This window comes from Canis aureus, chromosome 8, assembly GCF_053574225.1.
Source record: "Canis aureus isolate CA01 chromosome 8, VMU_Caureus_v.1.0, whole genome shotgun sequence".
Classification (NCBI taxonomy): domain Eukaryota; kingdom Metazoa; phylum Chordata; class Mammalia; order Carnivora; family Canidae; genus Canis; species Canis aureus.
The window spans coordinates 35,299,417-35,370,844 of record NC_135618.1 but is presented as its reverse complement, the minus strand read 5'-3'; the positions used below and the strand labels follow the sequence as shown (position 1 = coordinate 35,370,844).

General features: G+C 42.3%; 4 protein-coding genes across 11 annotated transcripts in view; 1 reads left to right on the top strand and 3 right to left on the bottom strand.

Annotated features, from left to right (window-relative positions):
- AMPD2 (adenosine monophosphate deaminase 2) overlaps window positions 1-3,776 on the bottom strand; it is an 11,921-nt gene extending 8,145 nt beyond the window's left edge. Inside the window, exon 1 of one of the 4 annotated variants that reach the window (XR_013384693.1) lies at window positions 2,404-2,704. Coding sequence is in view for 3 of the 4 variants with exons in the window: in XM_077905766.1 (XP_077761892.1) it covers window positions 2,404-2,559 (156 nt within the window). In the remaining variant the exon portion in view is untranslated. Of the gene's footprint in view, window positions 1-2,403; window positions 2,705-3,357 lie in introns of those variants that run through there. The other 3 variants (XM_077905767.1, XM_077905766.1, XM_077905765.1) reach the window with 3 other exon arrangements.
- A 7,908-nt stretch (window positions 3,777-11,684) lies between these two features.
- GNAT2 (G protein subunit alpha transducin 2) lies at window positions 11,685-23,742 on the top strand. Its single transcript, XM_077905774.1, has 8 exons — window positions 11,685-11,863; window positions 13,514-13,556; window positions 13,848-13,989; window positions 14,685-14,842; window positions 16,755-16,883; window positions 17,090-17,219; window positions 19,043-19,196; window positions 19,742-23,742. The coding sequence occupies exons 1-8, from the start codon at window positions 11,746-11,748 to the stop codon at window positions 19,930-19,932; spliced, it is 1,065 nt and encodes a 354-aa protein (XP_077761900.1). The 5' UTR covers window positions 11,685-11,745; the 3' UTR covers window positions 19,933-23,742.
- A 3,901-nt stretch (window positions 23,743-27,643) lies between these two features.
- GNAI3 (G protein subunit alpha i3) lies at window positions 27,644-68,911 on the bottom strand. 3 transcript variants are annotated; one of them, XM_077905772.1, is made up of 9 exons: window positions 68,866-68,911; window positions 45,499-45,541; window positions 45,244-45,385; window positions 40,970-41,127; window positions 37,887-38,015; window positions 34,673-34,802; window positions 34,120-34,273; window positions 29,386-29,599; window positions 27,644-29,296 (listed from the first exon to the last, which is right to left on the bottom strand). In XM_077905772.1, the coding sequence occupies exons 1-8, from the start codon at window positions 68,894-68,896 to the stop codon at window positions 29,409-29,411; spliced, it is 978 nt and encodes a 325-aa protein (XP_077761898.1). In that variant the 5' UTR covers window positions 68,897-68,911; the 3' UTR covers window positions 27,644-29,296; window positions 29,386-29,408. The 3 variants fall into 3 exon arrangements, with proteins under 3 accessions (XP_077761898.1, XP_077761897.1, XP_077761899.1); XM_077905771.1 differs by lacking the exon at window positions 68,866-68,911 and adding an exon at window positions 67,226-67,484; XM_077905773.1 differs by lacking the exon at window positions 68,866-68,911 and adding an exon at window positions 66,938-67,008.
- Window positions 68,912-70,016: 1,105 nt separating this feature from the next.
- Window positions 70,017-71,428, bottom strand: part of GPR61 (G protein-coupled receptor 61) — a 6,719-nt gene continuing 5,307 nt past the window's right edge. For 2 of the 3 annotated variants that reach the window (XR_013384694.1, XR_013384695.1), the window contains exons 3-4: window positions 71,202-71,428; window positions 70,017-70,539 (exon numbers count right to left, since the gene is read on the bottom strand). The exon at window positions 71,202-71,428 is cut by the window's right edge and continues 2,014 nt beyond it. The gene's annotated coding sequence lies outside the window, so the exon portion shown is untranslated. Of the gene's footprint in view, window positions 70,540-71,182 lie in introns of those variants that run through there. The other variant, XM_077905770.1, reaches the window with a different exon arrangement.

Below are 71,428 nucleotides of genomic sequence, written 5' to 3'. Positions count from 1 at the left end.
GTGGCCAAAGGATGGCGGGGAAGGAGGGGGGTGAGCAGCCCTCCTGTGTGTGCACAACACTCCCAGGCCAGCTTCCCCTGCCCGGGGGCCTTGTTTTGCTCACCACTGTCCCCTGGGGCTCGGACTACGGGGTCCCCTGGGACAAAGCATCTTCCAGGGTGAGAAGTTGGCTGGCAGTGAGGAAAGTGAGTCGGTCCAGATAGAGACCAGTTGCTGAGCTCCTCTGCTGCCCATGGGGGCTGACTCACGGCTCCCCAGGCCTCCAACCTCCTTTCTAAGCCTATCGCCAGGAACAAACTGTCCAGGAGGAGAAGTGTGGGAGATAAGGGACTAGAATTTGGAGGACTTGAGTCTGAGTCGGACTCTATACCCACCTACTAACGGGTCCCTGCCTCGCGGAGGCTTCAAGTCCCGTCTAGAGTAGGGTGATAAGCAGGTCCTGCCCTGCCTAGCCACAAACTGCCGTAAGGCTAATGGAGATACGGTCTCCAAGTGGTCCGTGAAACACCATATTCTGGGATTGTGAACTCCTGAGACCCTCCAAACACCACCTATAGTGCCACCTACCAGGGAGGATGGGAGGTTCTGCACCCCGTGCCGGCCAGCACAAGCCAGCAGTGAAGAGCAGGAAAGAGAACTTGACACAGGCAGAGATGGGGGGAGGAAGGTGACACTATCTCATACTCAGAAGAGGGCAGAGCAGGAAGAGAAAAGAAAGATGGGCACCTACTCCACACCCAGGGTATAAGCCAGAGCCCAAGGTCCTCACCTGCCCAAGAACCTTGACCCTACACAACTCCTGGCTGCTTCTAGACCCCAGCGGGGCGGGGGGGGGGGGGGGGGGGGGAGGGGTGTGGCCCACAGACTTCCATGGCTGGTCTCAGTCAGGTCAGCAGGAGTTGAATTGAGGGTCCTATTTTCAACCTCCTCTCTTAGCAGAGTGACCCAAGATCACAGAAACGCTGGGGTGACCTGGACAGGTTCCAGCAGCTGGAGCCATTCCTCCAGGCCCCTGCAAAGGGCTGCCGGGTTTCACTAGAGGTGATAGTAGTAGTAGTAGATAGGCAGTAGTCTCCACACTCCCTGAGGCCAGGCCTAGAACACCCAGCTTCCTGCCTGCTGCTCCCTTCCCCAGAATCTATGCCACTGCAACACACGCACGCGCACACACGCACACACACACACACACACACACACACAGGAGCCAGGGGAGACTGCTCCCTCCAACCAAGGTCTTGCCACCCCATCTACCCTCTCCCCAGGAGCCCCCCTCACCCACTGCCAGGACCACCTCAGGAGAGAGGCAGGGACGTGCCCAAGGCTTTGACCCATAAGTCTCAGATGCTCTCACTGGGTGACCACCCAAAGATGTACAGACCTAGCCCCAGGGGACACACTCTGGAGGGCTCAGACCTGGCACAGAAAACAGACCCTCAGGACAGTACTGACCTCTGGTCAGTATTTTCAACAGCAGAAGAAAATACAGGAGGAGGAGGATCTGGCTATAGGTATAGACAGCTGCTGAGGAGAGGGGGAGAAGACACTGGCTTGACCTGGTCACCAGAATGGAGGCGGTCCTTCCTTAGCCACGAGGCCTGGGGACAGCAGACAGCAGGTAGCTGGCCCTCAGCAGGCACACACTCCAGCACCCACCAGGCCCTCAGGGGGATGGACACAGCCCCACCATGCTGCCTGCTCCAAATGGTGCAGACATGCCTCCCAGAGTGGGAGCCAAACCGAAGGGTGCAGGAGCACACACAGGCAGGCAGCCCACGGCCCGGCCTGAGCCCCTAAAGCAGGCCTGGCCCAAGGACACCCCGTACTGAGGAAGCCCACAAGCAAAACCATGAATAGCCAAACAGCAGATGATGGATACAGTTGAGCCCCCAGCCCCTGGATGCCTGGCAGCGGTGAGTGTGCCCTAACAGCAGACGCCCACCCCACCCCAGGAAGGGTTTTGGAGATCTGGGGTCTTAGGAAGAACGAAGCACAGGAGGACGCCTGAGCCTGCTGGGCAAAGACACAGCCGCCAGCAGTGTGACCAGCCCACGAGCCAGTCAGTCCCACACATCTCCCTCTCCATTCACACACGCTCCACATGCAAACAGTCTTAGCACATCCACACGCTGACACGTGTGCAAACACACCTCTTGCGGCACCCACACCTGCGCTCATTCCTCTCAGAGGCCAGCAGCCGCGTCGCTGAACCTGTCACCTCCCACTGTACCTCCGTGTCCAGAGCACCTCCCTAGCCAGCTGTCCCGGGCAGAGGACTAGGAGGGGCGCCGCCCCAGGCAGGGTGCCCCAGGCAGGGTGCAGGACAGGGGCGGCCCCTCCGTCAGGACCAGCGGCCCGGGGCCAGCCGCGGGGGGAGACCGGTGCCTGGGGCTGGGCAGCACTCACCTGGCACTGCAGAGGCGGCCTGCACGCTGGCCAGCTTCTTAAAGGGGTATTTGGCCTTGGGGCTGCCGGGGCCGGGTGGGTTGGATGCCATGGCTCGCGCCGCGGGGACGGCGGGGGCACTCGGAGGCGCACGAGCGGGGCCCGGCCCTGCCACATCCAACCCCTTCCTCCGCCCCGCCCCCAGCGGGCCGACCCGTGCAGGAAGCAGAAGCCCCGCAGGCGGAAGAGGCCCTGGCCACGATTCCTGAGGTTGTCTAGGCAACCTCGGGAGGGGGCCTCCGTCGCCTCCCTGCGCCCTCCCTCGGCTCCGCAGAGCCCGGCGCGCCGCGACTGCCGGCAGGCGGGCGGGGGAGGCGGGGTGGAGAGGGGCAAACCGGGAGGGGCGGGCCGGCGCCCAGCACCGCCCCGAGCCCTCCGGGGCCCTTGCCCCTCGCCAGGCCCTGGCGCCCCGGGGTCCGAGTCCAGCTAGCTGGTCCGGCCGGCCTGGGAGAAGGAAGACCATAAACGGGAGGCCAGCGCGCGCCCCAAGCTCGGAGCGCACCGCTCGGAGCGGCGGGCCCGGGAAGCCAGGCCCTCGGGGGCACCGGGCCCCTCGCTCCGCCAGCCTCCGGGCCCCAGGGCTGGTCCAGCTCCGCGGGAGGGGGAGAAGGGAGAGCCCCGGCCCCGTAGGGAGGAGCCTGTCTTGGGAAATTCCACTGGCCGGCAGAAGCTCGCCTCCAGGAGGGCAGGGAGGCCAGGGGCAGGGGCTCCTGGGGCGCTTGGAAACGGACCCCGGCGACGGCGACTCGCCCGTGTCTCGGCGCTCGGGCTCGGCTCTCCCAGGCCCGCCCCGGAGAGGGCGGCCGCCTTCCCCAGGCCCGCAGGCCGTGCGGAGACCCCCACCCCCGCGGCACCCAGGCCCGGCACTTCTCGGAGCCTGAGCCCCTCCCCCGACGCACGCGCGCGGACACTCACCTGAGGCCATGCTGCCCGGGGCCCGCGGGGTCGGGAGGCTGCCCCGGGGGGGCCGCGGTCGCCGGGGAGCGGGGCGGGCCCGGGACCCAGACCCCGGCCAGGTCGCTCCGAGGACCTCTGCCCTGGCGCCGAGATGGATGGACTAAGAGGGTCTCCCCAGATTGCCCGGAGGCGGGACGCAGACCCGGGCCCACCCGGCCTCGAAGACCCCCGACCCCCGCTCTGTTCTCAGAGGCGAGCAGCCCACGTGCTCCGCAGAGAGCAGGACCCGGAACTCGTCTGGGCTTCGCCGCACGCTGCGGGTGTTCAGGGTCGGACGGCCGTCGCGGGGCCCTGGGGGAGGCACGCAACAGGTGCGACCCCACCGCGGGCTCTCGGCGCCCCGAGCCTCCCGCCGCCCCGGGCCTCGCCGCTCGGCAGCCCCGCCCCCACCGGGCAGGCCCCGCCCCGAAGGCCCCGCCCCCGCCGGGCAGGCCCCGCCCCCGCCGCGTTCCGCTTCCCCGCGCCACGTGGGCGTCCGCCCCTCCGCAGTTGGCCCCGCGGGTCTGGGCGAGTCCTGGGCGTCAGCTTCCTCCTCGGCGACCTGGGTGGGGCGATCGCGCTCCAGGGAGTCACTGTGAACGTGAAGTGTCAAGCACCTTTGCTCCGTGCCTGGCACAAAGTCGGTGGGCAATGAAAGAACTAGAATTGTCGCAAGATTCATTCACTTTTAGAAATCCTACCCTGGCATTCTCACTCTAGTTCCTGTTTTCTTCCGGCGGGAGCTGATAGCAGGGTGTGCCCTGTACTCTGGCTCCCCTTCCCGCATTTACTAATGTATTTATTGGTTAAAAGCTTAGACTCTATACCCAGAATGCCTGGGTTCAATTCCGTACTCCGCCTACTTTGTGATTGACTTGGGAAAGTTAACTGGACTCTGTGCTCTATCTCTTTTGGAAAATGACTGTAAGAGACCCTGCTTTGTATGGTGTTCGTTAAGACAAATGAGTTCATGTAAGTCTAGTGCTTACTGGGTATCTACCCCAAGGATACAAATATAGTGATCCGAAGGGGCACCTGCACCCCAATGTTTATAGCAGCAATGTTCTCAATAGCTAACTATGGAAAGAGCCCAGATCTCCATCAACAGATGAATGGATAAAGAACATGTGATACATATATATACACAATGGAATATTACTCAGCAAAAAAAAAAAAAAAAGAAAAGAAAAAAGAAATCTTGCCCATTCCCAATAAAGTGGCTGGAACTAGAGGATATCATGCTAAGCAAAATAAGTCAATCAGAGAAAGATAATTATCATATGATCGCACTCATGTGGAATTTAATAAATAAAGCAGGATCACGGGGAAAAGAGGAAAAAATAAAAGAAGATGAAATCAGAGAGGGAGACAAACGATAAGAGATAAGAGACTCTTAATCAGAGGAAACAAACTGAGGGCTGCTGGAGGGGTGGGGGTGTGGGGTGATTGGGGTAACTGTGTGATGGGCTTTAAGGAGGCCTGACTATAATGAGCACTAGGTGTTATATAAGACTGATGATTATATACCTCTGAAACCAGTAACACATTATATGTTAATCAAATTTAAATAAAAATTTAAATGTAAGTGCTTAGAACAGTGCCCGGCCTGTAGTTACTACTCAGTTAATATCTGTGTCTTATTCTTGCTATGACCTTGGCCTTGGTTCCCTGCTGACAGCCTCCCGTGGTGATGATCCTCCTAGCACTTATAAAGAAGTGGAGCTGGGCTGTTTGGGGAGACTGTAGACACCCCACCCAGGCAGCACCCCCATTTCCAGGTGACAGTGAATCCTACCTAAAGGGAACTTGCAGGGGAGCCCTAAGACTTCCCTGAACATAATTAAGTGTATTAACAGCAATTAATCTTTTTTCTATTCCTCCACCTTGTGGGAGCCTTTTGTCCCCCACACCCAGTTGTACTAATGCTGTTTGTCCAGTTCCTCCCAGTTCTCACCACCCCCACAGCCAGATTCCTCCCCAAACTCTGCCTCCCCCACCTTTCCCCAAGCTGGATTCTGGACCCTGAACCCAATGATCCATGCGTATCTGGTGTCACCTCTATTGATCTCTGTTCCTCAGCTCTGGGCAAACTCAAAAAACCATGGCCTCCATACACATGGGGGTGGAGGAGTTCACCTCACAAAGAAGCAATAAAACCAGTCAGAGACCATGTTTACCCATCAAATTAGCAAAGATTAAAGGGAAAAAAATCCTAATGCAGGCAAGAGTGCGGTGAGATGGGACACATACACTACTGTTGGACACCAACAGCGACATAATCTTTCTGAAAGCCATTTGCTTCATAACTAATCAAGAGTCTTTAAAAAGTTCTTATTATTTGATCCCGTAATTCCACTTTCAGGAAACTGTTCTGCTAAAAAGAGCTGCCAGAAAAATATGCACAAATTTGTTCATTACTGCAATGTTTATCACATAGAAAGACTGGAAACAAAGGTCCAACAATAGGAGGATGTTTAAATTTTGTCATATGCATGCAATGAAATACAACCATTAAAAATTGTTCTTGGAGAATTTCATGAGGTGGAAATGTTTACAATGTAAAGTTGGGTTTAAAAAAATGAATGTAAAAATCTGTACATACAGTATGGGCCTAAATATGTGACATATATGCATAGAAAACAAACACACCAAAAAGTTTACAAATGATTATCTGTGGGTGGTAGAATTGAGAATCATTATTATTTTATTTTTTTAAAAAGATTTTATTTATTTATTTATTCATTCATGAGAGACACACAGAAAGAGAGACAGAGACATAGGCAGAGGGAGAAGCAGGCTCCATGCAGGAAGCCCGATGTGGGACTCGAACCTGGGTCTCCAGGATCACACCCTAGGCTGAAGGCAGAAGCTTAACCGCTGAGCCACCCAGGCGTCCCTTATTATTTTTTTTTAAAGATTTTAATTTATTTATTCATAGAGACCGAGGGAGAGAGGCAAAGACACAGGCAGAGGGAGAAGCAGGCATCATATGGAAAGCCCCACGTGGGACTCGATCCAGAGCCTCCAGGATCACGCCCTGGGCTGCAGGCGGCGCTAAACCGCTGCGCCACGGGGGCTGCCTGAGAATTATTTTTTCTAAAGATTTTATTTATTTATTGGAGAGAGAGAGAGAGAGAGCACGCACACACACTCGAGAGACCACAAACAATGGAGAGGGAGAAGCAGGCTGCTCATTGTGCAGGAAGCCTGATGTGGGGCTCAATCCCAGGACCCTGGGATCATGACCTGAGTTGAAGGCAGTCACTTAACCCACTGAGCCACCCAGGTGGCCCAGAATTGGGAATTATATTTATTTCCTTCTTTATACTTATCTGCATTTTAAAAATTGCCTACAATCATATCCATTACTTTTATAATCAAGAGAATAGAAAAAAAAAATAAAACATCTGTAATAGGCTCCACCCCCCACCCCCAACAGACTCTCCTAGGTCTTAACCCCAAATTAAATCAGTCTTGGGATCTTTAGGAGTTTTGAAGCCATTGGGCTCTCAACAATGAATAACAGAAAATTAAAAATCAGGCAGTAGGTAACCATGTAGAATGTCATCTGCGTCCCGACAAAATGCAAATTTTGACATAGTTTTAAGGGGTGGTATTTAAGCACTGAGCCAAGTCTCATTAGGATTCCCCCATTCAGACCTACATACCTAACCAGCCCATAGGTGGCGATCCCTGCCCTCCACCTTACCCAGGCAAACCGGTTCACAAGTCCCTTCAAGCTCCTCCCTAGTCCCATCTGCAACACACCCTCCACCCAGTAACCCTCCCCTATTTCAGGCCACTTGGTACACCCTCCCTGCTAGGAAGTGTGTCCTGATTACAACAGCTACGCATCGATCTCCCCACCTACACAACACCAGCAAAAAAATCTCAGTGGGGTTCACTGTCGAGTAGAACAGTTTGGGAAATGAAAGAGTGAGTCATCCCCCTTGGCCTCCAGCGTCTTTCATGTTGGGTTCTAAATGTTTTCTTTGAGCCTCTGGGATCTTCCCTAGCTCTAAACACAGCTTCCTCTCCTCCTACCATATTCACCAGATGGTTCCTTAAATGGCCCTCCCTGAACCCCAGGGCCCCAGTCAAGTGTGCTCCTTAATTCTCTGAAGAACGCTTGCTTCTATTAGCCTCTGGCCTGCAGCCCACGCTGAGGTCAGCCTCCCCCCCTGGGCCAGACTACTCTGCCCACACCGGACTGGGGAGGGAAGGCCGGCAGCCTCACCCAGATCCTCGGCCACAAGTTTCCCAAAGCATCCCCTATGCCTAGATCCTTCTGGAACCACACTGCCCAGCTCCCGTGCCTCAGCTCTTCCAAGCAGCCGCCCCGTCACCCCCGACCTATCCGCCAACTGTCTAGTCACACGCAGCTGTATCCACCTGTACTTATGTCTTCAAATGGTTTTAGCCACGCCGCCACCGAGGCCCTGGCTGGCTAGCCTCAATGCATTTGCTGTCCTCTCCCCGGGGCTCGGCTGCATCCCGCATCCCGTTTCTCAGTCTTCCCTGAGCACAGTTTGCGCCTCGGGCCTCCAAGCCTTCTCTCGGGCTTTCCTCTCCCCAAAATGCCTTACCCCCGTTTCTATTGTTGTTCTGCTTCTCTGTTGAAAGTCTGTTCATTTTAGTCGCTCCCTCCTTTCTTCTACAGAATTTTTCAGTCTGACAGTTAAATGTGTGTGTAATTGTCTTTTCTACCAGGGGTGGAGGTTAGGTTCTAAACAGCTCAGAATTCTCCAGCACAGTGTTCCTTTAATTAAACATTCTCTGTGAATTTGCCCCTCCTCTTCCTTTGCACTGGAAGGTCCTGAAGGCAGTTCCTCATTCATTTCACCCCCACTGCAGCCGGGATGAGGCATGAGGCGTTACCCACAGTCTCCAGCACTGAGGGGAGAACAGATCCTGAGATCTCCCCTCAGCTAGGCAGGCAGGACCAAATTTGTTGGGAAATGGTGAGTCTTCTGTCAACCTGATTTGGCTATCAGGATTCCTGAGCTCTAGCTGATTCTGATACTAACCTGTTTCTTAGTGGGAGGATCATCTTTCTGAGCTGCTAAATGGGAACAGGACCTACATGTCTTCCCTATTCCACCAGGAACTCAAATGCAGTAACAAGGTACAACAGCTCAGGAAAAGCACAGGAGTTGAAGATGGAAGGCAAGAGGTCACTGGTGTCAAGATGGGTCAGCACACTTAGGGGCCAGGCGAGGGTCAGGAGCTCCCTTACTCAGCTTTAGTAGTGGGAGGGGGAGCCCAGCAAACTAGGAAACAAGTAGAAGCAGCCCTGAAGCTTGCAGAGGTGGTGGCTGAAAAAGGAACAGCTTGGGATCCCTGGGTGGCTTAGCGGTTTAGCGCCTGCCTTCGGCCCAGGGCATGATCCTGGAGTCCTGGGATCGAGTTCCGCATCGAGTCCCGCATCGGGCTCCCTGCATGGAGCCTGCTTCTCCCTCTGCCTGTGTCTCTGCCCCCCACCTCTCATTCTGTATCTCTCATGAATAAACAAATAAAATCTTAAAAAAAAAAAAAAAAAAAGGAACAGCTTGAACATTTTCCCCGTGTGTGGAACAAGTTAGTGGTTCCTTTAACAACGCAAGGGCTACTGTTAGCAAGGTCATGCATTTGACTTTTTTTGTCCAAGTATTCTTTACTGGCTGCTTATGTCCAGGTGAGAGAAAGATCACCTGACTTGTCTGCTTATTATACTACATGACCTCGAACAAATTTCTGAACCCTCAAGTCTCAAGTTATCTGGTCTGTAAACTGGGGACAGAGTAGTTACCTTGAAGTTAGTGTGAGAATGAACTGAGAGGAGCCACATAACTTGTCTAGCAGTTCCTGGCAGTCCCCTGCTCTGAACAGAGGCAGCTTCGGCATAGCTCTGGCCTGCGTGTAGGCTACCAATATTGTGGGTAGGCTAGGGCAGGGCTGGGGAGGTATGATTACTCAAACTTTATAACGAAGATTCCAAGACAGTCACAATTTCAAAGACACTCTCCTGTTTTCTCTTAAGTCGAGAAGCACTTGCCAAGTTCTGATTGGGAAAAACATGATCACTATGGAAGGCACCTTGGTGGCTACCTATTTCTCCATCAGCCCTGAGAGGCTGGGCTCCAAGCCCAGAGGTTCTCAGCCAGATACTCAGATATGCAACTGAAAGGTGGTGGAAGGAAGAAGATGCTCAGCAGTGGCTCAGGCCACCTAGAAGGTAGGAGATCCAGGTGCTACTGCCCCCTTTCTCCATCCGAGTGTATATGGGCCACTGCAGCACATTTCTACTCGAAAAGGAAAGGAGCACATTAAACCCTTCGAACTCAAGTTAAATCCTCAAGTCTTTGGATACACATTAGAATCACCTGGGGAAATTTGGCTATCTTCATGTCCAGACTATATTCCAGACCAATTAGATCAGTAGGCTTTTTAAAGCTCCCTAGGTAAATTCCAAGTTACACCAAAAGTTGAGAACCACTATTCAAGATCTTTTCTTTTTTCAAACTTGCCACATGATGATAATCACCTATATTGGCTTAAAATAGCTTCTCAGTCTCTGAAATTAGCACCATTACCGGAACATAGTATTTCTAAAACACACCTCATTTTTTTTAAAGATTTTTATTTATTTATTCATGAGAGACAGAGAGAGAGAGAGAGAGAGAGAGGCAGAGGGAGAAGCAGGCTCCCTGCAGGGAGCCCAACATGGGACTCGATCCTGGGTCTCCAGGATCACGCCCTGGGCTGCAGGCGGCACTAAACCGCTGAGGCACCCGGGCTGCCCTAAAACACACCTCTTTAAAAATATACAGGGTATCTTAGTATCTTTGAAATCTGAGTGATCTTCCAATCAGTGATATTGAAGATTTTATGACACACAGAAATCAGCATCTCAGGTGATCCTCACAATTAGGCAGGTTTGAGTAAAAAACAGTTCCCTCTACTTTCTAGAGAAGCACTTTGCAAATGTTAACATCCTTAGAGTCACCTGCAATCCTGTTACAACACAGGTTCTGAATCAGAAGGTCTAGGTTAAGGCTTAAGATCTTGCATTTCTAAGAAGTTCCTAGTTGATCTGTGCTGGGCCAAGACCATTTTGTGTCACATTTTGGGTAGCAAAGTTCTGAAATGTCTTCTTCTGAGGAGGCTCCACCAACAACTCATTTAATTAAACTGAAATAACTGGTATAGAGAAATACGACCAATGGAGAGAGTCTTCGATAGGTCTGAGAGGCAACTGCTGGACTGCACTCTAGCATTTCTCCCCAGGAAGGGGCAGCTGGGATGAGGACCAGAGCGAGGGCCATCCCGACGTTTGCAAAGCCAGAGTCCAAGTTCCCAAGGAAGCAGTTTGTTATATGAGGCAACATAGATCCCCACTCTAAATGCCAGCAGAAGTTCACTCACCAACTGAAATTGGGCCTTTAGGTGGCTTTAGTGGATTAAGGGGACGCAGCCCCATTCTCTGTACACATACCCCTTTTCCTTCATTTAGTCACCAAACCTTTACTGATGGTTCACTAACAAACTACAAGGTCTGAAGCATTCAAAGATGAATCAGATTTGGTCCCAGACCCGCAGGGGGAGGAATTCACCCTGGGGGAAACCCATTTGTAAAGCAAAGTACAGTATGAAGTTATAAGTGCTATTAACAGAAGAAGCACATACAAAGAGATGAGCCAAGAGAAAGGATGATAAGAGCTTCCTGGTGCAGCAGTCACTGGAGGAAACATTTATAATCTTTCCAGATAGGGCACCACCTTTAACAAAACCACCTTTGCCAGAACCAGCCTGGTATGATGGAGAGGGTGCTCTGATGCCTTGAAGCCCTTGAAACCAAGACCCTAAAATCTGGAATCTCAGGATGGGCAGAGCTTCCTGCATTTATGTCTTTAATCTCTAGTGCTAAGATGCAAGTGAATCCCAGGAAGGGATTTTTAGGGGATCAGCCCCTCAAAAGGATGGGTCAACTGTGATCTCATTCCAGAGAGCTTCAGTTTCCCGCATCCTATCCTCCTGTGTGAGAATCCAGAAGATCATTTTCCTAGTTACATAAATACAAGTCTCTGCCCTTTGTCATACTGAGCTCTTAATTGGCTTTGCTCCGTCACATTGCTAGATATAAAGGCTACAATCCCTAGACTAAGTAGATCTCCAGCTGGATAGGGAGTCTCGGCCAAGACAGGCAGGGTATAAGAACCTAGAGCCTGCTTCCTCACCGAGGCCCCTATAGACCAGCTTTTTAGGAGGACTACAAAAGGGATACTCATCCCATTTTATTTTTTCCTTATCTTCCATCTCACAGACAGGAAGCTCTAGAGAAGAAGCTTAAGGGCCAGAAGAAACAGCTGAGGAGGAGACAGCAAAAAGATGGGGAGTGGAGTCAGTGCTGAGGACAAAGAACTGGCCAAGAGGTCCAAGGAGTTAGAAAAGAAGCTGCAGGAGGATGCTGACAAGGAAGCCAAGACTGTCAAGCTGCTATTGCTGGGTGAGCAAGATGGGAAGATGAGCCAGAGAAGGAGAAGGTACTGCTCCTTCCTGCTTATCCTGGATGGTAGGTGGGTCTTAGCCCACCCATGGAGAGGGGAGGGATGGCAGGTCATTTTTCCTTTCCCCATCGGGTCTTGGTCTAGGGAATCAGGGCTCTAGGGCTGAGCACAGCCACCCCAAAGAGGTGCAGAATGCCAAAACTACCCTGGAATTGTTCTGCTCTTCCTTGAACCAGAATTAGTGCAAGGGCTGGGGCAGACCTATCCATCTCTAAATCTAACCAAACCTAACAATTCACAGCTTGGCAAATACCGTGAACCCTAGGCTTGCAGACAGTTACCGAATCTCCAGTCAGAGCTCTGAGTCAAGGACTCAGAAGTCCTACCATATAATCAGTGCCATGTAGTCCCAGGGACAGGCCCACTGCTTCGTGCCAAGCAAACTGGTTCCTTCTCTTTGCTTCCAGTACACAATTCATATACATTTTAGAGCTAAGGAGCCTGAGGGAGGAGGAATGGAGTCTTTACGGCGGTCCTTTCCTGGCTTTCTGTTGAGTAGTTGCCCTCAGAGCCCCTGCCAGATGGGAGGTCCATCAACATGATGAGCTCCTAAGCAGATCACAGGTCTGTGCTGAAAAAAGAAAAACACTTCTATTGGTCAGAGTAAGTGGTCACAGCTGTAAATAGAACCAAGACAATGAAGAGTTTGGGACACCTGGCTTAGAGGTAAAAACTCCAATGGTAGTACAGAGGTAGGCAAGTTGGAGCAGGTGGGGTCTGTGCAGCAGCAGATTAGCTGGCTCGGCTATTTTGAACCCATTGCACCTCCTCTTCCCCAGCTGATCTGTGAGCATACCACTATAAGCTGGAACCAGACTCCAAGGAGCCCAAGAACCTACAGAAGGGGAAAGAGATGGCAAGGCCATCTCTTAAAAGAGAGATCTTTTAAGCCTAAGCAGCTTTCTTCCACATACAGGATAAGCAGCTTAGAGGGAAAAAGCAAGCACAGGTTAAGTGGGAGGGGGTTAACGTATCAGGGCAGTGCAGACAGGGGGAGAGGGTTGAAGGGCATATGGAGGGGGAGCGGAGTGTGAATGAGAGGATGGTAGGGCATTTTAGCCAATAAAGGAAAAAGCAAGATGATAAAAAAATAATATTTCAGTGAAATCTGCAATACTGCCCCAAGATCACTCTCCTGAGTAAAAATAGAAGAAAGGTATTAAAGGAATTCCCTTGAATCTATCAGTGGTTCTCAATGAAATTTTGCCATCACTCCCTGCACCTCCTTGGGACACTGGGAAATGTCTAGAGACGTTTTTAGTTGTCACAACTGGAAGGGAAGAGTGCTGCTAGCCTCCAGAGGCCGGGAATGCTTGCTAAACACCCTACGATTCACAGGACAGTCCCCCACAAAAAAGAATTGCCCAGCCCAAAATGTCAACAGTCCCGAGGCTGAGAAACTCTGCTCTAAATCCATACTGAATGGCCTGAGCTCAAGGTGGTCAGAAATTGAGGGCAGCAATCAACCCTATGTGTTCTCCCCTAACAAGGCTCCCAAACAAGTTCTAGCTTGGACTTCTTACAGGCCGTCTACTGGAGGGTTGGGGAGAACTGGTGGAAATCTGAAGCATAAGCATTTCTCCCTGCAGGTGCTGGTGAGTCAGGAAAGAGCACTATCGTCAAACAGATGAAGTGAGTAGGAAAAAAGCCCCAGAGGACTGAGGTAGGGTGAAGTCAGAAGAGCCCATAGAAGCATGGAGGATGAAGGGCTCTTCGGCCTCAAGGAACCCAGATGTAAAGGATATAAAGAACCTGATCTCCAATGTCCCTCATCTATATGCCCTTTTCTCCTCACTCTTCACTTTGGGACAGCCATAGGCATAGAAATTGGGTTCTCATGACCCTTTAAATCCTTCCAGATTCCCAATCCCTTAGGTCTGGTTATTCAGGTCCACTTAAGGGCTGGGTGTCTACTCCTTGCAGGATCATCCATCAGGATGGCTATTCACCAGAGGAGTGCCTGGAGTATAAGGCCATTATCTATGGGAATGTGCTGCAGTCCATTCTGGCTATCATCCGGGCCATGTCCACACTGGGTATTGACTATGCTGAACCAAGCTGTGCGGTAGGTGGTTAACAGTATGTGGTTAAGTGTGGGAGGAAAAGCTAATGAGAAGAAACAGCAGCCAACAAGCTATGAGGAAACATGGGCCAAAAAAAGTTTCATGTAACTAAATCCCACCTACTGAGCTTCCAGTTTTTACTTCAGTTCTGGAAAAGTGTGCAATCCCTACCTTACAACAAATTACAAAAATCTGCTTTCAGCTTCCTCTGCCTTTTTGTCTTATTTTACCATTTAAATTGCTCTCCTTGGGCTCCCTACCCTGGCCATGGAACTTTTACAAGCTAAATCCCTAGTTCCAGTATTGGCCTTTTCCTAAATTGGAACCACAGAGAGACCAAAGGTGGTTTCCTGTCTCCCATGTTGTCTATTTCATGGTCAATCTGGTTTTTAAATTCCAACCTTACTGTAGCGGAAGACCCACTAAGGTGGCAGTACCCTTTTAGACGAAGGCTGGAAGGTAGAAACACCAAAGAGGAAGCCCCTGGAACCTCTGTTTTCCCCTAAGCATCCCAGGACTGGATAAATTACCACCTTCTATATACCCGAAGCACATTCAAAATTATCAGTGTTTTCTTAGCATCTCCATCTTAGGCTTCAGTAGCAATGCAAAATGCGTTCCTTTCAGCAGTAGTCCCAGGAGTCTCCTGGAAAGCCATTACTCCTGTGCAGTTCTCAGCCAGGTCTTTGCCTTACAGGATTCTGGGCGACAGCTCAACAACCTGGCTGACTCTATTGAGGAAGGCACCATGCCTCCCGAGCTGGTGGAGGTCATCGGGAAGTTGTGGAAGGATGGTGGGGTGCAAGCCTGCTTCGACCGAGCTGCAGAGTACCAGCTCAATGATTCAGCATCTTAGTAAGACTCTGGGGAAGGGGTGGGATGAGGCGTAAGCAACCAGGATTTTCAAGAGAAATCACACCCAGCCTAAAATTTCAGGCACTGAAAGCTGGAGTCCCAAGGACTGAATTCAGCCTGGACTCCTGTTTAGGCTTGAGCAGTGTTCTACTATGCTTTGAATGTGATGCCCTTAGATGGACACTGCCATAGCTGTCACACTCTGTATTGCTTTACGCTGGCTCACTGCAGCCTACAGAGCTGAAGACCCCCAAAATTCAATCAAAGGTGCTCTGTTTAGTAGCCGTCAGACTGCTGTCCTCTTCATTAATTCATACACATAGCCTGTCCTTTAGAACCATGAATGCGAAGACCGACCTGCAGTCCTGCCACATGTTCTCCCAGGAGGTGCATGATTCGTGATGGCCTTTCCAGGGTGGAATTTTCTAGCTGGTAATCTAGGCTCTACTTAGGCCACTAACCAGAAACTAAAGCCTCCTTCACCCACAGCATCTCATGTCAGGGGGCCAGGGCACGGGACAGACATTTTCAGGGCAAATGAAAGGAAGTCGGTCAGGGGATTGAAAAGAAGCAACTTTGCAAGGCTGGTTCCAAAATGATAAGGTACACAGATGCACGTCAAGTCTACCTCTAACAACGTGGTCTCTATCCTAGATGGGCAGGAACTTTGCAGTCAAACAGACTTGGATTCAACCCCTCTTCTGTCACCTAATTCTGTAGTACAGTGATCATCTACCACCCACAGAGCACTACTCACCAAGGCCAAGGCACCACCAGGTGCACTAGGTACACCATCTCATTTGGTCTGCACAGTAACCTTTGAGATACAGTAATTATTAGTCCCATTTATAGATGAAAAACTGAGGTTCAGAGAGATTAATTAATTTGCCCTAAGTCATATTGATAGATGGCAGCAGCTGGATTTGAATCCAGTTCTATTTGACCACTAAGCTGAAGGCTTTTTACAATGTATCACATTGCCTCTTGACCTTGGACAAGTCATTTAACTGTTCTGAATTTTCCTTCATCTGTAAAACGGGATATGAAATTAGGAAAGTGTATGAGGTTAAATGACCATTTAAAGGTGCAAATGCCTGACATACAGTAGGCACTTGTCAGTTTTCCTTCCCTTTTTCTGTCATCTCACTTCATATCTGCCTTCCTGTCTTTTTAAAATTTTTTATGGTAACTGTCAAACATATATGAAAGCAGAATATAGTGAATCACCTGGCTTCAACGGTTAACAATTCATGGCCATGCTTGTTTCATTGTACTTTCATCTCCCACTGGATTATTTTGAACGAAGTCCCAGATATCCTCTCATTACAGCCTAAAAATTTCATTATGCATCTCAAAAAAAAAAAAAAAAAAAAGAGGCCCGTTTAAAAAAAAAAAACTGTAACATAATCATCACACCTGAATATTTAATAATTCCTTAATATCATCAAATATCCAAGCAAGTGCTAATTTAAGTTTCCCCAGTTATCTCAAATGTTTGCTCCCCAACTTGATTCAGGATATAAATTATGTTGATACATTGCACCAATTGACACCTCTTAATGTCTCTGATGTCTTTTAGTCTATTCTTAGGTCTTCACGGAACTTTTGGCACCCATTTAAACCACCAAATCTCACTGAGGGTCTAGAAAACCTTGTAGTCATGCAAAACTTAAGGAAAATTTACCTGAGTTGACTTATATGGGCTAGAACCCCATGCCTCTCAGCCCATCCCACACTCCCTTTTGTAAGGACACAAGGGGATCTGAAGGGAAGAACCCTAGGTTTAACAATATGGATTCTAGTCTTGATTCTATCACCAAGTTAGTTGTGTAGCTTTGGGTAAGACCCTCTACCTTTCTTGGCAGTGGCTGTGGAAAGTTTAATGTCATCAATTCCAAGCTCTCTTCTCTAGCTACCTGAACCAATTAGACCGGATTACAGCCCCTGACTACCTCCCTAATGAGCAAGATGTGCTTCGATCCAGAGTCAAAACAACAGGCATCATTGAGACCAAGTTTTCTGTCAAAGACTTGAATTTCAGGTGAGTACACAGTTCCCTAGGGAACTGCAGATACACACTTGGCTCCTGGGGACACCTCAGATACCAAAAAAGGGCAAGGGCATGCTTCCTGGCCTTCACTAAAGCCCAATCTGAATGACTATCCTATTTCTCCTCCTTTCCCATCTCACTGCCAAATGGCCCCAAAGTAGCCACCTCTCTAGAGCATGTGCTGTTTTTTCCCTCAGGATGTTTGACGTGGGAGGGCAAAGATCAGAGAGAAAGAAGTGGATACACTGCTTTGAGGGAGTCACTTGCATCATTTTCTGTGCAGCCCTCAGCGCCTATGATATGGTGCTAGTGGAAGACGACGAAGTAGTAAGTGGCCTTTGTACCAAGCAACTTTTGAGAGCTCCCCCGTGATCCTTCCTCTAAGCTTTATGTCACCAATTCTTCAACTTGGCTGCTTTCAAGACAGTCTAGCAGTCCTCTAGCACACAAATCAACGTCTCAGGCAGTAATTCTAGAAAAAACTCCTTTATAGGTTCCAGGTTAGCACTTTAGAGCTCCAAATTTACTGAGAGTGAGCTTGGTCTCAGATTTAGACATCCAAGAATAACTTGGACATCACAGAGCTTACAAGAGGAACTGAGTATTAAGGGGACAAGGAAACACAACTGGATTCGCAAAGCACAGGAGTTACACTTAGGACTTTCTCAGGCTGCCTACGGAAATAAAGGATAGGAGGTGAAAATGATAGAGCAGAAAAATAACGTATGATGTGTATCTTTGTGCAACAGGATAGAGGGGTTGGACTAACCTCACTTGGAAGCCTAAATATGTACTGTCAACAGGACTAAGGAGAAACTGGCAAACCAGATTTCTCACATGCCACTTAAATTGGCAGCTGGAAGACTACCTGAGACTGAGTCTCTTGAGCCTGCAGAGCTTAATCTGCATGCCAAGTGTCAGCCTAGCCAATTACCTTTGGAGTTTGAGACAGGGTATCAGGCATGGAAAAATGCTAATGGAGGCCCACAGCTCACCCACATCAAACAAAGCTACTACACTCCCATCTCTTGCTTCAGTTCTCCCTTCTCCCTGGTAGTTCAAGTTCACATTAGAGCTCTAAGAATATCTTCTAGCCAAATTTGATTTTTTCAAGATCTCTTCTGTCTTTAACCCCAAAGTCTACGAGGTTTTAAGGGGTTCTGCAGGAGTATTAGCAATGACAAAAGCCACAAAAAGTTGATTTCTTTCTTCATTAGATGAAAAGATTGAGCACAAGTCAACTAACAGAATACTTCAAACCCTCAAGGCCTGCTCCTTTTTTTTTTTAATTTTTTTAAAATTTATTTATTTATTTATGATAGTCACAGAGAGAGAAAGAGAGAGAGGCAGAGACACAGGCAGAGGGAGAAGCAGGCTCCATGCACCGGGAGCCCGATGTGGGATTCGATCCCGGGTCTCCAGGATCGCGCCCTGGGCCAAAGGCAGGCGCCAAACTGCTGTGCCACCCAGGGATCCCTCAAGGCCTGCTCCTTGAAAATAGGCTGGTCTGGGGCACTTGGCAACACCTAGACTCTCAGATACACAGCACCACTCCTCACTCACTCAAAGTTCCAATCACATGAGGAAATAAGGCAGAAGTACTTGTGGTGCGGCACTGAGAAATTCTCTGGCCCTTACCATTTGACACCAAGGCAATAGTCCCTATTATGTTCCTGCCCAAACTGAGATCCAGGACTCTTTAACAGAAGCCTATCAAAATCATCCTGGAGACACAAATGGGGACATGATAACTCAGGCCTAGTTTCAACCCTGTATCAGCAGGACTTACAGATGTCGAAGTCCCTCACAGTACCCCAGCAGCCTAAGATCAGCATAACAGTTACTGTACACCTATATGCCAACCACTGTCATGGACACTACATACTTGATCTCATTGAACTTCCATAATAACACTAAGAGATAGGGAAACTGAAATTCAGAAAAGCTCAGTTATCTGTCCCAATGACAGAAAGAGGATTAGAAGAGCAGCTGTATCTCTTTGGTTCTATCCCACCCACCAAAAGGAGATAAGCTGTTCCCCAACATCCCTCTTACATTCAGAGCACTAATCTCTCCAAGGAGAAGAACAGGAAGTAGACACTACCCTGTTTGCTCAGTCTGAAATCTCTAATGGTGTTTCCTCCTACTAGAATCGTATGCATGAGTCATTGCACCTCTTCAACAGCATATGTAACCACAAGTTCTTTGCCGCCACTTCTATTGTCCTCTTTCTCAACAAGAAGGACCTCTTTGAGGAAAAAATCAAGAAAGTCCATCTCAGCATTTGTTTTCCAGAGTATGATGGTAAGTCTCAAGCCCTGGAGACAATGGTAATGCTTGCTTGGTAATGACTGGTGATTGCCTCATTTCCTATACCAAAGATACATAAAGGAACCTGTCTTTAAGAAGTACTAAGTGTATAACTCCTTTGCTTGGCTGGGTTGATGATCCCTTATCCCTTAATACTCAGTTCCTCTTATGAGCTTTGTGATGTCCAAGTGATACTTGGATGTCTAATCTGAGAAACCTGGGTATTTGGTCATAGGTTTAAATTCAGATGCCCCTGGAACAGAACAGATGTCAGATGCAGGAGAGCCACTGACTGTTCAAAGGATATCTACCAGAAATCAAGGGTGGGGACACAAAGATCCCTCTCCTCAATTTTGTCGTTCAACTCAAGTGATAAACACTGGAGTGCAAAAGAGGAGAGGATCCTCCCTCCAAAAACAGGCCCCGAACTGCAGCTGTCCAAAACATTTTGAGGGTCAAAGTGGTCACCCAAAAAGTAAGTACGTAGCTAAGAAGGGTTAATTTATCCCACTTCTTCACTATTTTTTCTGGAAAACCAGGAAACAACTCTTTTGAAGATGCAGGGAATTACATCAAGAGTCAGTTCCTTGACCTCAACATGCGAAAAGATGTCAAAGAAATCTACAGTCACATGACCTGTGCTACAGACACACAGAACGTCAAATTTGTATTTGATGCAGTTACAGATATTATCATCAAAGAAAATCTCAAGGACTGCGGGCTCTTCTAATCCTCATCACTCCTCTTGTAAACATTCCATAAACAGGCTTGGAATCTGGCTAATTTCAAGCAGAAAAATCATAGGTCAGCATACCATGGCAGAAGAAAGATTCCATTCTCCCTTAGAGATGGACTTCTACATGATTGCAACTGTGTCCCATACATTCTTTTCAGAGTGGGATAGCTAGTGCAGTTTAAAGAACACAAGGCCAGAAGTCAAAGACCCAGTATAACTTACTAAAAGGTATAAATATTTCATTTCTCTGAGCCTTGAGTCACTCATCTATAAATGAAGATAACTTCTCTACTACTTCACAGGGTTACTCTAATGATCACAAACATAAACTGAAGGGAAGGAACATAAAAGCTGTGTGGTTAGAGTCACAGAAAGAAATCCTATATAAAAGCAGCCATTTATGAAATTCAAGACTAAGTTTTTAGATGAACTATCCTAAAGAAAGCCACAAACCTTCCCTACGTTCTGCAAAAGAAAACAATTAAAAACAAGACCTCAGTAAATCTACCACTGTTTTTTACTAACAAACCTTAGCTCAGAGATCTGAATCACTGGATAGGAGATGTGAGTTTATGTTAATTTCTAAGGTACACATCCAAAACTGATCATCTTTATTAAGCAGACTATCGCTTTGCCCCCACAATTGCCATAAAGACTGAGTTTCCTAATTTATCTCTGTAAGTAACTGTATCAGGTATATAAGGCACTTTTTTTTTTTTTTAAGTAGGCTCCATGCCATGCATGGAGCCCAGTGTGGGGCTTGAACTCATGACCCTGAGATCCAGACCTGAGCTGAGATCAAGAGTCAGACACTTAATAGACTGAGCCACTCAGGTACCCTTCAGATATATGACACTTTCTGAATAAACTTAAAGATTTCAACACACTTTCACTTGGAGTATTAATGATTTTATTGCTACCACTTCTCAATCACAGAATTTTTTTGTTGTTGTTGTTAAGTGTATTTATTTAAGCAATCTCTACACTTAACATGGGACTCAAACTCACAACCCCGAGATCGAGAGCTGCATGCTCTACCAACTGAGCCAGCCAGGTACCCCTCAATCACAGAATTTAGAATAAGCAAAGCTAAAATTTGCATTTTAACTGCTACATGTTTCAGAACAAAAAAGGCAGCTGATCTTGCTTTAGGCACTAAAAATCTTTGCAGTTGAATCCATGGGAAGCCTGGCTGAAAACAACATCTCCCCCATACAGACAACAAGTAAAAATTATTTCTTTTAACTACTCTGAGGGGAAAAGAAGCTTCCATTTATCTTGACAGGAAGTGGTGAAGTCAAGTACAGATTTAGCACTTACAACTACTATGAGGAAACCTCGTGGCATCCAAGATTTAGTATTTAAAAGAAAGTGTCAATTAAAATGAAAATCTGTTCTTTGCCAGAAACGCACATTCACACTTAGGCTGCTACTAGCAATATTGATACTAGAGAGCCATATGAGCTTGAAATACACTTAAGAACAAATTTGCAGCTGTTAAAATTGGATTCATTTAATAGTCTTTGTGATTCCATGAAAAGAAATCAACTTGAGAGAATTACCAGAGAAATAAGGGAAAGTACTCTGACTACTGCTCATTAAAAATCTTCACCAAAGAAAAAACCTGGGCAAGATTTCATGCATCCAAGAGCTGTTCAGGGACTACATTCTAAATGGCATATTCCAATTACCACTAACCTGCTTGTTTAACTCACTATACAGGGGTTATAATTCTTTTTTTATCATGGATCCCTCTAACAGTCTGACAAAACCTATGGACCTCTTCTCAGAATATTTAAAAATGCATAAAATAAAATTCAGAGAATTACAAGGGAAACCAACATACAGGAATACAGCTTTATCTTTGGAGCCCGAAAGCCCCAGGTTAAGAATCCTCACTATAGCTAAGATCTTGTCTGTTCAGGCCCCAAAACTAACGTATCCACTTATTCCATCTTCTAATAGGATAACCCAACCTCCCCACAAATTGTACCAGATTGTTTGCTTTTTTCATTATCTTTTCCTTGATCTTTGACTCCAGGCAGGACTTGGTGATAGGCCAAAATATAAAAGCCCATCCCAGGCTTCTTGGTTATGGATGTTCATATAGAACCAGCCTTACAATCCTAGCACAAAAACAGTCAGCAAGTGGACCTGGTCTTCTGGCATTCTACTCACTCTTTTATTTTGTGCTTTTGTTTTATTTTAAATTTATACTATAGTGTCAATCTTATGCATCATCAGAAATTCTTTTTTGTAACAAGGTAGGTTAAGAAGCAGTTCAACCCTATTTTCATGAACCATAATCTGAATTCTTAGAATGATAAAACTCAAAGGAATTTTAAAATAGTTCAGACGCTGGACTATTCACTAGCAATTTATAGGTAAGAAACTGAGGCCCACGGAGGTGGAATGTCTTCGTCAAGATCAAACTACTAGAGGGCAGCCCAGGTGGCTCAGCGGTTTAGTGCTGCCTTCAGCCCAGGGTGTGATCCTGGAGTCCTGGGATTGAGTCCCACATCGGGCTCCCTGCATGGAGCCTGCTTCTCCCTCTCCCTGTGTCTCTGCCTCTGCTGTGTGTGTGTGTGTGTCTCTCATGAATAAATAAATAAAATCTTAAAAAAAAAATCAATATCAAACTGCTAGAAAGTAGGAGAATTAGAACTCCAAAACAGGTCTTCCAAATCGCACACCAGTGTTCTATATATGCACCATGCTACTTTAAGTCCACCATATACTATATAAAGTCCAAGTCAATTTTCTCATTTCCCTAAGCTCCTCCCATTCCCAAATTCTTGTTTTTAAATTATGCCATCTCTAAATCATAGATATTTAACAGTATTATCTCCAAAATGAATACAAATCAGTCTCAAATTTGAATGTGAATTTAGCATAAAACAAAAACATAAGCTTTAAGTTTGTTTGTTGAAGGTGTAATTAATTTTCTGTTCATATCTTCAGAGGGCAGAGATCTGAATGCAGTTCCCTTACAGTACATTAGACACTGATGACAGTACGCCAGATGTGAATTATGTTACACTTGTGAATCTGGTGACAATTATTCTTTTTTTTACAAAAGTACAGTATGATTAACACAAAAGGACAAATATTGTATGATTCTACTTAAATGAGGTATCATATCACAGTAGTCAAATTTATAAAGACAAAGTAGAGTGATGGTTATCAGGACCGGGAAGAGGCGGAATGGGGAGTTAGTGTTTAATGGGTAGAGTTTCAGTTTGGAAAGGTGAAAAAAAGTTCTGGAGATAGATGGTGGGTGACGGCTGTGCCACAATGTGAATATACTTCAGACCACTGAACTATGTACTAAAAAATTATTAAGATGGTAAAGTGTATGTTATGTATGGTTTACTACAATAAAAAAAATAGTGGAGAAATACAATATAATTGGAAATGTGCTTTTATGTTCTGTTGATAAAAGCAGCAAAAAAAATTTAGTCTTAAAAGCAATATAAAAGACATTTACTTGTAACAGTTCCTACTTGGATAAAAATTTCACTTACATGTACCCCAAATAGTCCAAATCAGGGTAGCCCAATCCCCAAGGTAAAAAATAACAGCATTCAAAACCCACTCTATAATTGGAGATGTGCCGTAGACCATAGTGTGCCGGCCATGCTGGGTGGAGAAGGTGGTGAAGGGTGAAGAGCTCTTACCTCCCACTGCCCTCTCTACCCGGCACAGCCCCCGGAGCACAGATTCCAGTAGGACTTCAGTGTTGGCCCAGAGACTGCAAGTGTGCCACAGCCACTGGTGTTCCTGCTAGGTAAAAGGATGAGGACATTTCTGTGAGGTCAAACAGACGAAGTGCAGACTGCAGAAGGGAAAGTTTCTGCCTTTTGGTCAAACGAGAAAGTAAGCACTGGTATGAACAGAAATAACTGGATTTAAACACAAAACAAAGCAAAGACCTTTCTTTTCACCCAGCTTGACAAAATTTAGAGCCACTTATAGTTAAACTTCATTTCAGGTGTTCAAAATGAGTATGGGAAAAGTGATGCTGAGAACACAGCCCCCTACGATGAATACATCTCCTGGTATTATCTTAAAAGATGACTTGTTTTGCTGTAAAGTATAATCTTGAGTATCATAAAGGATATCTACAAAGCACTTTTAAATGTTATTTCAATTGGATCAGAACCAAAGCACATCATAGCTGGAAGGAATAATTTAGTGCACCTCTAGGTAACAGATGAGGATTTTAGAAGAAAAAGATTTCATAGCTGTTTGGAAGCAAGGAAAAGACGAGAACAAGGTGTGACAACTAGCTCTCCATAAGATTCTAAAAGGTCTCAGGACCTTTATACCCCATGAGCAAAGACGAAGAGTTAAAAAGAACGGGTAATTTCTCGTGTTTTGTTATATCTGCTAGGAATCACTCTTGCATTTTTTTTTTTTTTTAAACCAGCCTCTACGTAAAAAATATTTGGATAATCCAAAGGAATATGGGGGCAAGAGCCAGGTAGTAGAGAATAGGAGATAGATAAACCACATTGTACAGAATTTAATATTCCATCTGTCAAAGATCTTAAATCTGGATGCTAAAACATTGAGATGGTGTATCCCAACAGCGTATTTACTAGTACTGGATTATTTCTGCTACTACCTTGTTGATTCCCACTAAATTTCAGGAAAACATTAGCAGAGAGCACACAAAGATTTTTCTATTCAACTCCTCATTTGCCTTCCATACCCCTTCCCCAGCCTTTTCTCAAAAAGACTTCCCAGTCTGCTCTTTACCCACCAACTGTAAATGAATATTCATATTATTACATATATATAGTTAGACCTCTGTCACAGGATTTTATCTTTACTTTGATGTATCTTTCAATTTTCACTGAATAAATGCAGTAACACAAATGAACCAAATGTTTGGAAACTCTAAGTTTCTTGTTTTGTCTTAATTTATATAAAAACTAAATACTCTGTATCAGAAGTGTAGGAATGTTCTTTGACTAGACAGTTCTCATACTAATTTTTTTGGTGAAAGGCACTCTAAGGTCACATACAAAAGATGCTTCTTCTTTATTGGTAAATAAAATATGCCTCATTCACTAGTGACTTTATGGTTACATGTCTGTGTTGATCTTTTTTCTCTCAAAGATTTATTTATTTATTTATTTTCATTTATTTATTAAGGGGGGGGGAGTATGAGTGGGAGGAGCAAAGGGGGTGAGAGAATCTCAGGCAGACTGAGAAGGGCTCAATCTCTGGACCCTGAGACCATGACCTGAGCTGAAACCAAGAGTCAGACACTTAAGACTGAGCCACCCAGGTGCCCCTATTTGTGTTGATTTTTAACACTAGGTCCTATTCAGTCATCTGCAAATGTTGGCCCAGGTTGGCTTCATCAGAACCACATAGGGAATTTATCTAAAATACATGTTCCCAGGATCTGTCTTCAACACCTCCATTTAGTACAGTTTAGCCAGGGGATCTATACATGTTAATCTTGCACCTCAGGTCTCTGCTGTTATTATAACCTACTGTATTCTCTCTCATTCCTAAGAAAACTTCAGTCAAGCCAGGTAGGTAAGCCTGACACAGTATCAGAAAAAAAACTGTCCTGTCCTAACTTTTCTGGAGTATGTTCTCCTAGCAGAGGTAACTCATATAAGTTATGAGGAAATGGGGGGAGGATAGTTAAAAACTAACCAAAGGTAAAGGAACAAAGATCTTGACCATCCAGGAAGTCTGTTCCCCAGTGCCTCACCTACACCTTTTACTTCCTGATAGATGACAGTAAAGCTAACTTTCAATTTCAGGCCTCAATGCAGCCTGGTGTTCTCTTGTGCTTAGATGACAATACAGCTATGTGGAGAGCCATGACTGGTCCAGGTGAGAACTCTGGCTTGTACTATGAAGCATGAAGAACACAAAGATGACCTAGTAGTACTGGGAAACTGAAGTTACTTTGTTCTTAAAATCGGTATAAGATATGAAAGATTTCACAAGCAGTAAGAATGAAGAAAATTTGTGCTTTGCTAGGTATGTTTAAATGAGTAGAAGATTGGTTTTTTGAACCTCTGGAAAGGGAAAAAGATCAACCAAAGGGATGTTTTTAATTGGACTGAAAGACTAACTTTACCTTATATGTAGCAGCCAATACAGCAACTAGCTCTGCAAAAGGACACTCCAGAACTATGCTAAACAAATGTGTATATATATATATGAAGTAACTAGTCAGGCTAGGCAAGCAATGTCCAAATAGAGTCACAGCTACAAATCAGAGAACAGTGGCCAGGATATAAGAATATAAGGTGGGCAAATAAATTAGAAGAACCAGCAGTTATTTTTAAATGCTCTAAAATGTGCATGTAATAAAACACAAATAGAAGAACACATAAGAGTAAGAAACAAGGCAAGAAGATAGTTTTTTTTAAATTTGGTCCATCTATTCTTAGAATGCAGCACCTTGTAAAAAATAACAATCCATTACTGGAAATAATAATAAAATGATACACTGAACTAAAGATTTAGAATTCAAACTATCCAAAATGAAACGTCACCCCAAAATCCACTATATAAGAATAACTGTAAAAGTCCTTGGAATTTTCATACCAGGAGGTGAAATCTGTTACAAGTCTTGAACTTATATGCATAGTTGAGGAAGACTGGCTATTAAGAATACTTCCTCTTTACCTTTAGCCTAATGAATGGTATTTTTTTACGGCCCAAGATTTTAATCAGGTGGATGTGACTGTCAACAAAATAAAGCTATTGCTGCAGTCCTTCATGCTGGGGTCTATTTACTGTTCTTTATTCATTAAAATTTAATTTTCTTATATATGCTGGTTTCTTAGATGGTCCAGAGCCTGGCCACATGAATACTGAAATGTGGTCCATCACAAACCTCCAGCATTCTCCACAGAAAACACACAAGGCAAGTTTTAATTTCTTTGATTACAAATATCAATCCTTTTTCTCCAGGCTAGTACACGTTTCTTCACCCCTGCACGCTGACTCTCCTATTAGAAAACATCTTTTATTTCAAAATACAACAATGATTTGCAAAGCCGATAACCAGAATCACTTTTTAAAAATTATAGATCACTAGCCCACCAGCCAAGAGTTAATCGCTGAGATGGATCCTGATGATTTTGACTTAAGGCATATTTGAAAACCACTGGCTTGAATTGTGTTCCTGTATCCTCAAAGACTGTGCATTTAAATAAGTTATATGGACTGTAGGGTAGAGGGTGATCTTCATGTAAATATAGAACAAAGGTAAATGGTATAAAGGCAGAATAGTGGAGAACTATTTTTCATTAACATTAAAAACTAAAAAATGAACATATCAGACAGATGTATTCAAATGAAATTACAAAGTACATTTCAAAGTATAATTAACTTAGATTGTTATTTTGGATTATCAAAACACCATCCTATTAGCCCTGACTATATAAAGACTATGGTTAAAACAATATTCCACTAGTTCTCATTTCCAGATGATCTTCTATCACAGGATACAGTAGGAAAAGATATATTCAAAGTGAACAGGAACTATCAACTTATGTGTGCATAAGTTAATCACCAATTGGAGCTGATCATTTTTAGATCCAATTTTCCCAACCCTAAAAAAAAAAGAACTGTTTAGATAATAACAGTTATACCATCTACATAGTTATACTTTCCCAAAAAAGAATAAAAATTCCAATAAAGGCACTGAACTGCTGTGGCTTGCTTTCTGAACCAGCTTTGATGATCAACTTTTTTTTTTTTTTTTTAAACTAGTAAAAGGTCACTCAAAGAGGACACAGAATCCAATCCAAAAAGACTGGACCCCAAAAGGCACTGCTCAAACTGCTGATTTGGAATGTTCAAAATACATTCTCTTCATCTGCCATCCCCCAAAGGCCCATTCAATATTTAAGGACATTTGCTGTACATTATACAAAAGGACCTGCAGGCTGATGTGAATAAAGCTCTCCACAAAACCAAAATGTAAACCTGGAAAATGGATTATGACTACATGTCACTTACACAGATGGGACATAAGACCCTCAGTCAGGCCATGATTCAACAATACTATTACACCAAAGACTAGCCTAGCCCTTCAGGGAACCCTCCACCTACACCCATTCTGAGACAAAGGCCAAAGCACATTTAGCAGGGACAAAAAGAAACAAGAAAATATTTCCAGAAAGGACTAGTTACAAACAGGAACAAACCTGGACTCTTTACTCACCATTTTAATACTGCTGCCAACTATAACAGATTAAAATCTGTATACACAACATAGTGGAAAAAGTCCCAAAATGCAATCATTTCGGCAAAAGAAGGTACTAAGGATTACTACAATTAACATTGCTACAATAAAAACAATGGCAAACAGGGATTTGGCACCACATTTACAAAGTAAAAGCATGCACTGTTAATACACTTTAGATGTTTCCCAACAAAAAAGGCCATGGAAGATGGAAAACAAGGGGCATCTTTTACAGAACTCCCTATGACTGAGACAAACAAGCAAGAACCAAAGTGGTCAATTTAGTAGATCTGTAGCAGCAAAGTCACTGTTTCTGTTTGGAATTTAGCAATTTGCATTTCTAATCAACAGCTGCCCTGGGTGTGTCTGTATCCAAGAAACTAACTTTACATACTACATCAGCATTTACCTAGTAATTTGGTAATCAGCATAAACCAGGTTAACCTTAAACCATAAGCTTAAACAAAACTTAGCTAGAATCTTATTATAGAACTCTCCAATGTGATTACCATTTAGAAAACATAATGGTACTTTGAGCAGGAGAGTAACATAAATTTCATCCAAAAAAGCTAAAATCATAGCCCCAATAACCATAAAGAATTAATTATGGAAGTATTATGTTCTGACCATACCAAAGTTAGAAACAAAGAGTTCCTACTAAGAGGAATATTTTCAAGATGATCTGGCCACATCATGTGCATAGTTAAGGTTGTGTTTTAATAAAGATTCTTTTGCAAACAAAGAAATAAAATTTAGTCACATTATTCTCTTGGATGAAAAAAAAAACCTTTAAAAATGAACTACTGGTGGTTTGTTAAGAAGGAAAAAAAGAGTAAGCTACATATTAAAGTTCTGGAATGCAGCACCTCAACTTCACATCGGCCCTAAACATTTGAGATTATGAAATCCAAGTGATGTCTTGATGATCAAATCATACTTTACAGTTGCTCCAATTCCAATGTCTGACTTTAGCATCTCATGTCAATTAAGAGTTCCCTAATACAGAAGATTGTGCTAAAGAGTGCTAAGATTCTGCATGCTGCTGCCATTCCCTGGTCCCGTTCATGCTTGTAGCTGCCCACTGAGACAGCAAAAGAAGTCTGGTCTCAACACTCCACACTGTAATAACTAGAAAAGAAGAACATTCTTAATTAGAAAAGCTTACAATGTCAAGAGACATCACTATAGAACTAGAACTAAATTGTCTCAAGTTTTACCTTTTATTAACATCCAACCCTCTTCAGTAAAGTCCACATTCCTTTAAGTTGTTTTTAATGATGACATCTGTAACAGCATCAAAAACAAACTGCACATTCTTGGTGTCTGTGGCACAGGTGAAGTGGGTATAGATCTCCTTGGTATCTTTTCTTCTGTTCAGATCTTCAAACTGGCACTGAATATAAGCAGCTGCTTCTTCATATGTATTGGAACCTGAAGCAGACAACCAATATTCTCAGTTCAAATCCTAACAGCTGCCTGAATTCAACTAAGTCAGGCCATCACCTAAGGGAATATAACCCAAATGAATATAAGACAGATTTCTTTATTTCTGTAATCATTAGGTTATTCTACAATCATCAGACTTTTCTTGAGAGCGGACTAAGTAAAACAAAATTATCACAAAAAAAGATCTTGGGAAACAAAACCTTTTCTTTTCCTCCTTTCATTTAGATTTTTCAGCTAAAAAACCTAGAATGCATAAAGGAGACTAGGGAAGTAGGAGGACACATTGCTAGAACACAATTGTTTAAAAGGTCAGAGAGCCCGTGCTCCTCCGAGTGATCTTCAAACAATTCAAAACAGTTAATCATGCTTCTTTTCAAAATCATACCAGTTTTAAGGGGGCTTTAAAAAAGGGGGCCAGGGCTTAGCTTCAGAGCCTTTCAGCAATAACTTAATGAAAGGTAAACCAGTACATGTAAAAGCGAAAGGGGCTTGAATTTACACACTTTAAAATGTATTTTTGTGACATATAAGTTACATCTCAATAAAGCTATTATTTTTTTATGAAGGGGGGAGAGACTCAAAAGTAAACCTTATTTTCAACATTTGTAATTAACACTCATTACCACATGCTTCCTACACCATCTCATCTACCTGTGAACCTTTAGAATAGCCCTAGAAACTGACTAGAACAGGAAACCTCAACAAAGAAAATACAAGTCTTCACTCCTGTAAACTAGAGGCTGTTTTCAACAAATAACATCTATGAAATTAAGTGATATTAAGCATGACAACAAATGCCAAAAGCGAAGTGTTTAAAAAAAGACTAAACAAAGAAAAACTTAAGAAAGAAAGGAGTGTTATTTAAACAGAATACTTAGAGAAACAAAGGAAGATAGGTTGGTAGGTGCTTGAAATAGGTTTCTTGAGATGAGCAGAACTTCTGTAAATTCAAGGAAAAACAGCACTGAGAAGCGAATTCTGTCTGGCAGGAACAGACAGTGATCCTTGGGCAATGAGGACTGTTAAGACTTCTTAAAAGAAAAATGAAGTCAATGGAAAACAGGCTTGGAAGGTTGCCCCCTCTACTCCAAAAAAGGATATGACACTGAGGGCTCTTTGCTTTGTGGAAGATTCTCAGTCAGAACACTGGCAATCCTCTTAAGTAAGATTTCTCTCCGCTTTAAAACTTGGCTACTTTCTATGAACTCCCCTAATTCTCCCCTCCCTCCAGATTCTGGCCACACTGCCAACTTCCCTGAGAAAACAAGGGCCAGAGGCTTAAACTATACCTCGACTCTTGAGCCGACCACCTCACTTAGAAGTCACCTATATCCCCACATATTTCTACCTTTGGTCTTACAGTGGTCTTCCTTCCAGTTCAAAATTTAACTCCTCTACCAAGATTCTTTTAAGCTGAGGTGAAATTAATATAACATACAATTTTAACATGTACAATACAGTGGCATTTAGTGTATTCACAATGTTCTGCAACCACCACCTTTCTCTAGTTTCAAAACTTTTTCACCAACCCAGAAAAACACTCCCATTAAGTAATCATTCCCATTAAGTAATCATTCTTCATTCCTCTAATTCTATGCTCCCCCATCTCCCGCTAACCACCAACCAATCTGCTTTGTCTCTATGGATTTGCCTATTTGAGGTATATCATATAAAAGGAATCACATAAATGTGACCTTTTGTGTTTGGCTTCTTTTCATTTGGCATAATATTTATGAGGTTCATACAATGTATCAGTATTTTATTCCTTTTTATTATTCTATTGTATGGAATTCCACCTACTTACAAATCTTGCTCCATTAATTACATCTACTTTTTACAACTTCTCTTGTTATAAAATCTTACCTCTAAGCATATGAACATTCTTTTTTTTTTTTTTTTTTAAATTCATAGAGACAGAGACAGAGAGAGAGAGGCAGAGGGAGAAGCAGGCATCATACAGAGAGCCTGACGTGGGACTCGATCCGGGGTCTCCAGGATCACGCCCTGGGCTGCAGGCGGCACTAAACCGCTGCGCCACCGGGGCTGCTCACATATGAACATTCTTAAATCTTTCCTTCTCCAGTAATCCAAGCTGCTCAAGAGTAGGCTACACCTGTCTTCATTTCTTTACTTCCTACTCAAAAACTCACTGCCCTGGCTCTGCTCTCACTGACACTGCTCTCAATAACACTCACCATCTCCTGGACCACTAACTTCAGAGGGCATTTTTCAATGTGTATCTTACTTTGTCTGCACTTAACATTACTGACCACACTTCGCTTCTTAGTTTCTCAGTTTTTGATAATTTGACTCTCCTGGTTCTTCTCTTTGTATCCAATATAAACCTTTCTTTCTCTCCTGCCAATAGTCTGGTATTCTCATTCTATCTGTGGTCTTTTCTGTCCTCATTCTATATCATCACCCCATGTCATTTCATCCATTTCCATGTTGTAGTTATACATGATCTCCAATCAATATATCTAACCCCCAATCTCTCATAAAAGCTCCAAGGCCACGTATGTATCTACCTATTAGATACCCCCATCTGGATTTTCCACAGATGCTTCAAAATCAAGATTCCTAAATATCAATTCAGATCATAGCACCAGCAGCCAATCAAGGCAGAATTCTACGAGTACTCTTCCCACTTCCTTACCCTAGTGACACTCTTCTACTTCATTACAGAAAGCCTTTACAGGGTCTGCTCAGCCAACATATGTTCTCCTTCCCTGAAAACACCCAACTCTGATCTAAAGGTTATAGTGGTGCAGCCCGGCATTCATATTTGTATCCCTAACTTTGATTGAATGACTGGGCTAAGGATTTTTGCCTAAATTAATACTGGCCAGAATCTCTCTTCTAGAAATTTGAACTTGGGGCCAGCCACTATCAGTGTACCCTGGTCTTCTTTTTTTTTTTTTCTTTTTAAGATTTTATTTCCACATAATCTCTACACTCAATGTGCAGGGCTCAAATTTACAACATGAGACCAAGAGTCGCATGCTCTACTGATTAAGCCAGCCAAGTGCCCCTAACCTGGTGTTTTGAATACAGGAGAGATACTGTGGCAGGGCCATCTTGTATCACATAAAGTGAGTAGCACAGAAGGCTGGTAAACAGAGAGAAGAATAAAGATACACAGAGAGAAGGAGAAAAAAAAGAGACAGGGAAAAGGTGCTTTCAGAGTCCTTGACAGCTTTCTATTTCTTAGTTCTAAATGCATTCCTCTTTTTTAAAGGAAGAACTCCCTTTAAAAAAAAAATTCATTTATTTGAGAGAGAGAACACACAGGAATAAGGGAGAGGGGCAGAGGGAGAAGCAGACTCCCCACTGAACAGGGAGCCCAAAATTGGGCTCAATCCCAGAATCCTGGAATCATGATCTGAGCTGAAGGCAGACACTTAACCAACTGAACTGCCCAGGTGCCCTCTAAATGATTTTTTTTTTTTAACATTTTATTTATTTATTCATGAAAGACACAGAGAGACAGAGACACAAGCAGAGGGAGAAGCAGGTTCCATGCAGGGAGCCCGATGTGGGACTCGATCCCAGGACTCCAGGATTACACCCTGGGCCGAAGGCAGGTGCTAAACCGCTGAGCCACCCAGGCATCCCCCTCTAAATGTATTCTTTTTTTTCCTAAATGTATTCTTAAGATATGTCTGCATTCTTGCCCTTGGCTTCTAGGATATATCCCTGTATCTTCACCTAAAGTTTTTATTTGCATCCTAAGAGACTCCTTACTAATTCAACTCCCTACTATCTTTATTGCTATTTACTGCTTATCTTTCTAAAGCACAGTTTCCACTATATCATGTACCCCAATCAAAATCCTTCAATAGCGCCCCACCATCTCCACATGAGATACAAGGCCCTCCATGAGCATCTCTGCCTATCACTCTAATGACTCTTTCCCATCACATTAAACTCTGGCAATATCAAATTCTTTCTAGGTTCCAAAAACAAAAATTTTTTTTAACAAATTTACTTACTTTTATTAATAAATGCAGGGCCTGAACTCATGACCCTGAGATCAAGAACTGAGCTGAAATCAAGAGTCGGATGGTCAACCAACTGAGCCACCCAGGCACCCCTCATGACATTTTTTTTACCTCCCTATTTTCATATACACTATTCCTTCTTCCTAAAAAGCTTTTAATTCTCTGTCTGCCTAGTGGTCTCTAATTCATCCTCTCATTATCTCACTCCAAATGTCATTTCCTCTAGAAAAAAGGAAACACACCAAATTTTTATTTTTATCTTTCTCTATTTTCTTCAAAAAATGAGGACAGAAATGTAATATACATAGTAAACTCAATTATATCTGGAATAGCACTTTAGACTTAAAGGGTCTTAATCACATGCTTAATGCTAATATCACTACCAGTGAACACTCTCCATAAGGACACACATACATTGTTCAAAATAAAAGACAAATTTAACAATGTCACTGAAGTGTTGATCTAAGATGTGTACCTCCAACAAAATCATTCAGGATCCCTTACCTGTGTATTCTGGATAACAGATAGTTAACGGACTCCTCTTTATTTTTTCCTCAAAAAGGTCTTTCTTGTTGAGGAAGAGAATGATTGAAGTGTCTGTAAACCATTTGTTGTTACAAATGCTGTCAAACAGTTTCATGCTTTCATGCATTCGGTTCTGAGGGGGGGAAAATGATGTCAGTAGCAAAAGGTAAAAGTGCATGAACTGTTCATGAAAAAAACAGACCAATAAGTTTTAGAAGAACTGAATGGCACTCATGGAAATAAGCTAGACATTGATAACACAAAAGCTAAATCAATCCTCATTTTCGTAATCCCTGGAAGTTGGGAAGTGGGAAGACTGGCTAACAAGAGGCCTTAATCCTGCCCACATACTCAATGTGCTGTCCTACCTCTTAAAGAATAAGAAGGGCATGGATCAATATTTTAAGTCTAATCTCACTGACAGGAAAAAAAAATTAAGGAATCAAGATTTGGTTCAATGAGCAAATGAATGCACATCTTCCTACGAATTATTTTCTACTTCCTGGCTACATTAAACAGAAGATCCACATACCATCTCCTCATCCTCAGCCAGAACAAGGTCATAATCACTGAGGGCCACACAGAAGATAATTGCTGTCACTCCCTCAAAACAGTGAATCCACTTTTTTCGTTCTGATCTTTGGCCACCTACATCAAACATCCTGAGTAAAGGGAAAGAATGCACAAATTCAGCAAGGTCACAAATACACCTCTCCCTAAACTGAAGTGGTTAGAGAACTTCCCACTAATGTATATTCAAAACTCCATTTATAATAGAAAAGACAAACAAGGAGCAGATAAAATGCAGTCAAACTAATATTGTGGTTAAAAGTAAAAGAGAACAACATGAGAAAATAAAATCTAGGAACAATCAAAATCCTCATTTTAGGTAACTAGTTGCACTTCCTTTAAGTTTGTTATCAGGAGTGCCAAAAGTCAGCAGAAAAAGCACTGAAATGGACTAAAGGAAGGAGGGGGGAAAAGAACAGGAAAAATAAAGAGCTAAATAATACAACTTAAGATAATAGTAACAAAATATTAACATTTATTGTTTCCCATGGTACCAAACATGATCCTAAACATCTTAAGTACACTAACTCCTTTGACCCTCACAACACTGCTGCTAGTACTATTGTTTCCAGTGCACAGATGAAGAAATTGAGGCACAGGTATGGTAAATAACTGGGTCTAGGGCACACTACTAGCAAATGGGGACTGGGACTCTGAACCCAGGCACTCTAACTGCAGCACCCAGGCTCTTAGCCGTAACACCATTCAACTCCCCAAAATGGTTTACCTCTTTAGTCAAAGAGAACAATAAAAAATAGAAATATCCAACTTGCATTCTGCTTCCAGAAAGTTTGTTTTCCTTACTTTTTAACTTTCTTTTTTTTTAACTGAGGTATGGCTGAGGTATGTTTTCCTTACTTTAAGGAAAAAATATTTCAGAGATTAATTACGGGGGGAAAGTAAACTGTTTTTCAGGGTAGGACTCTTAAGAGCCCAATATAACCACTATTTCCCAACTCTATGTCCTAGTTGAATCTAATTAATAATAACAAAGCCTCAGCTGTTCACAGATTTTATGTTCCACTCCTGATTAGTTTCAGTCCACCACTCCCTTCTGGGGGGCTTACTTGACATCCTGGCCCACCTACTGCACTTCTGTCAACAGTGTCCTCATCTACCTCCTACAGTAAGAGGAACACCTGCAGTGCTCTACCTCTAGCTAGTACCAGCATCTGAGGAGGTATGTATACAAATGATTAGATGCTCTGAAGATAGATGTTTAATGACAAGGACAAAATTTTAAAAGGTAAACTGTGCCAAGCTGGTTTAGTATGCCAGATCTAAAGTGACTCAATGTCTATTTCCAAAGACTTTTCCCCTGAAGATCAAGAGAAATAAGACATAACTGAGTTTACAACCCAGTCTTTTCTTGTGGTTGATCTAGCATAGGTTTTTTTCAGCCTTTGGACATGACACTTGGAATGATGCAATCACAAGTTGGCTTTAATACAAGATCATATAATAGGTTTTAGGAAAGCAAACATCACATATGCCACAGAAATCTTTCAAGGAGAGACACATGCTGGTACAGCAATAATTTCAGTTTATCCCTCTGTTGTCTTCTACAAAGTCCATAAAAGTTGCAGAATACCATGACGTCCCAAGGGTGGGCTTTTAGCACATATTAACATTTACAATATAATTCACTAACAGATCAACATGTTATAAACATTACCTCATAACTGAGAGGCAAGTAAGCAATTACACAATGCCTTGCATATAGCAGATGCTCAATAAGTGTTTGAATAAATGGATAGTGGTTTTGCCTAGAGAGAAGAGGAAAAGGAAGAAGTGATAGTACTTCATAACAAGATCTCTATGCCAATAATAAAGTGGGTGTGGCATCTTAACTAGAGCTGGCTACTGATTCTGACACAAGACCAACAGGATTTACCCAACTAAAGATCAACCCATGTCAACATCAACAAGAATGTTTCCCACACTAAATAAAGTTCACCACATTTAATTATAAATGGATTACTGATCTTGTAGTACACAAAAAGACATCTCATTCTTATAGGTTGCACAGGTGATAAATTCATATGGCCTTTGCTACTCTAGTTAAATACATCAGTCCTAAAAAAATAAGCAGCTCTTCTATTCTACTAATATTCAGCTGAACTATTTTCCTGCACCATGTTTCAGATCTGTTTTGGTTTATTAAGATTTCAAGACCTCAAATGGTATCAAGTAATACCTGAACTCTGTAGATTTCACAAATCCTGTGAAGTAACTGTTTTCAGAGAGAAGAACATGGAGAAGCTCTCAGCTAGAAATTACAGTTTTGTGCAAAAGTGATGATTATCACAGACTACATACAAGCATAATGAGGTAGCTGGAACAAACATCATATATTGAAGAGAAGTTTATTCCTAATCTTAAAGGTCACAAAAGCAGAAAACGGGAACCAAAAAGACAGTTATTTACAAAAGACCATTAACACAGAGACAAGATGAAGCCTATTTTAGAAAGACTAATGCTAATGAGAAAGTCCTTTGTATTCATGTACTAGAATTCTCTCTCTCTAAAACCACTTTTTATGTTATCATACTTTACCAAAATACCTCTATGTCTATATCAATTTTCCATTCATACTACATTAAGAACTTAGTTGTACATGACATTATGCACAAATCAGTCCAAGAGCCATGACAGTATTAGCTCCATTCCACTAAACTTAAAGGGAAATGTGCTTTGGTAAGGAAAGATCAACACTGGTGAGTAAAGCATTTCTATTTTAATATCAAAATGGCAGAACAAAGCCACATCACTAAGTATCTATACTTAGTATTATTGTTACCCCTTCTAAACAACAAACATTCAATACCTGTTTTGATGATTCCAACAAAAAAGCAGCTGAAAAGACTAAAATTAAAAATAAAATAAATTGATAACCATGTGATTACTTTTATTGATATTTACAACTTAATTTTGAATTTAAATTTCTCAAATAGACAAAGGTATTTGATGCTATTTGGAGAAAGAAGAAAGGTTTGGGCCCTCATTCAGTTAAAATTCAAATACTGGCTGATGAATATGATGGTTGGTTAGTTGGTTGTTTTGATGATAGGTTTTTAAAGCAAAGAATATGGCCTGGAGAAATTTTACCCTGATTAAAGATACAAACTAAAGGAAAGATATTTGTAATTCGCACATCTAGCAAAATAATGACTTACTTGAAGTATAGGTCTTTGAAGGTGAAATGAGTTTCCACAATGCCTGTGGTCTTCACTCTTGTCCGCAAGACATCTTGCTGAGTTGGAATGTAGTTGGTTTGGGATATCCTATCCAAATCATTTAGGTAACTAAATAAAACACACATTTATTTTAACTTGGTGAAGCTAACCATGTACGCACCAAATCAACAACCTAAACTAGTTCCTTGCCAAAAGTAGATTCTAAACCTGTCACTAAAGTGGCAGAACAAGGGATCCCTGGGTGGCTTAGCGGTTTGGTGCCGCCTTCGGCTCAGGGCATGATCCTGGAGATCTGGGATCGAGTCCCATGTCGGGCTCCCTGCATGGAGCCTGCTTCTCCCCCTGCCTGTGTCTCTGCCTCTCTCTCTCTCTCTCTCCCTCTCTCTCTGTCTCTCATGAATAAATAAATAAACAAAATCGTTTAAAAAAATACAAAATAAAAAATAAAGTGGCAGAACAAAATCAGAGCTTCGGTATCACAGAAATGATGAGGAAAAAAATGTGAATCTAGCATAGGACAATTAATGTAGGTTTTATAAATGCCACACAAAGGGGGTTTTAATTCTACCACAATTAAGCTGTGAAGGCCAATTAGAAGGAAACAAATATGGAAATGTCATTCTTATTAAAAAAGATTTCTGGGGTGCCTGACTGGTTTAGTCAGTAGAGCATGTGACTCTTTTTTTTTTTTTTTTTTAAACATTTTTTTTTTAATTTATTTATGATAGTCATACAGAGAGAGAGAGAGAGAGAGGCAGAGACACAACAGGCAGAGGGAGAAGCAGGCTCCATGCACCGGGAGCCTGATGTGGGATTCGATCCCGGGTCTCCAGGATCGCGCCCTGGGCCAAAGGCAGGCGCCAAACCGCTGCGCCACCCAGGGATCCCCAGCATGTGACTCTTGATCTCAGGGTTTTAAGTTCAAGCCCCAATGTTGGGTGAAAAGATTACTTAAAAATAAAAAATTTTGGAAAAAAAAAATCGAGAAAAACCAAAACAAAAGCCCTCAGACATTTAAAGTTAATAGGTCATTTGTATGTTCTGACATTTGATGGGACATTAGAGAATGGTGTTTGAATTACTAAAATTAAAATGAGAACTATGTTCAATAAGAATATTTTCTGGTTTTATTCAGGAAAAAAAAAAGTTGTGGGTTTTTTAAAATCTAAGTCAAAAATATTGTAAATACTTCCAAGAAATTTATTCAGGGAATTAATTAAAAGACGGCTTCAAAGCTAAGTTAATTTTTTTTAAAAGCTAAGTTAAATTTTTGGTAATTTCAGATTCCTAAAGAGTTTTTAGCTAGAAAACTAAAGAACAGGTAGCACTATTATAAGTGAATCATTAATGAGCCTCTATAAAACTAAGTACTACCATCAATGTTAAGGAATCAGGCAAGTCTCAATCAAATATTATGGAAAAAAAATTATTTACTTTTATATTTTTATTTAAAAGATTTTATTTATTCATTCATGAGAGACAGACAGAGAGAGAGAGAGAGAGGAAGAGACACAGGCAGAGAGAGGGAGAAGCAGGCTCCATGCAGGGAGCCCCACGTGGGACTCGATCCCGGAACTCCAGGATCATGCCCTGGGCCGAAGGCAGGCGCCAAACCGCTGAGCCACCCAGGGATCCCCAGGAAAAAAAATTTATAAATCACATATTCTCTGGTGTAGTTGAAGGATTTAGAGCTTAATGAATGTATGATAAAAAATAATAACAATCTAGCTTTCATGACTACTGGGAGAATTACTGAAACTACCAACATATGCAACTAAAAAATATTAAAAGGTGGGCAAGATTAGAAATGACAAATACCCACCATTTCTTCGACATGGATGGAACTGGAGGGTATTATGCTGAGTGAAATAATTCAATCAGAGAAGGACAAACATTATATGGTCCCATTCATTTGGGGAATATAAAAAATAGTGAAAGGGAATAAAAGGGAAAGGAGGGAAAATGAGTGAAAATATCAGTGAGGATGACAGAACATGAGAGACTCCTAACTCTGGGAAACGAACAAGGGGTGGTGGAAAGGTAGCTGGGAGGGGGGGGTTGGGGTGACTGGGTGACGGGCACTGAGGGGGGCACTTGCCGGGATGAACACTGGGTGATATGCTGTATATTGGCAAATTGAACTCCAATTTAAAAAAAAAAAAGAAAAAAAAGAAAAACGAAGAAACAAAAACAAAAAAAAGGTGGGCAAGAATCCTGAAATTTTTCTAAGGTTAAGTTTTCATTTCAAGATAACTAAATTTTTCAAATATAATTTAACTTCTTCCTACAACAACTTAAATAAGAATGAAAGATAGGAAAATGTGAATATTGGAGAAAATACCTTAATGCTTAAAAGTGCCTCCAATTAGAACAGAGATAGATACAGGTACAAAGAACTCACCAAGTTCCCAAAAGGCACATTAAAAACCTACATTCAGAATATAGATCTTATATATACACATGTTGTATAAGGGGCAGAATCAGATAGCACATCAAAGCCTCACACAAGTATTAATTACACATTCTCTCAAACTATTTAACACTTAACAGAATTCCCTTGACAAATAGATGCTTTGACTTCTTACTAAGACTCAACATTCTCTGTACAACGTCTACTATTGTGATCTGGCCAAAGATTTATTAGTGGTGACTAGTACCAGAGAAATCCATAGTGCAGGCCAGCCACAGAGTTGGATGCATAAAAAGGGATATCACATTTCTAATTTCCCTCACTAGCTGGCAATTAATGCAAAGTCCTTATGCAGAAGGAACTGCATTGGAAGAGATCCAGGATCCAGCTGCAAAAGATTTCTCTCCTCTTTCACTTACTTATTATAAACTACCATGGAGCTACTTTTCATGGTACTAATTCTCCCATTTACATTCCAAGAGGCAATGTTGTTCTCCAAGTCATACAAAATGACGAAGGGCTTGTAATTACCCTAACCTGAAATCATGCAACAGACTTCTAAAAGTGTCTGTTACTTAAGGTTTTGTCAAGGACAGACCCTGAACTTTCTTAGTGTCACCAAATTATTTTCTATTATGGAAAAATTACTCACTATGAAGCAGAATCATTGAGCTGATACTCCCTGGATCTGCTGAAACAAGCTTGCACGCCACCGTCTCGCCATAACCGTTTAATCACTCCTGCTAGTTCTAGAGTCATGACTCCTTCTTCGGCACTGCCAGCCAAAACAAATAATTGCCGGGCATCATCCTGAAGAAAGAAGTTAAGAGACAGAATGCTTCTCCGCTCCTTAAAGAACTTGACACGCACATTATATGTTTCATTATTTTAAGAGAAGTATTGAAGAGATCTTTCCAGGCAGGGCTGTCTGAGAGAATTTACAATGAAGTCACTCCCCCTACTCATTCCACTGTAGTTAGAAGTGCAGAGCTGAGCTGAGGAATGATTTCAGTCCCCCCACCACATACTACTATCTCCTAAAAAGATCTCTTCTGAGTGGCTTACATATCTCCACCCTGCTTACTCATAGCTTTTTGACAGAAAAAACCTGGTCTGTGATATAAACACATGTAACACATTACCATTTTGTTAACAAACCTACAATAAAAATAGAAACAAAAAAACTAGCATGTAAGAGGTAAAGTCTAAACACTTCAGAGCGAGTAAAACATTAATGGAGTTTAAGGAAAGTGTTCTCTTCTTCCTCAGCTCAGACAGAGGAACAGGAAGAGGAGACTGAATTATTTAAGAAGTCTAGAAGCCTAGGGGGGAAAATAAATCCCTGGGGGCAAAATTCAGTTTGTAGATTCCCCAAGGAATAATAATCCTTCATATAAGAGAGGGGGGAAAAAGAGCAAGAGGAAAAGAAAGTTACAAAGAGATGTGATCAAAACTCATGAGTCAAAAAGCTTTATAAGTGGCTAACGTTTTTAAACCTAAAACATGAGCTGTAAAGAGGACAGAAAAGGGCTATGAGAACTCTGATTATTTTGCTTTATTCTACCTACCCTTACTTGTCAAATAGTTTAAAAACAAACCCAGGTCTCAATCTTTAAAAACAAGATAGAAGAGAAAGGAACAGAACAGAACCTGGCGCCTGGCTGGCTCATTCAGAGCATGCGGCTTCTGATCTCAGGGTTGTGAGTTTCAGCCCAACACTGGAGATAGAGATTACTAAAATAAATAAATAAAATCTTTAAAAAACCCAATATACTGAAATCTCATGGGATGCTCTCCCCACCTCAAATCTCATATTTATCTGCCTTAGGAGAGTTCCAAATAACTATTAAGATGCAGATACTAAAAAAATACCCATACTTACTGGGTAAAGGAAAAGTAAAGAGGGAAAAGGAGCAATTGGTTGTATCGTAAGTTGTCATTAGGACAATAAACTAGCAAGCAAAAAGCATTTCAGACCAGAGGTGAAATCACAACCCAAAACTCCTAATACTTGTGTGTTTCCAAAACTCATGCACCCAAAAGTATGCAAAAAACAAGACTAACCATTGTGAACTCCAGTTAATGCTGTCAAACTCAAGATCTTCAGCCAAGTAATAGCCCTCCTCTAGAAGCTGCCTTTCTTAATAATAACACTTTATGCCCATCCTTCTCTGAAACTTCATCTAACATCTATATTCCCCTCTTCTCTTTTCAAAGATAAAAATTTTAAATAAAGGAACAAATGACAGAGGAAAGTTGAAAAATTACACAAATTGGCAAACATACTCAATATTGAACATGTCCTTCTATGTCTAATACTTTAACATGTGAAGACTTTACAGTCCATTCTGAAATTTGAACTATGCTCATACAGCTATTCAAAACCTCAATAAGCATTACATTTTACTAGTGCAATTCTAATTATAAAAACTTTAAAAGAGAGAGAGCTATTGCTACATATTTCTGCTGTCCTGACTTTGTAAGGACAATTTTGAGCAGAATCACTTTCCCCTTACCACTTACATCTCCTCCACTGACCTACTCTTGCTTCTCCACAATAAACCCTCTTTAGGCCTTTAAGGAGGCCCCTCTTTACAATGAACTTCAAACCTCCATCTTTAAGCAGATATGAAAAAGCAACCTACCACTCACCTGGCTCTATTCTTGTCCATTCACTCTCTAAACAGCCGTAAGAAACTAGATAAAGAGAAACTTCAAAAAATTACATAGGGTTGCAGATTAGGATGGGTAGATGATGGAAAGCTAAGTGATTCAGGAGACCTAACAGGAATGAAGGAGATGTTGACCGCATCTGGTGACATAGGAGTGTTAGGACCCAAAGAGGAATGACACTCATTTGATAAAGGGAAGGAACGAAAGGAGAACAGATGCTGTGGTCTGAATGTTTGTGTCCTTCCAAAATTCATATGTTAAATTCCAATGCCCAAAGTCATAGTATTAGGAGATGGGGCTTTGGGGAAGTACAACTACAGTCATGAGGGTGGAGGTCCCATGAATGGAATTAGTGCTCTGATAAAAGGGACTCCAGAGAGCTCCTTTCTCCTGCCATGTGAGGACATAGTGAGAAGTCTGCAACTGAAGAGGACCCTCACCAGACCTCCCATCTGACCTCAGACTTCCTGCCTCCCGAAGTGTGCGCAATAAATGACTGTTGTTGATAAGCTACTAAGTCTGTAGTGTTTTGTTACGACAGGACAAAGACAGAAAATGTCAACTGTATTGGTGACAAAGTAGTGTGAGGACCCAAACATTAATAACAACCAATTTGACAAGGGAGAGACAAGAAGGGAGAGGTTCATCAAGAGATATAAAAGAGGACAGTGAGGGATCCCTGGGTGGCGCAGCGGTTTGGCGCCTGCCTTTGGCCCAGGGCGCGATCCTGGAGACCCGGGATCGAATCCCATATCGGGCTCCCGATGCATGGAGCCTGCTTCTCCCTCTGCCTGTGTCTCTGCCTCTCTCTCTCTCTCTCTGTGACTATCATAGGTAAATAAATAAAAAAAATTAAAAAAAAAAAAAAAAAAGAGGACAGTGAAAAATTAAAAAGGAAGGAATGAAGAGAAGACATAAAGAACTGAGATGGAGAAAAAGCCAACAAAGTGAGGGAAAGGACTAAATACAGTAGCATCGACCAGTTATAACGGATCTGGCAAACAAAACAGACACGCAGAGCTGGGTGACAGGAAGGGATAAGAAAAGAGAAGAAAATAATACTGGGGGGGGGGGGGTAGTGGCCAGAGGGAAGAAAAGAAAAGCAGGAGGCAGAGAAGGGACAGAAAGATGTAAGACAAAAATGCATTGTTCATTCTTACATTCACAATCCCATTTTCCCCTCAGATGCTTAGAAAAAGTCTCAGGATGTTATGCTATGACATCTTTTGTTACAAAAACATAAAAGTTGTGCCTCACATATTTCCTTGTCCCCTCTTCTGCTACTCTTCTTTCCAGTCATTTTACAAACTTAGCCCAGCTCCTCTTCCCTTAGGTCCACTTCTAGTATCCCTAATCGAATACCAACCAATTACAACTATCCTTTAGTGATTTTTTCCCATCAACAATTTCTCCACTTATTTACTGAATATTAATTTGCATTTATAATAGCTTGTTAATGGATAAATCAAGAGCAGCTAAGAGTTCCTAAGCTACTTCACGGACACACAGGCTTTGCCTTTCCAGGCAGCCTCCCCAAGTCACCCCCTTTTGTTGTCTATAGCACTCTGAACACAGCTGATGAGTCCTTTAGTTCTAGGAAATCATTCTTAGGATCAGCGTTCTCTCAGTGCAACTAGATATAAAAGATCTCCTGCCTTCATTTTGGCCCTCTTCCCATTGCAGCAAACATCCTAATTCACAAATGAGAACTTCATGGTGCACCACGTATTATGATTCATCAACACAACTTTTGAGTATCTGACATGTGCAAGAATTGTCCTAGGACATGCAATAATCCAATTGTATAGGTTACAGTCCAACATAGTACAGGGATATAGTATTTTTGAATACCTAAAAATTGTACCTAAAATTTTGACTTAGCATTCATGTCCTTCTCAAGTCTGATATTTGCCTTTTATCTTTACGCCACAGAAAGCAGATCTACCTCTTTTAGATTATTTTAATTTACTAGTATTTACTACTTTAATAAAACAGTGCTATAAAGAAGCAAATAAAAAAGAGCTGTCACAGAAACCTACAGTATATCCACACAATTACATTTCTTCAATTCTTCTTTCTGGTGGTAATCTAGTATCTCCTAAAGCAGATTGCTAATACTTTTCAAATGGGCACACAGTACTTTGCTCCATCTTATCTTGTTGCTTAAATTCATTTCCCTAAAACACGAAGAAAATTTTCCTTAACTGAATCTACTAAAAGAAAGCAAGTGAAGAGGAAATGAGAAACACTTACTGCTCTGGCAGCTTCCCCAAAGTCAATCTTTAGCCGTCCCATGGCTCTTATGATCGCAATGATGGACTGTATAGTATTGCTGTAGACAACTACTTTATATTGTTTACATTCTTCCTCTGAATAGCCATCCTCATGAATGATTCTTTAAAAAGAAAACCACAAATCATTACCACAGACCTAAAAAGAAAAAGATACTATGGGCTTTTGTGCATTATGAGGAACTGTAGTTTTACAAAAGGCCATGTTCCAACTTACTTCATCTGTTTCACAATGGTGCTTTTACCAGATTCTCCAGCACCTGAAAGAAAAGAAAATCAGACTTTGAATTCACCTGTAATCAAACACAAAGTATGAAATCAATGTGAGTGCTAATTCTAGATTAATGGAAACCAAGGTCCCAGGGAAAACTTAAGTGAGGCTATCTAGCAAGAAAAATTACTAAGCTTTGTTATCAGAGTTTTTCACTTTAGCATAATTCAGTGACCAAATATAATTCCCTAAAAGTAGCCCAGACGCTACTTGATATCATTTGTGTCAAGCAGGCATACTTAAGGAGATATGGCAACATAGGAACTCATCCTCTACATGGAATACCATGATACAGAAACTGAACATAGGCAAAAATGAAATTATTTGTTCCTGGCCTATTTGCTTTTATTAATTCCTCTGTCAGTATCTTGTGGATCTGAGGAAATATTCCAAGAGTGATCCATCCTCTCAACCATGTGACTAGAATTCAAATTAGAAGCAGAGGAGGCGTCGTCCCCACTTTTTAACTATATATGCTCTCAGGACCACATTTCCCTTGTCTGTCAACTGGAATCACTTTAGTGGTCACCCACGTCAGATCAGCCCTCTAAGAATTCCTTAACATTTCACTGGCATTTCCTTAGTCAATTCCTTCTCCCACATTACAAGATGCCTATTTCACACCATTTCCTTTCTCTCTCAAACCTTACAAACTCCTTCGCACTTCTGACTTTCACCTGATCATCTTGCCTCTTTTATTGGAAAAATTAAAGCACTCAAAAAATGATCTCATTTTCCCATAACCAAATCTACCAATCTAACTGTACTCCCACTAATATTCTCTACCTTCATCAATGGGTGAAGGGTTCCTGCCAGCATCTAAGACTAATCTTTTCAATTGTGTCCTAAACCCACTGATTTTACCTATTCAAGGTCTTGGCTACTGCCACTATCCATGTCACTCACATATGAAGTTTTCTCTTCCCACTGGGGCACTCCCATCAGTATACAAACCTGTTGCACTTTTTTCCATTTTAAATCAACATATACTCCTATTCCAACCTTTCCTTGACTCCACACATATTCCTCTGCCACTCTAATTTCTCTCTTCCTCCATGTAGAAAAACCCCTCTAGGTTGTTGATACTCATATTCTCCAGTTCTGTACCTCCAATTCTTCTCCTTAACCCACTCTTACCACCACTCTAACTGAAACCACTTCTCATGTTTTCCAGCAACTTCCAATTTAACAAGCCCCCTGAGGGATCCCTGGGTGGTGCAGCGGGTTAGCGCCTGCCTTTGGCCCAGGGCGCGATCCTGGAGACCCGGGATCGAATCCCACATCGGGCTCTCGGTGCATGGAGCCTGCTTCTCCCTCTGCCTGTGTCTCTGCCTCTCTCTCTCTCTCTCTCTCTGTGACTATCATAAATTAAAAAAAACAAACAAACAAACAAAAAAACAAGCCCCCTGATCAATTCTAGGTCTTTGAGCAGAAATGATCCAATGATGACTTCTCCCCTTGAAATATTTTCTTCACTAGGCAGGCTTCCAGACCCCACATCCTCCTGGTTTGACCCCTATGCTCACTCCTCAGTCTCCTCCCTCCTGTCTCTGAGTCTTAAGGTTTGTACAATTTGAGTACTCCTTCCCTGGGACCTTTTCTCCACCTACATTCATTCCCTAGGTCATCTCATCTAATCTCCTGGTCTTAAACACTATTCATAAACTGATAGTAATAGTTAATACCTAATGTGTACTATGTGCCAGATGCTGTTCTAAGCACTTTGCTTTTATTAATTCATTTAATCCTCACAATAACCCAGTGAGGCAGACACTTATTACCTCCATTTTATAGATGAGGTAAATGAAGCAGAGAGATGCCAAGTTAACTTGTCCACAATTAGTAACTGGCAAAGCTGAAATCTGCATTCACACAGTTTGGCTCCAAAGTTGTTATATACTGCCTGTATGCAAATGATTTCCAAATTTGTATCTCTAACTTTGGCTCCAGAGTCATGCATCTAAACCACCTACCTGATAACTCTCTTTAGATTTCTAACAGTCATCTCAAACTTAAAATGCCCAAAAGTGAGTTACTGTTTCCCCACTGTAAGGGTGGGGAAAACAAAACCTGCTCCACCCTGTTTTCTCATCTCAGTAAATACCAGCACTCACCTAACTGCTTAGGCCAAAAATGGCAGGTCACAAACAGAATGTGGGTGCCAGTACCAATATATACATCAAATATTAGTAAAACTTAATTTTTAAAAAATAAATATAAATATAGTTGTAACAGTTTCTTCCTGGATCATCATGAACACACTAAAAACCATAAGCCTAGATTACTATTAAAGCTTCCTGAATGGTCCACTGCTTGAGACCTTGCCTTTCCTACAGCCAGTTTTCCACTAATAGCTGGACTGAATTTTGTGAGATGTAAATCAAATTATGTCACAACTCTGCCCCCAGGTTTGGACTACATAGGTCCACTTATACATGATTATTAAAAAAAAAAACACAGTACAGTACTATAATATTTTTTCATAAATAGTTTCTTTTCTCTAGCTTACTTAACTGAAAAAATGCAGTATATAATATATATGGCAAAGTATGTGCTAAGTGACTATGTATTTTATCAGTAAGACTTCCAACCAACGGTAGGCTATTAATAGTAAATAGGTTATTAGTAGTTAAATTTTGGGAGGAGTCAAAAAGTTATATGTGGATTTTCAAGTATGTGGGGTGGGAGGGGGTGCTGGCACCCTTAACTCTATACTGTATGTCAACTGTACACTCAAAATAAAAATCCATGGGCAATAAAGGTCAAACATACTCCGGCCCCTGATGCTTACCACTTCCTACCACTTTACCCTCAATTCCTATCATTCTCCACTTCATTCTCTCCACTCTTGTCAAACCAGCTTTCTTGCCTTTTCTTCCAACATATCAAACTGGTTCTCAATGAGCTAGATCCTGACTCATGCTCTTTGCCATTTACTATTCCTTCTGCCTGGAGTAAGTTTTTACAAAATTTTCTTATTCCCTTAGAACAGCCTTCCCTGACTAATCTATTCCATCTTATTCTCTCTCCTCACTCTAGGTTATATTTTCACAAAGCACTTATCACTTCTTCACATTACAGATTTGTTCATTTCCTATCTCACTAAAATATAAACCCCATAAAGGATTATTCATCCCTGTATTCCCAGGGCCTACAACTGGGCGTGTCATAAATTAGCTAGGCAAATAAGTACTGTTGAACAGATACATTACTAATGCTTAGTTAAGCATGATCCCTTACTAAATATTTCTCAACTCTATCAACCAAAGCTGTTAGTTAAAATTCAAATAATTTAAAAATCCAGACAACTACATTTTTACACACTCAAAGAGGACATTTCTATTTGACTTTATTTCTGCACTTATCATCTAATGATAATCAGGAGTAGCACTAAATATTTACATAACACACAAGGAACTTTTAATGATATTGTTTCTCCAGGGGAGCCTGTGTAGCTCACCAGTTAGCTGAGTGGCCGACTCTTAATTTTAGCTCAAGTTCATGATCTCAGGGTCCTGGGACTGAGCCCTGCATCCCGTCAGGCTCTGTGCTCAGCAAGGAGTCTGCTTGAGGATTCTCTCCCTCTTCCTCTATCCCATCCTGCCACTGTCCCCCCAATCTCCTCACTTGCCTGCCTGTCTGCCTGCTTTCTCTCAAATAAATCTTCAAAACAAGAAGTGCTTTCTCCCATGCATATCTACCAAAAAAAAACCAAAAACCTTTTTTTATTCTGAAGAAAAGAATACAGAAATATAATACTAGCTTAAGTACTAGTTTAAAACAGAATTCCCAGATGATTCCATGTTAGCACCAGCTACTAAATTAACCAGGAAAAGCAAAGATTAATGAAGTAATGTGCACCATTCTTCTACATATTGCAAACAGGATTTCTACCACTTACATTGGACTAAATGAAATAATCAACGAGTCCATTATCCTCAGAATCAATTTCTACTCATCTCATCAAGTTCCATCCTATGAAGGTGATTTCAAAGGAGTATGTTGCCCTGTGTCTCTCAAGTTTTTTCAAGGTTCCCTGATAAGATGTCCTTCTCTTTATTTTCAACTACATCTATTTACCCAAGGTTTTACTAAGCATCCAGTTCCTCTCCTTACAAGCACCTCTTACGGACTACAGAACTAAATACAAATATAAGATTTATCTTATTAAGTGTTCCAGGGCATTGTACAGAAATAAAGAATGAAAAAAAGAAAAAAGAAAAAAGAAATAAAGAATTGGAAAAAAAAAAAAAGAACTGCTTTATACCAAAAGTCTTTGACCCATTCAGCTTCCAGATCAGAAGAAAAGTGCCACCATCTTACCTTTCTTCCAAGTACGAAATCTAAGAATCATCTGGAACCCACTCACTGTTCTCTCCTTACATTAAGCTGTAACAAAATCTTTCTTCTTATTCTTTTCTCAAAGTAATCCTTTCTATTCCTCAAATGGCTGATGTTGTGCCTACTGTATGTTACTGCTGTAATTTTCTCAACTTATAGCTCAAAGCCCCTCTTCTTTCTTATCATTTCTAAATGGCACTAATAATTCTCTACCATTTTCTATAATCTTTTCTTATTAGGTCTGAATTCTTCATTTTTACTTCAATCCTATGTTTCATCTCCCACCCCCAATATATGTGATGTTTGGAACTTCCTAGTTTTGTTTACATCTTCTAAACTATCTTCCTTCAAAATTTATCACAAATTTAAGGAGAGATTCATTTGTCCATCTTCAATCTACCAGGGTAATAATACTAAGGAAACAAAGAATGTAATGGATATAAAGGAATTGCAAAGAAACAACCTATGGTTAGGAGAGGAAGAAACTGAAGGTGACTCTAGGCAGGAGGGAAGGAAATGGGTGGGGGATAGGATTTTGAGAGGAAAAAAGTCTGAAAGGTCCCAACAACAGGAGGGGATGGAATCATCCCTAAAACAATATACATCTAAAGGATGTCTTATATAAAGAGGAAGAGAGGACTAAAGGGAAGCCACAGAGATTTTTGAGAGAAAAAGGAGAGAAAGAGCCAAGGCAGGCAATCTGCAGAGGATAAACAGGTAGAATTAATTTTGAAAATCTCTTATTAACAATCAAATAAAATGAGTAAGAAGTATGTGTGGCAGTTAAGTTTGATCAACCAACAAGGTCAGATGAAAAGTAATTCACCAGCACATACTCTACTGTAAAATCATTATATTTACCTAAAAACATCCTAAGTTTTATTTTTAAGGAGCTCCTGGAAAGCAGGCACCATCACATGTTCCCTCTATTTCTTCCCATAACATATACTATATTATGGGTATGTAAAACGAGAGATGATGATAACGTCTTTGCAAAATTTTTATAGGCCAGTGAATTGGTAATCAAATAATTATCATGAGTAAACACATTCAACTCACACGATTTTAAGAATGAACTCTAAAAGATGGCTGATACTCAAAAACATTGTATCATCCAATAGTCTTCTCTTTTCTTTCACTTTGATTAAAAGAAAACTTAAAGCCAGTCTAAGGAAGTACATTATACCTGCGCCTTCAGGTACAATGAATTTCCTTATCTGCAAAAACAAGGGTCAACAGGAGATGCTTAGAACAATAGCTGGCATATAGTAGATATTCAATAAATGTTAACCAGCTGGCTATTATTTGGGAATGCTGTTTTCACTGTTTGGAATACCAACAAGTCATGTTAGGTCCCCCAAAGTTGGGGTACTTGGATGGCTCAGTGGTTGAGCATCTGCCTGAAGCTCAGGTCATGATCCCTGGGATCAGGTCCCCCATCCAGCTCCCCACAGGGAGCCTGCTTCTCCCTCTGCCTGTGTCTCTACCTCTCTGTGTCTCTCATGAATAAATTTTTTTTAAATCTTAAAAAAAAGAAAAAGTCCCAAAAAGTTTAATAAAAACTCTTTGGATATTGATGTTGGTTCAAAATCCCAGCAGAAATGGTATAAATACTTATCAGCTAGTTCACAATAACAAAAATCTAGATGGAGTCTGGATTCACACACTAAAACAGCAACTTAGAACCTAAATGCCACAGCAAACTATGTCAAAGCATTAATCATTTTTTTCCACCCCACCATGAGGAACAAAAACACTCTCTTCCTCAAATATATTTTCAGCCCCTAGATACTCCTAACTACCTCCTCTCCCACACTTCTCACCCATCTGTACGTTCCTTGAATGTTCTTCAAAGGTTTTTGTACCACTATCATGTATACTAGCAGTTATTCCAGTAGCAACTGAAACGTCTCCTTTTCCTTTTAAATACTAATTTCTGTGGAGAAATCTTGAAACTTGTAAAAGTGCACATTATAACTAGGACAAAGCCCTCTTTCTAGAGGTCTGCATAACTTAAGTCCCAGTTTAGCACTATTTTTAGATAATGCTCTAGCCAGGGTTAGACCAAAACACTCTTCTTGGTCTTTCTACAGCCCATCCTTCTCCCCCCACCCCTTCTCAGACACTTGGGCACATATGACTAAAACAGGCATAGACAGGCTTCCTCTCACAGCAGGTTAAAAGTTTGATCAGCATATATATTTGATTTTTCTAACTTCACTTAAAAAGATTTTCTTAGTTAATGATACCATATAGTAATAAATTCAATGGAAGAGTAGATTTTATTCCTAGCTTTACCATGACTAGCTGTGTGACTTGGGCAAGTCACCTAACTTCACAATGCCAACCCCCTAAATATAAAATATGAAAGACTTTGGCCTAGATGTGCTCTTTAACATCTCAGTTGCTAACATTCTATGACTACAATTATAAGGCTAAAAGCAGATTAAATCTCTACTCCTGACACACAGAGGCTTCAAATCAAACCATGAATCCGTATCTTCCTACTAACCCATTCATTCAAAATAGCTACCATAATATAATGACCAGCATGCTCTCCAATCATGCACTCCTGATCAACACAGAGAAGACAAAGAAGTAAAGAGTACCACACTGTAAGGAAGTAAGAGTTGTCAGGAAGCCAACCTTCTATATTCATGCTTGAGGGTATTCTATAATTACACAGTCTCAAACTAACAGAACATTCAAGTTAGATTGCTATTTTTAAGAAAAAATGTATCTCTAACAAAAGGTCACAGCAGCACAGTTTATGCTATTTCCAATAATAAGCTTATCTATTGCTCCTATTGATTTGTTTACTGACAGGCATAACTAACAGAGTAAAAATTCAGATTAAAGTTAAAATGACATTTCAAAAAAAAATGATATTTCATTCAAAATGCTTTTCAAAGTACCAGACTTAATACAAAACCAGTTGCTCCCTAATTCAGTAAAAGGTTAGCAGAATTATAGATGTGAAACACATATGGAGCAAATTAAAATTGTTATTCATTAAAAAAAAAAGTCTCTTGTATGTATCTGGAACCGCTAGACACAAATACAAATAAGGAATGTGTGGTCTAATGATGATGTTAGATCTATTTTATGTGTGAAATTATCAAGTTTCCATAGCCTAAAATATCAGAACAATTGCTTCACCCAGCCCACTGCCTTTTTTTTTTTTTTTTTAATTTTTTTATTTATTTATGATAGTCACACAGAGAGAGAGAGAGAGAGAGAGAGGCAGAGACACAGGCAGAGGGAGAAGCAAGCTCCATGCACCAGGAGCCCGATGTGGGATTCAATCCTGGGTCTCCAGGATCGCGCCCTGGGCCAAAGGCAGGCGCTAAACCGCTGTGCCACCCAGGGTTCCCCCACTGCCTCTTTTAAGCATGCCAAGTCTCTACATATGAACATCCTTGAAAACCTTATTTAACTCAAACATCAACTTCTTGCTGAAGCCTTCTTCATCTCCTCTCAGCGGAGATATTACTGCCACTCTGATGGCTAATACAGATTCTTCCCTTTCAGCCTAAATCCTAGAGATTAATTTCCAAAACTAAGTCCCAAATTGTCCTTCCCAGGCTCTTTTTATCTCTAGCCAGGTGTGGCTACTCTAAAAAGAACTTTTTTTTTTTTAACTTTTATTTATTTATGATAGTCACAGAGAGAGAGAGAGAGAGAGGCAGAGACACAGGCAGAGGGAGAAGCAGGCTCCATGCACCGGGAACCCGATGTGGGATTCGATCCCGGGTCTCCGGGATCGCGCCCTGGGCCAAAGGCAGGCGCCAAACCCCTGCGCCACCCAGGGATCCCTAAAAAGAACTTATTTGACTGTCTTGCAGATCCTAATCTTGCTTTACATAAACTGCTAACTGGTTTTCTTGATTTTGATTAAAATGGTAATGAAACTCTTTCTAGTATGATCTGAAAACCCTTCCACATCTGTGTACTTCTCCCTCAAGGGCATCCTGACAAGACTCAACTTGGCCCTATAGTTTAGTGTCAAACACCATCACACTAATACTTAGTCAAATTACTGTAATTACTTGGGTTTGTACCTGTTTAGGACTCCATTAGTCCTAAACTCAAAAAAGCACACTCCTCGAAAGCACAAAACAGTGCCTTCTTTTTGTGTTTCTACTACCCCCACCCCCCGCCATATCTAGGACAGAGTGCCAAGCACATAATAACTGTGGGATGAATGATTTGAGTTTCTATGAGATTTAGTAGTTGCCTAATCACATTTTGTAAATGCCAGCTGCAATGAATGGAATTTTCAATGTGGGCAGTTAATAGATTTCCATTCCTCTGCTATCTTTACTCAGCCCCACATCCATTCCTGGCTAGGCCTTCAGCTCTCAACCCACAACCATACCTGTAAATTTGGACTCATTCACAAGTCTCCTATCCACCTTATTCCCCTCTAAACCTCTCAAACCCTGCCACAGCTCCCATGCAATTGCACCCACCACCTACTTCAGTGAAATAAACTACAAATTTGTCCTGAACATCCTGTATCCTAAAAGAGTACATGAAACATAATGAGTACTCAAATACCTGTTCAGTGAATGAATAAATGAATGAATGTATTAAAGGTAAAAGATGGCAGTTAGTTGTGATTGACAGATTATGGGTCTCTTCTGTGAAAGAGTTTTCTTCTTTGGGGGGAGGAGCAGAGCAGGGGAGAGGAAGAGAGAGATCTCAAGCAGGCTACAGGCCATGTGGAGCCTGACTTGGGGCTGAATCTTACAATCTTGGTATCATGACCTGAGCCAAAACCAAGAGTTGGATGCTTAACCGACTAAGCCAATCAGATGCCCCCGAAAAAGATTTTTCTAGGAAGCAATCACATACCAACAACCAAAAAGGCTTAAGACACATAGAACAAGTTTTTGATAAAACTTTGCTGATATACAGGTGCCTAGGTGGCTCAGTCAGTTAAGAGTCTGACTTTAGGGCAGCCCTGGTGGCACAGCGGTTTAGCACCGCCTGCAGCCCAGGGCATGATCCTGGAGACCCTGGATCAAGTCCCACGTCAGGCTCTCTGCATGGTGCCTGCTTCTCCCTCTGCCTGTGTCTCTGCCTCTCTCTCTCTCTCTGTGTCTCTATGAATAAATAAATAAAAAATATTTAAAAAAAAGACTGACTTTAGCTCATGCCATGATCTTGGGGGTCTGTGCTTAGAGGGGAGTCAGCGTCTCCCTCTGCCCCTCCCCCAGCTAGTGCTCTCACTCTCGCTGTCTCCCCCTCTCTAATAAATAAACAGAATCTTAAAAAATTATATTACACTGATACATTAAAATAATTAACTGATATATTAACTGTTTATATTAGACATAATTTCAGAATATATGTCTGCCCATAACCTCTAGAGAAATCCCTACTTTTCGTTTCCTCAGGGCAACTGCCTACTGAGCCACGCCCCTCTCTGTGATTGGATCAGAATACCTGACACAGGAATCACCCAGTCACAGGCTGACAGGGCCTACACCCTGTGTGACCTAGCTCCAAAAGATGGGTAAAAACATGCAGATTATCGAGGAATCTCCACTAGAAGATACAGAAAAAGTCTTAATAATTACAAGATCAAAATGCTTTAAATCCTAGATTAAGAGGGGGAGGGGGGAAGAGCAACTCACTTAGCCTCCTCCAAATGTTATCACTTGAGAATATGAAAAAGGTAACTTGAGTGTTGCTAAAGATCATGTGTACTCTTCTGGCAACTGGCCAATTAAGAGGGAGAAGCAGGGTTTCTTCTTCACCTTTGTGGAATATAAAAAGAATGCTTAAGGGAGCAGTCATTTGTGAGCAAGGAGGGAGATTATCCTCTGCGGGCCTCAATGTTCTAATTTTGGTCCCTGGTGAGTAAGTTTGCTTTTATGTCTTCAAAAGCAGGGCAACAAATAGCCATTTTGATGCTAACACTAAATTATATAGTATGTACATAGAACATGACTGAACACTATTTTTGCAAAGATGTGTTTCTTTCTAGCTCTGCCTCAAAATTTTCTTGTGAGACAGAAATGTAAAATACTCAGTTTTAACCCATACAAATAAATTTTTATATGCAACGGAGATGTCCTCCAAAGGTAACTGTAATGTTACATCCATTCACCAAAATCCATATATCCCCAAATTTTACACTTAAAGATGTTAGAAACAGGGCAGTCCCGGTAGCCCAGCGGTTTAGTGCCGCCTTCAGCCTGGGGTGTGATCCTGGAGACCCAGGATCGAGTCCTGCGTTGGGCTCTCTGCATGGAGCCTGCTTCTCCCTCTGCTGTGCCTCTGCCTCTCTCTTTCTCTGTGTCTGTCATGAATAAATAAAATCTTAAAAAAAAAAAAAGTTAAAATCATATCCCTAAGTCTCCCAAACACTGATAGCAGCACATAGCACTTTTCTACAGGTCTATTTAATTAAATGCAAATACCACATTTTGAAAATTCACAAATAGCAAAACATTATAAATTGAGTTGCCAGATCATAAGGATACCTACAATTTCAACTTCCCTTACCTTAGATATTCATCAATGCTGTAAGTCAAAACCCAGAAAGTTTGGGGTTCATACATATATTTACTTTTACTAACCTTTTGTGACAGCATAAATTAGTATAGCAACTTAAAAAAGGCAGTTAAATACGAGGGAGGAGAATACAAAGTCCCCAGATGATTTCCCCCAAATTATATCTATATTTATCTCTGTCTGTAAACTAAAATAGGGCTGAAAAGACAGCTACTAAAAATTCAAATCAACACTCTCCAAATCCCGTGCACACCTTTCCAGCCTTATCTCCCACAGTCCTCCTATACCAACTCTTCATCTTAGGCCAATCTATTTGTTCATATTCCTGAGCCTTTATTCCCTGCCTGGATGCACTTTCTTTGTCTTTGTCTTAAGAGTTCTATTTATCCTTCAAGGTCCATCTCAAATGTTGTCTTCTCTGGGAAGACTTCCTGAGGTATTTCTTTCTCCTCCTCAAATTGGCTACTCCTGTAACCACATTCCACATACATTAGAATGCACCAATATTGTGCAGTGTTGACAAATATACCATAGCTATGTAAGATGTCAACACTAAGGGAAACCAGGTGAAGACTATACAGATACTCTATGTACTATCTCTGCAACTTTCTTATAAATGTGAAATTATTACAAAATAAAAAGCTTATCAAAAAACCTTGTAGGGGCACCTAGGTGGCTCAGGTGGTTAAAAGTCTGCCTTCGGCTCAGGTCATGATCCTGGGGTCCTTGGTTCAAGCCCTTTATCAGGTTCTCAGCTCAGCAAGGAGCCTACTTCTCCCTCTCCCTCTGATGCTCCCCCTACTTGTACTCTCTTGTGCTGTCAAATAAATAAAATCTTTAAAAACAAAACATACGGGATCCCTGGGTGGCTCAGCGGGTTAGCGCCTGCCTTCAGCCCAGGGTGTGATCCTGGAGTCCCGGGATCGAGTCCCACGTCGGGCTCCCTGCATGGAGCCTGCTTCTCCCTCTGCCTGTGACTCTGCCTCTCTCTCTCTGTGTGTCTCTCATAAATAAATAAATCTCAAAAAAAACACACACACACACACACACACACACACACACACACACACACACACAAACTTGTAGGTAGTCTAGAAAAACTCAAAAAACTACAAATACTGAAGAGGATGTAAATTTTAGTTATAACCATAACAACAAAAATGCAAGGATAAGAAACATACTTCTCAGGGTGGCTGGGTGGCTCAGTTCCTTAAGCATCTGCCTCAGGCTCAGGTCATGATCCCAGATCCCTGGGATCGAGTCCCGCATGGAGCTCCCTGCTCAGTGGGGACTCTACTTCTCCCTCTCCCTCTGCCCCTCCCCCCACTTGTGTGCTCTCACTCACTCTCTCAAATAAATAAAATCATAAAAAAAAAAAAAAAGAAAAAAGAAAAAAGAAATACACTTCTCCTCTGAGAAGTTGAGGAAGAGGGGTACCTGGGTGGCTCAGTTGGTTAAATGTCTGCCTTCAGCTCAAGTTATGATCCCAGAATCCTAGGATCAAGCCCCATATAGCGTGTCCTTGCTCAGCAGGGAGTCTGTTTTTCCCTCTGCTCTCCCTCAACTTTTGTTCTCTCTCTCAAATAAATAAATAAAATCTTAAAGAAAAAAAGGAACAGAGGAAGGAAGGAAATTAGTTTTTAACAACCTGAAATGAACCAAAATATATAAGTAATGCTGAAAAATGGTGAGAGAAATTTATGTTATTAAACTGAAGAATTCGGGATCCCTGGGTGGCGCAGTGGTTTGGCGCTTGCCCTTGGCCCAGGGCGCGATCCTGGAGACCCAGGATCGAATCCCACATCGGGCTCCTGGTGCATGGAGCCTGCTTCTCCCTCTGCCTGTGTCTCTGCCTCTCTCTCTGTGTGTGACTATCATAAATAAATAAATAAATAATTAAAAAAAAAGTTTAAACTGAAGAATTCAATTTCTATTTTCAAAAATAGAGAACACTGAAATAACTTCCATGGAAAGTTTAAAAGTGCATTATCCTAACACATACATCAGAACTACATTATATGTGTAAATCATGGTAGTGATTTTATCATTACATCAAACAGAACCTGGTTTGTTTGTTTGTTTTTTAAGATTTTATTTATTCATGACAGAGAGAGAGGCAGAGACACAGGCAGAGGGAGAAGCAGGCTTCCTGCATGGAGCCCAACATGGGACTCAATCCTGGGTCTCCAGGATCAGGCCCGGGGCAGAAGGCGGCACTAAACCGTTGAGCCACCGGGCAGCCCCCAAACCCTGTGTTGAAGTTACCAATTCTGATGTTCTAACTTCAGGAAATAGAGGGGAAAATGTTCTATCAGAAGTATGTCACTGTAAAACAATCCTGTAACTTACAGTAATCTGTAATATGTAATTTCCAAGGTCCTAGGCAAAATCCATTTCCATACAACATTCTCCATTTAATAAAAAAGTATAAAAACTAGGGATATCAATACATGACTAAAACAAATCCAGATACAGTGTACCATTTCCATAATAAGCTCTTAGAGTTCTTTTTTTTTTTTTTTTTTTTAAGATTTTATTTATTCATTCCTGAGACACAGAGAGAGAGAGAGGCAGAGACACAGGGAGAGGGAGAAGCAGGCTCCATGCAGGGAGCCCGATGTGGGACTCGATCCCGGGACTCCAGGATCATGCCCTGGGCCGAAGGCAGGAGCTAAACCGCCGAGCCATGCAGGGATCCCTAATAGTTGGATTTTAAAATTAAAATAGTATTCCATTAAACTCTAATAGCTTGGGCAGCCCGGGTGGCTCAGCGGTTTAGCTCCTGCCTTCAGCCCAGGGCATGATCCTGGAGTCCCGGGATCGAGTCCCACATCGGGCTCCCTGCATGGAGCCTGCTTCTCCCTCTCCCTGTGTCTCTGCCTCTCTCTCTCTCTCTCTCTCTCTCTCTCTCTGTGTGTGTCTCTGGAATGAATGAATAAAATCTTTAAAAAAATAAAATAAAATCCAACTATTACAGGAAATTATAAAATGACAAGAATCAAACTACCTTGCTAATTAATTTTAAAGAAGTCTTATTTATATGGTCCCCATATCACCAGAGTAATAACTATAAACAGCAGGCCACATAAACAAAAGCAAGAGAGGAGCGCCTGGGTGGCTCAGTTGGTTAAGTATCTGCCTTTGGCTCAGGTCAAGATCTTGGGATCCTAGGATCAAGCCCCACATGGGGCTCCCTGTTCAGTGCAGAGGCTGCTTCTCTCTCCCCCTCTCCCCCACCCCCTGCTGTGCTCTAATAAATGAATAAAATCTTAAAAAACAACAAAAAACAAAGTCACAAGATACAAGCACAATTTAAACACAAGAGTATGTTTTAATCATGATGAGACATACCTGACTAGACAGCTGTAGATTTAAACAAGCAACTAGAAAAAAATTTAGATTATCTACTTCAACAAAAAATTTTCAAGGTGTAAAACATTAACAATTACCAAAAAAACTCAGTCTTTTTATACAAATATTAAAAACATTTACCCATTGTGAATTAGACTTGGTGACAAAAAAAAAAAAAGACTTGGTGACAAAAAGAAGCCCATAACAGCAAAACAGTAATGGAACAATGAACATACTAATGTCTTCAATAGCCCTTAACAAATCTTAGACTTTTAAGTATCTTCCAAGTCCAACTTGAAAAATCAAAGGAAATCCACTAAAGACTATACCCTCTTGAAACTTGTTTCTAAGATTACCAGGCTGTTATTCAGGTACAAGTCAAACAAATTTGGTCATTCTAGTTCTTCTTATTCATTTGTTACAACTTACTAAATATCAAGACATGAAAAATAGGGAGAGCACTGTATCAAAACTGGGACAATTAAACAGTGCTCCAAAGACAATGTTATTCAGCTCAAGCAGCTTGAATTACAGATATGACACAGATGATTGCTAAGCAGGTAACAGAATAGCCTGGAGAGATAAAGGTTTAAAGATAAACTCTAACTTGCTAAACACTGAAAAAGAATTTTACTAAAATGAAGACAGTTGAAAATCAAACACTACAACAGTTTCTTTTCTTTTTATTCTCTTGAACATTTACATTATGGGCACTTTACAAATTTATGTCTTTCAAGCCTTTTAACTATCTTCCTAAACAGTTTTATTACATTACACTAATTTCAGCCAAACTAAAGAATAAGAGAAATAACAACACAAAAGCAGCCCTCTTTATAAACCCTGCTAAAATATTTCATCTGGTTGATAATATTAACATCATAGACAAGAGACCCCTGAAATCAGACTTCATTGTACAGATACACAAAAAATGAAGCTCAGAGATTAGAACAAATCCCCCAAGTTTCAGCATCTTTGCTCTTTAATCCTATACTACATGGGATCTCCTATTTACGAATTAAGTTACCAGTTCAAAGAACTGTCTTTCATTAGTGCTAGTCTACTACATTCTTTGACTAGAAAACAAGTTTTTTGTTGTTGTTGCTTTTTTTTGTTTTGAGTTTTTTTTTTTTTAAAGATTGTTTATTTATTCATGAGAGACAGAGAGGCAGAGACATAAGCAGAGGGAGAAGCAGGCTCCATGCAGGGAGCCTGATGGGGGACTCGATCCTGGGATTCCAGGATTGTACCCTGGGCCGAAGGGAGGAGCTAAACCGCTGAGCCACCCAGGAATCCCAGAAAACAAGTTTTAAAACAAACTTCAGTTACCTGAACAAATTTAGTATCCACTGCTCTAAATAATTCTTATAAGACCCATATTTTGGGGGATCCCTGGGTGGCTCAGCGGTTTAGCGCCGCCTTCAGCCCAGGGCCTGGAGACCTGGGATCGAGTCCTGCCTCGGGCTCCCTGCATGGAGCCTGCTTCTCCATCTGTCTCTGCCTCTCTCTCTCTGTGTGTCTCTATGAATAAATAAAATCTTAAAAGAAAAAAAAAGACCCATATTTTTATTCTTTGGTCTTTACTGCTAATATTCTAGTTCCTGAGGACTTAAAACATCTTTTCCTCCCCACCTTCCCTGACAAGCCCATTCCCCAATAAAATAAAACTAAGCTAAACTAAACTAACTAAATATAAGACAGAGCATGGACAGCCGTAGGAATAATTAAAAGGTCACATGCTGGGCAGCCCAGGTGGCTCAGTGGTTTAGCGCCACCTTCAGCCCAGGGCCTGATCCTGGAGACCCGGGATCGAATTCCATGTCAGGTTCCCTGCGTGGAGTCTGCTTGTGTGTCTCTGCTGCTCTCTCTCTCTGTCTCATGAATAAATAAATAAAAATTAAAAAAAAAAAAAAAGGTCACATGCTTGTCAAATCTATTAAGTACGAAGACCCTATTCTATGGTCATCTCTGTACTTCAGAATTAGCATACTTAGGGAAAATCGCAATATTGTAATTCCTGAAAAGGACCATATATTCAGACTAAACAAGTAATGACATATATACATTTAAGAACAAAGAACAGTTAAGTGCAAATAAAAAACAAATCTATCTTTGAACTGTGACTTATTTTTTATGCCAGTTCATTTTCCCCCCAGACACAAGATGCATCTTCACAAGATATCTAATAACTGCTTATGAATCTTCTGCCAAATAAATGGCAAACCTTAAAGAATATCATCCTATAAGAATTTAATTTAATCAATATAATAACAGTATTATTGTTATTACTAAGGCAAAATGAAAGCAATAGATTATAGGTATAAAAAAATCAAATTAAGAAGCTAGTATGGGCTAAATTAAAGGAAAAGTTAGGTATTATAACTCTAATTATCAAAAACTCTTTTTTTTTTTAATTTTTATTTATTTATGATAGTCACAGAGAGAGAGAGAGAGAGAGAGGCAGAGACATAGGCAGAGGGAGAAGCAGGCTCCATGCACCGGGAGCCCGACATGGGATTCGATCCCGGGTCTCCAGAATCGCGCCCTGGGCCAAAGGCAGGCGCTAAACCACTGCGCCACCCCAGGGATCCCAAAAACTCTTATTTTCAATAATAAGCATATTCAGCCGGTAAATACTGATATTTATATATGAGTAATAAATTGTATAAGATTTTTTTTTTAAGATTTTATTTATTCATTCATAGAGACAGAGAGAGGCAGAGACACAGGCAGAGGGAGAAGCAGGTTCCATGCAGGGAGCCCGACACAGGACCCGATCCCGGGTCTCAATCCCAGGTCTCCAGGACCACACCCCGGGCTGCAGGCGGTGCCAAACCGCTGCGCCATCGGAGCTACCCAAATAGTATAAGGTTTAAGTGAATTAGAGGATTCCAATCCTCTGCATGCAACTTAATTTTTGCCATACCACCACCACAAAAATCCTAAAGAACAAAGCGTTAAAATTATTTTGTATAATAATGTTTTCTCAAGATCTCCTAAGGGGAATTATCAAGAAATAAAAATCTAAATATAGGGATCCCTGGGTGGCGCAGCGGTTTGGCGCCTGCCTTTGGCCCAGGGCGCAATCCTGGAGACCCGGGATCGAATCCCACGTCGGGCTCCCGGTGCATGGAGCCTGCTTCTCCCTCTGCCTGTGTCTTTGCCTCTCTCTCTCTCTCTCTGTGAGACTATCATAAATAAATAAAAATTAAAAAAAAAATCTAAATATAGCACAGGAGTAAATCAATCAATAACTTATAAAATTAAATTATAATATTTAATTCCTTGAGAATCTCTGAAAAGAATATATTATTTTATTTTTAAAGATTTTATTTATTTGAGAGAGAAAGTATGAGTACACCTGCAAGCAGGGGGAAAGGAAAACACAGGCTCCCCGCTGAGCAGGCAGCCTGACATGGGGTTCCTCCACCCAAGGACCTTGAGATCATGACCTGAGCCTAAGGTAGATGCTTAATTGAGCTGCCCAGGATCCCCAAGAATATACTATTTTAAAAAATCAAATTACTGGTCAGCCCGGGTGGCTCAGCGGTTTAGCACCACCTTCGGCCCAGGGCATGATCCTGGAGACCGGGGATTGAGTCCCACGTTGGGCTCCATGCATGGAGCCTGCTTCTCCCTCTGCCGGTGTCTGCCTCTGTCTCTCTGTGTCTCTCATGAATAAATAAATAAAGTCTTTAAAAAAAAATCAAATTACCTGTCTGAAACACCCTTGAAAAAAGTAGCTAAATGATAAGCTTTCACAGACATTATCATAATAAAAGAAATTACCAATACTGAATACTTGTTTGCTAAGCATTTTACATATATTTTCTTATTGCAATATTATAAAATAAGCATCATCATGCCCACCTTATATATATGAAAAATTAAGATTCACTGGCTAAGTTATATGCTCTGGGTCTCACAGCTAGTAAGTGAAAGGGACTGAATCTAGTTCTATGAGACTCTGAAAGCAGTGCTCTTATCCATTCATTAAACCAATGCTTCCCAATTTCTGTCACATGATGGCCACACTGAAAAATGATATTTGTAAGGCTTACTAAGGGAAGCTGGCGGGCTTGGTAAAAATAATATATATTTTCTTTATATCACAAAATTATGACATGAAAATAAGATACAAAGTATTGCAGATGATATTAAATACTAACTGGCATAAACCTTCCTAATAAAATATTTTCAACTACCATCTTCCCAAAGTTTAAAGAAATCGTACTAAAAGTGTTCAAATATCATTTCAACTGTTGCAAAATTTTGAAAAGTTATGAAAATGATTTAAAATCTCAAAAATATAGGGGTGCCTGGGTGGCTCAGTCAGTAAGCATCTGCCTTCAGCTTGTATCACAATCCCAGCGTCCTGGGATGGAACCCCTGCACCGACATCAGGCTCCCTGCTCAGTAAGGAGCCTGCTTCTCCCTCTCCCTCTGCAGCAACCCCTGCTTACGCTCTCTTGCTCTCTCTCAAATAAATAAATAAAAATCTTTAAAAAATAATAAAATTTCAAAACTACAAAAAAAATTTACAAACAGCATACTTGTATGCCATCCTATGCACTGCATTCTGGTTGGGAAGCTTTGCAATAATATAACTTTGTCTTTCCACCTACTATTGTGACTAAACATTACTTTGGCATTTTCAAGATCTTCTCAAAAACATACCTAAAGGAAATTCAAACCAAAGGTAATCAAAAAATTGTAACACATAAGTATTCCTTAACTAATTTATTTTTTTTAATGATTTTATTTATTTATTCATGAGAGAGAGAAAGGGGGGGGGGCAGAGACACAGGCAGAGGGAGAAGCAGGCTCCACGCAGGGAGCCCCATGCGGGACTCAATCCTGGGTCTCCAGGATCCCGCCCTGGGCTGAAGGCAGCGCTAAACCACTGAGCCACCAGGGCTGCCCTCCTTAACTAATTTAATTAGAATTTGAAACACTCTGACTTCATAGTCCACCTTGTTAATCACTATACTAAACTGCATCTCTCCAAAAGAGAAAATACAATACACCTATTGTGTGCCAGGAGAGACAAAGGTAACCAAATACATCCCAACTTAGACAAGTTGGTTAGTTCACAGAGATGAAGTAAAAACTTGCATGTACATCAAAGGACGTATTCTATAGCAAAAAAAAAAGGTTATCTGTATATTGTGATGAGTGTGTTCTGCTTACTGAAAATAAGGGGTAACTTTAACTTCTGTGCATTATGATATGGTTCAAGCAAGAGCATCTGTGTTTGCAACTATTTATATTTGTTGACTTGCTCAAGAATATTAAAAAATCTTACTTAAAACAATGAAATTGATAAAAATTAAAAGCAAATGTCTTAGTACTTTGATTTTTACTTACTGTTTTTGAAGTTCGCTAAGTCATGTGTTTAATTTTGTTTTTAATTAAATGCACTATTTATAAAATCCCAAATAAAGATTTTTTTCCAGACATTTGCTTGCCTAAATTCTCCCTGCCAAATCCTGCCATTTGGAAGAAAACCTCACAGTTTACAACTGTACTACAATAGGCTAATGTCCTGAGGAGATCTCTGATGGTCAATGTAATTCAAAACATTTACAGAAAATGAAAATACACCTTTAATTTCATAACCAATCAATCAATACAGACATTAATGCCTTGAGTATTACATAATGGTTTGTATTAAGCATCCGAAAGAGCCCAAAGAGCAATGTCCAACATTAGGTGGTTCATGCTAGTAAATATGTAAGAAGCACCTACTATGTGCCATGGACCATGCTCATCCACAAATGATACTTGTTAAAAAGAGAGTGGCAGTCTAGAACTACAATTCAAATTCTTGTGTTATGAATATCACATTAGATATTCAAACCAAAAGCTCAAGCTCCAATGCATAACTTTCTTCCTATATCCAAAGAGTTATTCCTAGGGCTTCTGCAATCTACAAACCACTAAATATGCTAACATGAAGAGACTAGCATGGGCACCCAGCACAACCCGGAGTACAAAATAAGCCTTGGGTTATGGTGGTGTACTCTGACCTCTGGAGCTTTACACCATGAAAATTTGGCACTTCTCCTAACGTGACTTGTTTTTCCCAAAAATTGTTTTAAAAAAGAAAAAAAAAGGGGGGGGGCTTTGTTGCTTACAAAAACTATTACTCCTACATATTCTTCTCTAACAGAACTTTAGAAAATACTAATAGTAAAGAATCAGTGACAACTAATTAGTAAGCTGATGCCAGGGTACTTTATATGACTTACTGAGCCTCTAGAAACTGGTCTCAAAAATGCTTAAAAATCATGCTGAGTGGGACGCCCAGGTGGCTCAGCGGTTGAGCGTCTGCCTTCGGCCCAGGCGGTGATCCCGGGGTTCTGGGATCGAGTCCCACGTCGGGCTCCCTGAATGGAGCCTGCTTCTCCCTCTGCCTGTGTCTCTGCCTCTCTCTGTGTGTGTCTCTCATGAATAAATACATAAAATCTTTGAAAAAAATCATGCTGAGTAAAACGCATCTGACTGTACCTAAAAGCTGCTCAAAAAGAATGTCGGGTAAAAAAAAACAGTAATTTCTGAAGCCAATATTTTTAGTTTGGAGAGACAGCTCACCAGAAGTTTGTCACAGCTTTTATAGTGTGTCCAATTCCATAATCTATCCTAAGATAACTCCATTCCCACTGCACATCATCCCTAGCAACTATTCAGCAACTCCCAATATGTAATCTATTGTCCACTGTATCTTTGACCACAAACCTCAAACCAGCCAGTCCTTAAATTTCCTCGGCTCACAAAACCTCCCCCTTTATATAGACAAGAGGAGTTACAAAAACTTTCAGAGAGTAAAAGTGACATAAGGCGGTGAAAAAATATACACAGCCCGTGCACGCAAGCTCTTCTCCTTTGTATCCAAGAACGTGTCATGGATCCCAATCACACACCTTCGCACTCCTGGTTAATCCAGGGTTCCTCTGCCTTATCAATAGTTGAAAACGCCCACGTGCTAATAAAGGAGAGTCCTTACACCTCCACTCAGTCTCAGACCCTGTTTACATTACTCATTCGCGCATCCCAACTCCATCCGGTCGAGGTATCGCTCCAACTCCTAAGCCATCACACGAGCCTCACCCACACTCTCCCGTCCTCTTCGCTATCAACACGCTCCAACTCCCTGCAAAGCCTTCCCTACCATCAGCTCTCCCTTCATGAGTCTTTCCCGGGTCCCCAACACAGCCTCCACGTCCTCCTGCCCAGCGCCGACTCCAGCACGGAGTCACGCCCTCCCCGCAGCCTTATTCCTACAACCCCAAACCCCACCCCTTCCTCGCGCCCGCCGGGCCTCCCGCCCCACGGCCGTCACGCCCCCAGATCCCTCCGGGGTCCTTCCAGCCGGCCGGGCCTCCCCCCTCAGGGCTGCCGAGCGCCGGGGCCTCCCGCCCCCCCGCCGGCTCCGCCAGCCCCGCCCTCAGCCCCTCACCAAGGAGCAGCAGCTTCACTTCTTTGGCCGCTTTCTCCCCGTCCTCCCGCAAGTTGCGGTCGATCATCTTGCTCCGCTCCACCGCCGCCTTGTCCTCGGCGCTCAACGTGCAGCCCATGGCGGCGGCGGGAGAGGGACCGAGGCCGGGCTCACTCACACACCGCAGAGACTGCGGCTCGGCGGGCGCAGACGGCGTCTACTGCTGGGCGGCGGCCCTCTCCGTCAGCTCCTTGAGCGCCCGAAGCAACCGGATATCCGGCGTGTACGACACTTCCGGCGACGCCCCACGGCGGTGACTGCTCCGCGTCTCCCGCTGGGGCCGAGGAGGAGCGATCGAAGGCGGAAGTGCGGTGCCCGGCGGGCGAGGCGTCGGCCAGCCCCGGGGACGCCGCTAGGCTTACAGCTTCTTCTCCTTCTCGGCTGCTTTATTTGGATAAATGTAGAAGAACCAGGGACTGGCTTCCCCAGTTCGTGGCGCCCTCCTGAGTCCCAGCCGGCCTTGGAGGGCGGCGGAGTTCCCAGGAAGAGTCCGCTCCCCGCACGGAAGTTCCTGCTGAGGGCTTCTCCCCGGCCTGGAAGCCCCTGTGGCCCCAGGCTGTGGGGAGCCCGAGCGCCCTCCCGAGGGTGCCCTGCCGAGCTGTGTCGGCCCGGCCGCGGTGGGAGCTCGCCGCGCACCCTACCCCCCCGCGCCTGCGCCCCCCCGGGGCCCGCCGCTGCCCCGGTGGGACCGCCCTCCTGGAGGATCCGGTGCTTGTGCTGCTACCTGCGGCTTGCGCGGTGCCCGCGCCACGTCTCTCCAGTGTGAGCCAGTTGGGCGCGGATAGAGAGAGGATCCTGCGTTAGGCGCCTCGGACTCCTACCAAAATCAGTTAACCTCAGGCCCACGCCCCAAAACACACCAGCGCATCCTGTCAATCTCCCCGCTGAAATCTCCTGTTGTAGTACCACACAAAAAGGGAAGTTCTGGTAGATTTGTCTTTCAGCTCCTGCGTCACCTGAAAACAAACCTCTATGAAAGCCCTCGACTTTTCACTCCTAGTTCTGAGTACTACCTTCAAAGTGACTCTGAATTACCTTGATGGCTAAATAGCTGCACAAATACCCTCCACCCTACATTCTAGAGATGAGAACTCTTGTGGGCCCCCAAACCTTTGCCTGGGATTAAAAATTATTTCCCTAATAGAATCTCAACCTTAGCGTATAAGATCCAAACAGGTCTATATGGCGATGATTCATTCATTAGAGGGATTTCTTGAGAGCCACCTTAAACAACTTCATCCCCTATAATTTAGTAATGCCAGTCCTTCAAAGTTTGAAGAGACTCCTACTCATTCCCAAATGACTGTTACAATAAGAATGATGGCTTTCCCGTAATCGGTACTTATGGGAGAGGAGGGCAAGAAGAAAGGGAAGAAAATCCAGTATTTATGGAGCACCTATTTGCCAGGTATGGCTAGGTGCTTCCACGTGCTCATCTCTTAACCCTCACAACAACCTGGGAGGTAGGTAATATCACCCCCATTTTTTTTCAATTGAAAAAATAGGCTCAGAAAATTAAGCATCTTTCCCGAGTTCACACAGTAAATAGAGGTCTGACTCCAAATTCACCCCTTTCCTGCCATGCCGCTGGAAGATGTTACCTGGGGAGACCTGACAACAGAAAGTCGTCATCCAGGCTTGAGAGCTACCGCCCAACACCACCAGGTGCAGGAAGAGTAACTAACAGGACGGCTGTCTCAACCTGTTGAGTCTTGCGCCCACTAGAGAGGTCAGATTTTATCCAGGAACAGCTTTCCCAGCCAAGGATTACATAGCAGACTCTACCAAGCGACCCTGATGACTAGAAAACAACTGGAAGGTGGTCACGGCAGAAACTATTGGGAGAATACTCAGCATAATAGAAATTTTTATTTCCTTCATGATCCCCCCCAGCGGGAGGGTGGGGGGGGTGGGGGGGGTGGCAAGTTGAACCAGCATGTGTCAGATTCTGTAATCAACGCCAGTGAGATCACAGTGTCAGGAAATTTCAGCCTGAATTAAAGATACCCTTGCACTTCAAATTTTCTTTTTTGATGTATGTGAAGGAAGGGTTGGAGGGCAAAGTCAAAGGAAAAGCAAAGTAAATGAACAAAATGGCTGCCAGGCAATGTTTCCAGTCCTCCCCTCTCCCCACTCCCTCTCCCCACCCCCAGGCGCGCACCTTTCCGGTTTCCACTGGACTCACGCTGCCACCTGCTGGCAATGCTTAGGGCCTACGAGCTGATCCGCGGTACTTGAGGAAGAGTTTCCCCTTACCTAAGAATGAGATGCCTCCCTTACGAGTTAAAAGGGAGGAGAGCAAGAAGAACATGTTTCTCAATCATGAAAAAGATTCTCCTTGGTAGATATACTAAGGGATTTCCTCAGTTTAATAGGTTCTAGACTAGAGTAAGTCTGATGGTAGGAAGACGGAAACCTATAAATTTCCCTAGATCTAAAGGGGGAAAGCTATTTGCCCAGTTTCAATTAACAAATTCTTTTCCTGGACTAGAGTTGCATCTAAGACCCTCACACTTTCCACAATCCCCAGAAAGCTTCCAGGTAGGTATTGCTGCAATGGACTGAGCTCCAATATATTTCTCAAACATTCCTTAGTGCTTTACCAGATATAAATGCTCTGTAAAAATACAAGGTACCTGATCGAATTAGACAATTCCTCAAAGGCAGTGACTCTGTGTGGGCCCCGGAGAATACTAGGTCTTCAACTATTATGCACTGACTTGAACTGAAATAGTAAATGTTGATATCAGTATAACTTTTTATAATAAAAAGTATTTATTGGCCATTCAGAGGGAAACTATCCCACTCCCACCAACCCATCTTACCCTTTAATGTTCAATGAGCGAGGAATTTCTTCACATACAGATCAGAACACCCTCTGGTCCTGCCTCATCCCTTTAATATTACTTGATTCAATTGAGGGAAATGGATGGACAGGGAGTCCCAGATGGGTATCCTGTCCAGTTTGCAACTATTCCTCTTCCCTTGAAAATACCACCACTGATACCAACCATCAAATTCCTACAGCCTCAGTCAGTGAACAGCTGAACCCAATTCCTGTGCCCTCTCTCCACCCCAGGGCTGCAGATAGGAGAGAGATTTAAGTCTTTGTCACTGAAGCTAATTTTGAGAGCGATGAATGGGAGTAGGGAAGCATTTAATGGACCATGGAAACCCCACCCTTCCCATTCCCAACCTTAGTCTCTTGTACCCGATTGTCCAGGGGGCTGGAGGTGGGTCACTGCCATGAGGAGAGATTATCAGGGAGGCCAATCCTGGGAAGAAGAAGAAGAAAAAATTTACAGTGTTATTGGTCAAGGTGATCATCTGGCCTGGCCTCTGTATCCAACCATCTTAGCAATTCAAATGCTAACCCCACCTTCAGCCATCTAACCCCAATCTTTTGTACTTCTTCATTCTAAAAAATAAGGAGAAAGAGCCATCCTGTTGTATCCTTGCTTTACTGAGATCAAGCTTCCGGGAGAGAGACTGCAAAATAGAACAGAAGGGCTGTTCCCAGAGGGTGGGAGAGAGCTGCAGTCAGCTTTCCTGCCTTCTACTCTTTGTACCTTGCCTACTATTTCCCCTTGCTTCTGGCCAAACTCAGGAAAGGAATATACTCAACTGGCCCTCTCACTTTAAGGAAACATCATGTCTAAAACTAAAAAAGACCCATTAACCCAAATGGAAACACTTAGCTGTGTTTTATTTAGTTCTTTTTAAACCTAGCAAGGAAAGGAAAAAACACAGGTCATTTTCTTACCTTGCTTGGGTGCAGTTCCTGCCCTGAACAATTACACTGAAATGAAATATCCTAAAGGATCCCTGAGATAACTCCAGACCTGGCCTGCCGCTCTATATCCCCCAACTCCTACCCATAGAGTTTCCCTGTTTCCTGAGGCATGTAAGGTTCACTGGTTGAAAGGCATCATCTCACCTTCGTGACCCTTTATTCTCATTACCATTTCACCAGGTTCCCTCCCCCAGTAGTCAAGGATCAAAGCCACGTCCAAGGTTTGTGCCACACGTTCATCCCGTTGGCATCGTTCCTGATCCAGAAAACACTAAGCAAAAGCCATGTGCAGAGACCCCAGCCCCAGCCCCTGCTAGCCGGGAATAGGTGACCCCACAAGGTGTTCCTTCAGTCACAAGCAGCCCCGGCCC

Excerpts from the sequence above, each read along its gene's own strand:
- GNAT2 (XM_077905774.1), top strand. The coding sequence starts at position 11,746 with ATGGGGAGTGGAGTCAGTGCTGAGGACAAAGAACTGGCCAAGAGGTCC. Across the intron at positions 13,557-13,847 it reads ACTATCGTCAAACAGATGAA|GATCATCCATCAGGATGGCT; the intron begins GTGAGTAGGAAA and ends TACTCCTTGCAG. Across the intron at positions 17,220-19,042 it reads TAGTGGAAGACGACGAAGTA|AATCGTATGCATGAGTCATT; the intron begins GTAAGTGGCCTT and ends TCCTCCTACTAG.
- GNAI3 (XM_077905771.1), bottom strand. The coding sequence starts at position 67,343 with ATGGGCTGCACGTTGAGCGCCGAGGACAAGGCGGCGGTGGAGCGGAGC. Across the intron at positions 41,128-45,243 it reads TTGGGGAAGCTGCCAGAGCA|GATGATGCCCGGCAATTATT; the intron begins GTAAGTGTTTCT and ends TTCTTTCTTCAG. Across the intron at positions 34,274-34,672 it reads TGGCTGAGGATGAGGAGATG|AACCGAATGCATGAAAGCAT; the intron begins GTATGTGGATCT and ends TCCCCCCCTCAG.